General features: G+C 47.1%; 1 long non-coding RNA gene across 1 annotated transcript; it reads left to right on the forward strand.

The window, feature by feature from the left end:
- The first annotated feature begins 2039 nt into the window (after positions 1–2039).
- LOC138414642 (uncharacterized) lies at positions 2040–12838 on the forward strand. The gene is made up of 2 exons (XR_011246937.1): positions 2040–2145; positions 12655–12838. It is a non-coding gene; the product is annotated as an uncharacterized lncRNA (long non-coding RNA).
- The last annotated feature ends 48124 nt before the right edge of the window (positions 12839–60962 follow it).

A 60962-nucleotide genomic window follows, 5' to 3' on the forward strand; every position in this document is an offset into this window, starting at 1 on the left:
TGCAGTGGAAACACAGAGTCATCACCACTAAACCACCAGGGAAATCCCTCCATTACTAGGTTTTTATGTGAGAAATAGAATTTTAGAGGGAATATATCCCTTTTTGAGGCCCCAAGAAGGCTCATATGGCTCAGGCTATCACTAATGAACTGTATAACTTTTGGAATGACCTTTAAACACTCTGAGCCTCAGTTTCCCTATCTGGAAAATGGGTATAACCAGGCCTTCCCAGCACAACCTCCTACCCCATGCACCAGTAGCACCCAGCTGCCCGGGCCCCACCAAGCAGCTCTGTTTCTCTCTGGACCCTCAAGAGACAGCCACGTTCTCAGGAACAGTGACGTCTAGAAGCTCCCTGCAGTATGAGTGTGGTCAGGATCTCTGAGCCGACATGAACCTCTATGCACTATTGGATCTCAGTGCAGATCACAGGAGGCCAGCAGAGGGGAAAGGGCCCTGGGTGAGGAGCACCCACTTCCACCCTCTCCTCCCCTCCCTACCTTTCTCCCTGTTTCTAAACCTACAGCATCTCCTGGATCTTCCCCCACTGAGTAACAGTCCAGTTGCTTTGGTTTCTATACATTTTTAAGTTCTCCGGGCGCAGTGGTCTTCCTGGCCAGTGTGTAAAGTGACAGTGCCCACAGAGGCGGTGGAGAGATGGCGCTCGTGGACACACAGTCTCCTTACAGACACGAGGGAGTTCCTGGGCTGGGGGTGGGGTGCGTCCCGGTGGACAGGAAGCAGCTCTGGGGTTCTAAGGAAACAACTCCTGCGGTGAGAGAGGAGGGGAGCAGCAACCTGAAAAGAAGACTGAAGGGCAGACACAACTTCTCCATGACCATCTCCTGGGTGCTGCTTAGGACGGCAGCGGGTGAGCATCCCCACGATTCCTGCATTGGACAAACATTTACTGAGCTCACTGTGGGTGCCTCCACTGTTCTAAGTAAGAACTGGGAAAATGATGGTTGTTTTGCATGAAGGGAGCAGGGATTCTGGGGTGGGTAACAAGCCAGCATGGCAGCAAGGGACATACTCTAAAGATGGCCTCTCTGTGCTGAACCATTTACTAGTTGGATGACCTCAAGCAAGTTACTTTCCCTCTCTGGGCCTCAGTTTCTGCATCTATATAATGGGGTTAATCCTGGAGTCCCTGCCCAGATCTGGGGGAAAGACTAAGCGAGCTTGAAGGAAGATTGAGAGAGCTTGAATGGTGTCTGGCCCACAGGGAGGTGCCTTGATTCCCCGAACCTGGAGAAAGGAGGTGCCCACAGAGAGAGCCCTGCGGGAGGAGACACGCAAAGAGGGGACGGCCCCAGTGCAAGCGGCTTCTGTGCTCACCGTGTGCTGGGCCCGACGCTTCAGTAGGAGCCTCTCCCTGCCTCGGCATCCCAAGGCTGGGCACGTGGGCTGACTGAGGGCTTCCTGGGCATAGGAGAAGAGGGCTTCCTAGACACACACCAGCCTCCACTGAGGGAAAGACACGCACACTGAGGTCCCTGTCCTTGGAGAGCTGCTGTTTATTCTGTCTCCCTTTTGGACACCAAATCTGTTCCTGTGCCCTCAGTGTCACCTGTCCTCTCCAGCTGTCCCCTTTCCCAACTGAGCAGACACAGGCCGGCCTCTAAGGAGCCGCCACTTGACCCCAAAGCCTCTCACTTCTAGGCACATTTCTCCGCTTCCATCTTGGACACAAATCTTTACCCATTTTCTCCTTATTTTTAGAAAGTGATACTTTAAGGGCAAAATGTGGTAATTGCACAAAAACACAGTAAGTCAAATTAGATGAACAAAAGTGGTGGCAACAGACTAGAGACGGGTACCAACCAGCCACACAGGTTGTATGCATGTTCCCAGATGGGTGTCAGTCAAAGTGCGAGCGCCTCCTGATCCCTCCCTTGGCAGTAACCCAGGACACTGAGCCCTGTCTGACTTCCCTCCACAAACATTTGCTGGGAACTTTCAGACCAAGTGCAATGACAATGACATTGCCTTCCCCTTCAACCCTCGGTTTGAAAACAGTGGGTATGTGGTCTGCAACAAGAAGCAGAAAAGAAGCTGGAGCCCGAGGAGGGGAAGATGCAGACGCCCTCCCAGAAGGGGAATCAGTTTGAGTTTTGCTTCTAGGTACAGAGCTCAGAGTTCAAGGTGAGCAGGAACTCTCCTCTCTTCCCTTCAACTGCTTGTCCCACAGCCACATCGGGTGGTGTGGACAGTCTTTAAACAGTCACATGAGCAACACCTTTGCACAGAGAAGAGGACCATTTCCTTGGAAGGCTAAGGCTGCAGTCTGCTTCCACACCTTCAGCTACAACTCCAGGTGCACCTCTTGCTTCTTTTGCTCTGGAAAGAAGCACTAGATAAGTCACCATGGTGCTTTTTGGCCTCCTGTGTCTTTACATCCAAATTAATCCCAATCTTCTGTTGTGGCTCTTCTGCTCTAGGTCCCTGGGAACATCTGAGTTTCTGTTACATTGTTGCTGCCTTTATCCAGATGTTATTAATGGCTTTGTTTTGCAGGGCATTGCACATTGCTTTTGGAAGTAGGGCAGTATCTCTGGGCTTGGAGAGATGGGAGGGGGAATGAGTCCATCCGTGTCCCTGCTTCTCTGTGTGAAGGTGGATGTCTCCACCCCCTCATCCTGCTACCTGACATAAACGTCCAGGTTGTGTTTGGATGCATTATCAGGTCCAAGGCATGTTCTTGTAACTGATACAGATCTCAAGACGGATGCCCAGACCTACAGAGGACTGATGTGAAAACTATAGACACAGGTCAAAACTTCTAGAGGCAGGGGTCCGAGAGGCTCGAGTGTGCTCCCACCTGGCCAGGGACCACCACTGGCGTGTGCTCTCATCGCAGCAAGTGACGGTCACTGGGAAGAGCTTCACGCACTATGAACGCTGCATGCCCTTTGGTCAAGTCACCACCATCTGAGTCATGGAATCTGTGCGGCTGTCCTCCATCAGCTTCCAGGTCAGGCTGTCCCCTGCCCAGGGCTGGGTGTGGGGCCCTGTCCTCTGTGTCTGGGCCCTGCTGCATGGACCCGAAGTCGCCAGCCTGTCTTCTACCCAGCGGCTCTGGGGACACCTCTGGCTCGCTTGTCCTGTCCTTCTTATGTCCCGTGTCTCTCTGGGATATCTGCTCAGTCTGCTGGACTAGTAGGTCACCTGTCTCTGTCACTCTCTGTCCCCACCCTGCTTAGGAGGCCATGGGGTACTTAGAAGAACCCGGGCTTGGGAATCAAACTGAATCCTGCTCAGATCCCCAGCTCTGCCATTCTCATCGGCTGAGGGTTTTAGACACGTGATTGCACCTTTCGAAGCCTCGGTTTTCTCCCCTGTGGAATGAGCAGCCTGCAGCCCCACAGCTCGCTGTGTGAGTTCAGTGAAGCGACACAGGTCAAAGAGCACGAAGTAGCCTGCTGGGGACACTCGGGTCTATTTGGTCATCTCTGCGTTTTACAGTCTTTGAATGTTTCACCAACATCGAAAAGGTCAGTTGTAATTTTGCAAGATGAAACTTTTCTGGAGCTGGACAGTGGTGATGGGGGTGAATTTAACACACTTGAAATGTATTTACTCTCAGTATGGTCAGTTTTCAGTGATATGCATTTCAGCACTGTTTAGGGAAAGAGATGAGGCAGATTGCTTCTTCCTCCTGAGGATGGAAAGGCCCTAGGAGACAGATTGCCTCCAGGGTGCTCACCAGAAATTCCCAGACTGGCTGACTAAGTCTTCATTCCCGGGGAAGGCGGAAGCTACCAGCCAGGTCAGGTGTCACACCTCGGTTTGGTATCATGGGCTTCAGCGAGAGTGATGCCATTTTGAGCCTGTGGTTTTCTCTTTAACTGTTCCCTGCTTATTGAGCAAACTTTCAACCTACCAAGAGATCAATCAGAATTTGAGGTCTTCAGAACTGAAAGAGACACGTGTACCCCAAAGTTCATCACAGCACTGTTTACAATAGCTCTGACATGGAAGCAACCGAGATGTCCATCGGCAGAAGAATAGATAGGAAAGCTGTGGTACATATACACAATGGAATATTACACAGCTAATAAAAAATGCATTTATATCAGTTCTAATGAGGTGGATGAAACTGGAGCCTATCCTACAGAGCGAAGGAAGTCAGAAAGAAAAATACCAATACACTGTATTATGATGGAATTTAGAAAGATGGTAGCAATGACCCTGTCCTTTTTGAGATTGCATCCAAGTACTGCATTTCAGACTGTTTTGTTGACCATGATGGCTACTCCATTTCTTCTGAGAGATTCCTGCCCGCAGTAGTAGATATAATGGTCATCTGAGTTAAATTCACACATTCCAGTCCATTTTAGTTCACTGACCTAAATCAAATCCCTTATGATTATACAGTGGAAGTGAGAAATAGATTTAAGGGCCTAGATCTGATAAATAGAGTGCCTGATGGAATGAGGTTCGTGACATTGTACAGGAGACGGGGATCAAGACCATCCCCAAGGGGGGATAAAATGCAAATAAGCAAAATGGTTGTCTGGAGAGGCCTTACAAATAGCTGTGAAAAGAAGAGAGGCGAAAAGCAAAGGAGAAAAAGAAAGATGTAAGCATCTGAATGCAGAGTTCCAAAGAATAGCAATAAGAGATAAGAAAGTCTTCTTCAGTGATCAATGCAAAGAAATAGAGGGAAAACAACAGAATGGGAAAGACTAGAGATCTCTTCAAGAAAATTAGAGATACCAAGGGAAATTTCATGCAAAGATGGGCTCTATAAAGGACAGAAATGGTATGGACCTAACAGAAGCAGAAGATATTAAGAAGTGGTGGCAAGAATACACGGAAGAACTGTACAAAAAAGATCTTCATGACCCAGATAATCATGATGATGTGATCACTAATCTAGAGCCAGATGTCTTGGAATGTGAAGTAAAGTGGGCTTTAGAAAGCATCACCATGAACAAAGCTAGTGGATGTGATGGCATTCCAATTGAGCTGTTTCAAATCCTGAAAGATGATGCTGTGAAAGTGCTGCACTCAATATGTCAGCAGATTTGGAAAACTCAGCAGTGGCCACAGGACTGGAAAAGGTCAGTTTTCATTCCAATCCCAAAGAAAGGCGACGCCAAAGAATGCTCAAACTACCGCACAATTGCACTCATCTCACACGCTAGTAAAGTAATGCTCAAAATTCTCCAAGCCAGGCTTCAGCAATACGTGAACCATGAACTCCCTGATGTTCAAGCTGGTTTTAGAAAAGGCAGAGGAACCAGAGATCAAATTGCCAACATCCACTGGATCATGGAAAAAGAAAGAGAGTTCCAGAAAAACATCTATTTCTGCTTTATTGACTATGCCAAAGCCTTTGACTGTGTGGATCACAATAACCTGTGGAAAATTCTAAAAGAGATGGGAATACCAGACCACCTAACCTGCCTCTTGAGAAATCTGTATGCAGGTCAGGAAGCAACAGTTAGAACTGGACATGGAACGACAGACTGGTTCCAAACAGGAAAGGAGTACATCAAGGCTGTATATTGTCACCCTGCTTATTTAACTTCTATGCAGAGTACATCATGAGAAATGCTGGGTTGGAAGAAACACAAGTTGGAATCAAGATTGCCAGGAGAAATATCAATAACCTCAGATATGCAGATGACACCACCCTTATGGCAGAAAGTGAAGAGGAACTAAAAAGCCTCTTGATGAAAGTGAAAGAGGAGAGTGAAAACGTTGGCTTAAAGCTCAACATTCAGAAAACGAAGATCATGGCATCTGGTCCCATCACTTCATGGGAAATAGATGGGGAAACAGTGGAAACAGTGTCAGACTTTATTTTGGGGGCTCCAAACTCACTGCAGATGGTGACTGCAGCCATGAAATTAAGAGACACTTACTGCTTGGGAGAAAAGTTATGACCAACCTAGACAGTATATTCAAAAGCAGAGACATTACTTTGCCGACTAAGGTCCATCTAGTCAAGGCTATGGTTTTTTCTGTGGTCATGTATGGATGTGAGAGTTGGACTGTGAAGAAGGCTGAGGGCCGAAGAATTGATGCTTTTGAGCTGTGGTGTTGGAGAAGACTCTTGAAGGTCCCGTGGACTGCAAGGAGATCCAATCAGTCCATTCTGAAGGAGATCAGCCCTGGGATTTCTTTGAAAGGAATGACACTAAAGCTGAAACTCCAGTACTTTGGCCACCTCATGTGAAGAGTTGACTCATTGGAAAATACTTTGATGCTGGGAGGGATTGAGGGCAGGAGGAGAAGGGGACGACCAGGGATGAGATGGCTGAATGGCATCACTTACTCGATGAATGTGAGTCTGAGTGAACTCCGGGAGTTGGTGATGGCCAGGGAGGCCTGGTGTGCTGTGATTCATGGGGTCGCAAAGAGTTGGACACGACTGAGCGACTGAACTGAACTGATTCCTAGGATGTCGACGTTCACTCTTGCCATCTCCTGTTTGACCACTTCCAATTTGCCTTGATTCATGAACCTGACATTCCAGGTTGCTATGCAATATTGCTCTTTACAGCACCGGACCTTGCTTCTATCACCAGTCACATCCACAACTGGGTATTGTTTTTGCTTTGGTTCCATCCCTTCATTCTTTCTGGAGTTATTTCTCCACTGATCTGCAGTAGCATATTGGGCACCTACTGACCTGGGGAGTTCCTCTTTCAGTATCCTATCATTTTGCCTTTTCATACTGTTCATGGGGTTCTCAAGGCAAGAATACTGAAGTGGTTTACCATTCCCTTCTCCAGTGGACCACATTCTGTCAGACCTCTCCACCATGACCCGCCCGTCTTGGGTTGCCCCGTGGGCATGGCTTAGTTTCACTGAATTAGACAAGGCTGTGGTCCTAGTGTGATTAGATTGCCTAGTTTTCTGTGAGTATGGTTTCAGTGTGTCTGCCCTCTGATGCCCTCTTGCAACACCTACCATCTTACTTGGGTTTCTCTTACCTTGGGCGTGGGGTATCTCTTCATGGCTGCTCCAGCAAAGCACAGCTGCTGCTCCTTACCTTGGATGAGGGGTATCTCCTCATGCCACCCTTCCTGACCTTCAACGTGGGATGGCTTCTTTAGGCCCTCCTGCGCCCGCACAGCCACCACTCCTTAGCCGTGGAGTTGCTTCTCCCGGCCCCAGCCCCTGGCCTCGGATGCGGGGTAGCTCCTCTCAGCCATTCCTGTGCTGTCGCAGCCTGGCACTCTAGGCCGCTGCCCCTGACCTCGGAAGTGGGGTAGCTCTCAGCCACCCTTAGTGTGTCGGCCGCCACCGCCACCTGTGCTTACTGAAAGTAAAAGAGGAGAGTGAAAAAGTTGGCTTAAAGCTCAACATTCAGAAAATGGAGATCATGGCATCCGGTCCCATCACTGCATGGGAAATAGATGGGGAAACAGTGGAGACAGTGTCAGACTTTATTTTTTGGGGCTCCAAAATCACTGCAGATGGTGATTGCAGCCATGAAATTAAAAGACGCTTACTCCTTGGAAGGAAAGTTATGAGCAACCTAGATAGCATATTCAAAAGCAGAGACATTACTTTGCTGACTAAGGTCCGTCTAGTCAAGGCTATGTTTTTTCCAGTAGACATGTATGGATGTGAGAGTTGGACTGTGAAGAAGGCTGAGCACTGAAGAATTGATGCTTTTGAACTGTGGTGTTGGAGAAGACTCTTGAGAGTCCCTTGGACTGCAAGGAGATCCAACCAGTCCATTCTAAAGGAGATCAGCCCTGGGATTACTTTGGAAGGAATGATGCTGAAGCTGAAACTCCAGTATTTTGGCCACCTCATGTGAAGAGATGACTCATTGGAAAAGACTCTGATGCTGGGAGGGATTGGGGGCAGGAGGAGAAAGGGACGACAGAGGATGAGATGGCTGGATGACATCACTAACTCGATGGACGTGAGTCTGAGTGAACTCCGGGAGTTGGTGATAGACAGGGAGGCCTGGTGTGCTGCAATTCATGGGGTCGCAAAGAGTTGGACACGAATGAGCGACTGAACTGAACTGAACGATGACCCTATATGCAAGACAGCAAAAGAGACACAGATGTAAAGAACAGAGTTTTGGACTGCTTGAGAAGGCGAGGGTGGGATGATTTGAGAGAATAGCATTGAAACATGTATATTACCATATGTGAATTAGATCACTAGTCCAGGTTCAATGCATGAGACAGGGCACTCAGGGCCAGTGTACTGGGATGACCCTGAGGGATGGGATGGGGAGGGAACTGGGTGGGGGTTTTAAGGATGGGGAACACATGGGGAACATGGCTGATTTATGTCAATGTATGGCAAAAACCACTACAATATGGTAAAGTAATTAGCCTCCAATTAAAATAAATACATTAATAAAAAAAAGAATTTTGAGGTCTTATCATCACTGTCAGCTACCAATCTATAGTCACTGTAGCTTTGTGGACACTATGTGTGGTATCCAGAGGTCATGACTTTTTACCTTAATCCCTGTGGTGTTTGTAACTGAGCAGGACCCTTGGGGGCTTCCTAAGACATCCTTACACCCCATGTTTGTAATAAACCTTTAGCCTCCTAGGCTTTCCCCAGTTCCAAGGAAAAAATTTAATCAGCAAAGTGAGAAAATGCAGAAACAAAAGGAAAACAGTCAAGGAACACAACATAATACTGGTTTATCCACTCAATACTCAAGGACCTCTGGTTCTTCCTCAAGGACTATAGAAAATATTCTGAGCCAAATTCTTTGTGCTCTTTGCAGGTACAGAAACCCCCTCCAGGTGGAAGGAGTTAACTGTATGCTCCTCACAAGGACATAGAACCTGGAACCTTGATGATGTTGACTCCCGATTACCTCACCCCCAACCAATCAGAAGACATCCATGAGCTGATTCCACACACTGCAACCCTCTTCTTCACTGTCTTTAACAACCTTTTCCTGAAAGCCATCAGGGAGTTTGGGTTTTTTTCAGCACTAGCTGCCTGGATTCCTTGCTTGCTGCCGGCAGCAAACCCTGTACTTTCCTTCCCTGCCCACTGCAGTCAGTAGGTTGGCTTTATTGCACATGGATGAGTTATTAGTAAGTGGCAGCTAATCTAATCTAGATAGTTAAGGATAGATTTGTTTTATTCTCTCTACCTGAGTGATCCTGCCACTAATACATATGCTTGTCTCAAAGGGTAAGCTGTGCATTAAGTGTGAATAGCTGGTACAATGAAACTGCAGAGAGCTCATAATATCAGTGTGGCTCCTTTGGTTGCTTGATTATTGCAACTGGATTATAGTTAGTTTAAGAGGTGGCAAGAATACACAGAAGAACTGTACAAAAAAAAAAAAAAAAAGATCTTCACGACCCAGATAATCATGATGATGTGATCACTAATCTAGAACCAGACATCTTGGAATGTGAAGTCAAGTGGGCCTTAGAAAGCATCACTACAAACAAAGCTAGTGGAGGGGATAGAATTCCAGTTGAGCTATTTCAAATCCTGAAAGATGATGGTGTGAAAGTGCTGCACTCAATATGCCAGCAAATTTGGAAAACTCAGCAGTGGCCACAGGACTGGAAAAGGGCAGTTTTCATTCCAATTCCAAAGAAAGGCAATGCCGAAGAATGCTCAAACTACCGCACAATTGCACTCATCTCACACGCTAGTAAAGTAATGCTCAAAATTCTCCAAGCCAGGTTTCAGCAATACATGAACCGTGAACTCCCTGATGTTCAAGCTGGTTTTAGAAAAGGCAGAGGAACCAGAGATCAAATTGCCAACATCCACTGGATCATGGAAAAAGCAAGAGAGTTCCAGAAAAACATCTATTTCTGCTTTATTGACTAGGTCAACCCCCTCGCACTCTCAAAAACCAAAAACTGACAAATGTGGGCAGAGGGCTGTGGGCTCTTCTTTTTGGATTGGATTCACTGTCACTCAGTTGTGCTCATTTCACATGCTAGCAAGGTTATGAGCAAAATCCTTCAAGCTAGGCTTCAGTAGTGTGTGAACTGACAACTTCCAGATGTACAATCAGCTTCAGAAAATGCAGAGGAACCAGAGATCAAATTTCCAACAGTTGTTGATCATGGACAAAGTGAAGAAATTCCAGAAAAATATCTTCTGCTTCACCAACCTTGCTATGACCTTTAGCTACGTGGATCACCACAAAGTGAAAATTCTTAAAGAGATGGGAGTACCAGCCCACCTTACCTGTCTCCTGAGAAACCTGTATGAGAGTCAAGAAGCAGCAGTTAGAAGTGGACATGAAACAACTGACGGGCTAAAACTGGAAAAGGAGTAAGACAAGGCTGTACATTGCTGTTGCTGTGATTCAGTCACTCAGTCATGTCCAATCTTTTCGACCCCATGGACTACAAAACACCAGACTTCCCTGTCCTTCACCATCTCTCGGAGCTGACTCAAACTCATGTCCATTGAATCGGTGATGCCATCCAACAATCTTGTCCTCTGTCATCCCCTTCTCCTGCCTTCCATCTTTCCCAGCATCAGGGTCTTTTCTAATGAGTCAGCTTTTCACATCAGGTGGCCAAAGTATTAGAGCTTCAGCTTCAGCATCAGTCCTTCCGTGAATATTCAGGATTGATTTCATTTAGGATTGACTGGTTTAACCTCTTTGCTGTCCAAGGGACTCTCAAGAGTCTTCTCCCACACCACAGTTCAAAAGCACTAGAATTGGGAAAGGAGTAAGACAAGGCTGTATATTGCCACCCTGCTTATTTAATTTCTATGCAAAGTACATTATGAGAAATTCAGGGCTGGATGAAGCACAAGCTGAAATCAAGATTGCTGGGAAAAATATCAATAACCTTAGAACACGATGATACCAGTCTAATGGCAGAAAGTGAAGAGAAACTAAAGAGCCTCTTGATGAGAGTGAAAGAGGAGAGTGAAAAAGCTGGCTTAAAACTCATGTACACCCCTGGCGGATTCATGTCAATGTATGGCAAAACCAATACAGTATTGTAAAGTAAAATAAAGTAAAAATTAAAAAAATTTAAAAAAATAAAATATGTATATTTCAAGAAAAAAAAAACAACTCAACATTCAAAACACAAAGTTCATGGCACCTGGTCCCATCACTTTATGGCGAATAGGTGGGAAGCAATGGAGACGGTGGCAGACTCTATTTCCTTGGGCTGCTGACTCTATGTTCGTGGGTTCCCTGTCTCCTGCACATGGCAGGGACCCTCATGACTCCAGCTCAGTCTGCTGCTGCTGTGTCTACTCCCCACCCCTCTTCTCTGCAAAACCTGCTCCTGGGTCTCTGTTTCAGTCAAGCATCTAGTTCCTCTGTGTATTCTCGCCAACCTCTTCTTAGTATGCTCTGCTTCTGCTAGGTCCATACCATTTCTGTCTTTTCTTGTGCCCATCTTTGCAGGAGCTTCCCTGGGGGCTCAGATGGTTAAGCGTCTGCCTGCAATGTAGGGAACCCAGGTTCAATCCCTGGGTCAGGAAGATACCCTGGAGAAGGAAATGGCAGCCCACTCCAGTACTCTTGCCTGGAAAATTCCATGGACAGAGGAGCCTGGTAGGCTACAGCCAATGGGGTTACAAAGAGTCGGACACAACTGAGCGACTTCCCTCCCTTTCATGAAATGTTCCCTTGGTATCTCTAATTTTCTTGAAGAGATCTCAAGTCTTTCCCATTCTGTTGTTTTCCTCTATTTCTTTGCACTGATCACCGAGTTCAAATGGGTATACTTTCCTTTTCTCCTTTGCGTTTCGTTTCACTTCTTTTCACAGCTATTTGTAAGGCCTCCTCAGACAACCATGTTGCCTTTTTCATGGCTTTTTCTTGGGGATGGTCTTGGTCCCCGCCTCCTGTACAATCTCACGAACCTCCATCCATAGTTCTTCAGGCACTTTGTCTGTCAGATCTGATCCCTTGAATCTACAACACCTAAAAAGGTCAGGAGCAGTTTTACAAAGTGAAAAAGTTCTGGAGTTGGGTGGTGGTGATGGCTGGACAATTATGAGAGTGAATTAAACACCACTGAACTTTTGGTATACTTAATATGGTCAATTTCACCTGATATATATTTCACCACTGTTTAGGAAAAGAGGTCAGGCAGATTGCTTCTTCCTCCCTGGGATGGAGAGGGCCCAGGAGATTCATTGCCTCCCAGGTGCTGACTAGAAAATTCCAAACTTTCTAATCAAGACAACTATCCCGGAGAAGGTGGAAGCTACAGTTAGGTCTCGTGTTATACCCAAGTTAGGGATTCTCAAAAGTGATGCCTGTGGTTTTCTCTTTAACTATTCCCCACTTTTGAGCAAACTCTCAGCCTAACCAAGATTTCTTGGTTCAATAAGAATTTAAGGCATTAGCATCACTCTCAGCTACCAATTTATAGAACCCACAGCTTTGTTGACCCTTGATGTGGTATCCAGAGGTCATGACTTTTGGCTTAGTCCCTGTGACATTTGTAACCAAGCAGGATCGTATGGGGGCTTCCTGGGACAGCCCTACCCTCCATGTTTGTAATAATCCTTTAACTTTCCAGGCCGTCCCCAAATTCCAAGGAAAAACTTTAATTAGAGAAGTGAGAAAATGCAGAAACAAAGGAAAACAGTCAAGCAAGACAAAGTGATAACCATTCAACATAACCAAGGACATTTACTTCCTTCTCAAGAGCTGTCGATAATATTTTGAGCTAAATCCTTTGTGCTGTTTTGCAGAAATAGAAAACCCCACCAAGTAGAAGAAGCTAACTGTGTGCTGCCCACAAGGACATAGAACCTGGAAGCTTGATGATACTGATTCCTGATTCCTCACCACACACCAATCAGAAGATATGCATGAGCGGATCACAGACCCTGCAACCTTCTCCCTCACCCTGTGATTAAAAACCTTTCTCTGAAAGCCCCTGGGAGTTTCTGTGCCTTAGTGTCTAACTGTTGGGACTCCTTGCTTGCTGCCTGCAATAAATGCTGCATTTTCCTTCAGCACCACCTGGTGGCAGTAGAGTGGCTTCACTGAGTGGGAACCAGCTCTTAGGAGGAGAGGTAAGGCTCATCTAGACAGTTATGGATCGACTGGAGACTCGATGAGGTGTGTCATGAAGGGATGCGTCCCATGCCTGGGTCCCAAAGTACGTGAGCAGTGGAGAAGAGAAGGACATTGGAAAGACAGAATGATCTTCCTGCTTTCTCTGTAGAGAACATGTAGAATCTTCATCACATGAAGAAGCAAAGAGCAGCCAAAAAGCTGGAAAGTACTAAATTTCTAGGATATTTGTGAAGAAAACTATTATTTTCCTGAATTTTGTGATGTTTGGAGTATTTGTTAACTGCTATGGTTCAAGTGCATATTGAAAAGCAGAGACATTACTTTGCCAACAAGGTCCGTCTAGTCAAGGCTATGGTTTTTCCTGTGGTCATGTATGGATGTGAGAGTTGGACTGTGAAGAAAGCTGAGCACCGAAGAATTGATGCTTTTGAAATGTGGTGTTGGAGAAGACTCTTGAGAGTCCCTTGGACTGCAAGGAGATCCAACCAGTCCATTCTGAAGGAGATCAACCCTGGGATTTCTTTGGAGGGAATGATGCTAAAGCTGAAACTCCAGTACTTTGGCCACCTGATTCAAAGAACTGACTCATTGGAAAAGACTCTGATGCTGGGAGGGATTGGGGGCAGGAGGAGAAGGGGACGACAGAGGATGAGATGGCTGGATGGCATCACTGACTCGACGGACGTGAGTCTGAGTGAACTCTGGGAGTTGGTGATGGACGGGGAGGCCTGGCGTGCTGCGATTCATGGGGTCACAAAGAGTCAGACACGACTGAGCGACTGAACTGAACTGAACTGATGGTTCAAGTATGGTGTACCCACCCCCCCCAAATTTACATGACCACTATCACCCATTTTAGCCACAAGTAATTTTTCATCTTTGTTTTAAAAAATATTTATTTACTTGGCCGCCTGGGGCCTTAGTTCTGGCATATGGGATGTTTGTTGTGGCATATAGGGGTCTAGTTGTGATGTGAGGGCTCCGTAGTTGTGGCCCTTGAGTGAAAGGAAAGTCACTCAGTTGTGTCTAACTCTTTGTGACCCCGTGGACTATATAGTCCATGGAATTTTGGAGTAGGTAGCCCGAATACTGGAGTAGGTAGCCATTCCCTTCTCCAAGGGGATTGAACCAGGGATCCTGACCCAAAGATCAAACCCAGGTCTCCCTCATTGCAGGCGGATTCTTTATCAGCTGAGCCACCAGGGAAGCCCAAGAATACTGGAGTGGGTAGCCTATCCCTTTTCCAGCGGATCGAATCGGGGTCTCTTGCATTGCAGGTGGATTCTTTACAAGCTGAGTTACCATGGAAGCCCTTCATTTTAAAAATATTGATTTATTTCTTTATTTGACTGCCTGGGGTCTCAGTTCTGGCACAGGAGATCTTTGTTGTCACGTATAGGAGTCTAGTCGTGGCATGAGGAGGGCTCAGTGGTTGTGGCCCTTGAGCTTACTTGCTCCACAGCATGTGGAACCTTAGTTTCCTGATCAGGAATTGAATCTGCGTCCCCTGCATTGCAAGGAGGATTCTTGAACACTGGATCCCCAGGGAAGCCCCATCAGCAGTTTTTATATATGGAAGAGGTAATGGTTTCCATTTATGGTCATGACATAGCATTTGCTTTTTAGATAAATGCATATAAGTTTGTTTATAGGAAACTGGGAAGTAAGGCTGGTCCCAGGCAAGCCACACAAGCCTGAAGACAGCAGCACCTGTGTGTCTGATTAGTCAGCTGACTCAGCGCTGATCCTTTGCATGTCTGGTGCTGAATGTTTGCTCACGTGGCTTCCCTAGGGAGGACGTGTGACCAGTGACTGAGTGTGCTGTGTCCTGTGGCTGCAAGTGTTGGGTTGCCCAAACACTTGTAAAAATGAGAGACAACAGTTTTCATTTTCCCCAAGGACTTTACTGAACAACATCATCACCATTTTGTTCCACGACCTTCCGCCATGTTTCAGGCAACTTCATGATTCCATCTTCCCCAAAGTTTTTATCTTTTGGAGCAAAGGACTGTTACAGATGCCTTTTACAGTCTTCCAGGGAATCAAATATTTTCCCATTGATAATTGTTTACAGACTGAAATAAATGGAAATCTGAAGTTACAGTGTCTACTGAAAATGGCAGATGAATCAGAACTTCACAGCCAAGCTATAAAAGCTTTTACCTGGTCATCAAAGAAACGTGATCTTGTGTCATCCTAATGGAAGATTGTGTGTCTTCTGTGGACTAATTCTGGACGCTTTTTCTCAAGTACTGCTTTCAGTTGGGCTAACTGGAAGCAGTACTTGTTGGAATTAATTACTTGGTTTTCAGGAAGGAGCTCATAATAGAGGGTTCCCTTCCAATCCCACCATATACACAACATCACCTTCTTTGGATGAAGACCAGCCTTTGGTATGTGTGGTGGTGGTTCATTTTGCTTGGCCCACGATCCTTTCCATTCCACACGATTTTACACTATCTGCTTTTCGTCACCTGTCACAATTTGTTTTAAAAGTGGAATATTTTCATTACTTTTAAGTAGAGAATCACATGTGAAAATATGGCCAAGAAGGTGTTTGTTTTTTTTTTTTTTTCTGCTGAACATATGTGGAACCCAAACGTCAAAGCAGTTAACATAACCAAGCTGGTGCAAATGATTTTCAATGTGTCATGTGGATATTTTGAGTATGTCTGCTATCTCTCATGGGGTGTAACGTTGATTTTTCTCAGTTAATGTTCTGATTTGATCGCTATCAACTTCAACTGGTCTACTTGACAGTGGAGCATCGTCCAGAGGGAAATCTCCAGCCCGAAACTTTGCAAACCACTCTTGACACGTTCAATCAGTCACAGCACCTTCTCCATACACTGCACAGATCCTTTTTCCATTTCAGTTGCGTTTTTTGCTTTCTTGAAATATTAATAATAGAGCATAAATATGCCAAAATTGAAGCTTTTTTTACTTCAGTATTAAATAGCTACACAGAAATTCACCGATTTTGATAAGTATTTTTAATGCATGCTGATATGCTAGCTGTCACAATATAATCTAATAAAATTGCCTCTAATGAAGTTAAAGACCACTAAGCGCTACTACAGCCATCTTACAAGGGAAACTGAATGAACCTTTTGGCCAACCCAATACTTCTTGATCCTTGCCCCTGCCATACATGGAAGCGACGCCACTGACACTTTAAGATGCAGCCCAAGGCACCTCCTCTCTGAACTCTCTCAGGGGCTCAGCATACACAGGTCAGATACACAGGGACACGGACGGAATCTAGGGGGTCCTCGCTCTGTGCCTGGCATCCACTAAGTGTCGTACAAGCCTTAGCTCATTCAGTGCTCACAACAAACTTGTAAAATAAGGTCTGTGATTAGCTATTTAATACATCTCATAGATGAGGAAAGACTGAGGCTTAGAGAATACAGAGGAGCAACACTGCTAAGTCGTTTCAGTCGTGTCCGACTCTGTACGACCCCATAGACGGCAGCCCACCAGGCTCCCCTGTCCCTGGGATTCTCCAGGCAAGAACACCGGAGTGGGTTGCCATTTCCTTCTCCAATGCAGGAAAGTGAAAAGTGAAAGGGAAGCTGCTCAGTCCTGTCCAACTCTTAGCGACCCCATGGACTGCAGCCCACCAGGCTCCTCTGTCCCTGGAAATTTTCAGGCAAGAGTACTGGAGTGGGGTGCAATTGCCTTCTCCGTAGCCACCCCAAAATGTGTCACTCCGGCCTGAGGATTTGTTTAAGCTGATGCTTTTCTTATTCTGGCTGTGGCGGGTCTCTGTTGCTGCGCACAAGCTTTCTCTGGCTGCGGCGAGCGGGGTTACGTTCTAGTTGCAGCCCTTGGGCTTCTCCTTGTGGTGGCTTCTCTTGTTGTGGAGCACGGTCCCCAGGAACTTGGGCTTCAGTTTTTCGCCTCTCAGGCTCTAGACTGTGGGTCCAGTAGCTGTGGCACACGGGCTTAGTTGTTCCACCACATGGGGGATCTTCCCAGACCAGGAATTGAACCTGAGCCCTCTGCATTGCAAGGCAGATTCTTAACCACTGGACCACCAGGGAAGCTCTAGGCTGATGCTTTTTTAAGAAAAAATAAAAAGACTTCCATTTTTCTTGTTACCACCTTATCAACTGCTGCAAAGAATGTAGATAAGGGGCCTGTTGCAGGAATAGAACCGTGACCAGTGATAGGTACAGAAGAATCTGGGTGAGGTGTGGTGGGAGAACCCAGCAGGGCCTAGAGATCAGAGTTTACTTTCTATCCAGCAAGCACTTATTTACCAAACATTTGCTTTTCTGTCCCATGTGAGTTGCCTTCCTCCTCTCTGAAGTCCCAAACCATTACCCTCAACATCCTCTTCTGTCTTAGCTAAAGGTGGTGTTTAAGCAGAGGGCTTTGATCATTGTGGTGAGTTAGTTCTCCTGCGTCTCTCCCATGCATACATGCTATTAAACTTTTGTTAGCTTTTTCTCTCATTCAACTGTCTCCTGTCAATTTCATTCTTAGACTGGCCAGAAGAATCTAGAGGGGTAGAGGAAAATTTCTGCCTTCCTCAACATCATCATAGTTCATCCATGTTATAACCTGAGTCAGAATGCCCTTCCTTTTTAAGACTAATGATACTGCTTTGTATGTATAGATCTCATTTTGTTTATCTAGTCATCCACTGATGGACACTTGGCTTGCTTCTATCTCTTGGCTATCATAAAGAATACCATGAATACGATGTACAAGTATCTCCTAAAGTCCCTGTTCTCAGTTCTTTAGGGTGTACACCCAGAAGTGGCGTTGCTGGATCACATGATAATTCTGTATTTACTTTGTAGAGGAAACTCCAGACTGTATTGTAGTATCCTTCTCAGCCTGTGTATGGTGATGCGATCAGTTGAGGAACACCTGGGGACACACGTGAGCCTTTATTACTCGTGGGAGTCCCCAAAGACATTTCCCCAAACGGAACCAATGAGGTGGCTTGTGCAGCCCTTGTGGTTCTTATTAGGACTTCAAGACACAGCTTAGCAACGACCATCAGACAGCTTTGGAAAAACGAGGATTATTCCTCTCAAGTCCTGAATGCCACACAGCCCGATCCTCCAGCTGGGAGGAGGAGTTCAGAGCATAGCCCTGGGTTCCACATTTATTGAGGTCCAAGTGTGGGGTGGTTAGGCAGGAACCAGAGGGCAGGAAGAGCCATGTGGGGTCCCTCACTTGGTTATCTAGCTTTCCCAAGGCTTTCTAGAGAGAAGAACGTCATGGGTGGGGCTGGACTGGGTGCTTACCTAGAAGCTGTCATACAGCTGGCAAAGTGTTTATTCAAGATGGATGTTTGAAAGGGATGCTTTAGTGATCAGAAGCTCAGTGCCAGGCACTTAGCATCAGACATGTTCACTCCATTTCCCATCACAGCCTCACCTTTCAACATTCCCACCAAGGGTGCAAAGGGCCTCCTTCCTCCATGTCGTCATCCACATTTGTCAGTTTTTGGTTTTTGAGAGTGTGAGGGGGTTGACATAGTCAATAAAGCAGAAATAGATGTTTTTCTGAAACTCTCTTGCTTTTTCCATGATCCAGCAGACGTTGGCAATTCGATCTCTGGTTCCTCTGCCTTTTCTAAAACCAGCTTGAACATCTGGAAATTCACGGTTCACATATTGCTGAAGCCTGGCTTGGAGAATTTTGAGCATTATTTTACTAGCATGTGAGATGAGTGCAGTTGTGCGGTAGTTTGAGCATTCTTTTGCATTGCCTTTCTTTGGAATTGGAACGAAAATTGACCTTTTCCAGTCCTGTGGCCACTGCTGAATTTTCCAAACTTGCTGGCATATTGAGTGCAGCACTTTCACAGCATGATCTTTCAGGATTTGAAACAGCTCAATTGGAATTCCATCCCCTCCACTAGCTTTGTTCGTAGTGATGCTTTCTAAGGCCCACTTGACTTCACATTCCAAGATGTCTGGCTCTAGATGAGTGATCACATCATCATGATTATCTGGGTCGTGAAGATCTCTTTTGTACAGTTCTTCCATGTATTCTTGCCACCACTTCTTAATATCTTCTGCTTCTGTTAGGTCCAGACCATTTCTGTCTTTATTGAGCCCATCTTTGCATGAAATGTTCCCTTGGTATCTCTAACTTTCTTGAAGAGATCTCTAGTCTTTCCCATTCTGTTGTTTTCCTCTATTTCTTTGCATTGATCGCTGAAGAAAGCTTTCTTATCTCTTCTTGCTATTTTTGGAACTCTGCATTCAGATGCTTATATCTTTCCTTTTCGCCTTTGCTTTTCGCTTCTCTTCTTTTCACAGCTATTTGTAAGGCCTCCTCAGACAGCCATTTTGCTTTTTTGAATTTCTTTTCCATGGGAATGGTCTTGATCCCTGTCTCCTGTACAATGTCACAAACCTCATTCCATAGTTCATCAGGCACTCTATCTATCAGATCTAGACCCTTAAATCTATTTCTCACTCCCACTGTATAATCATAAGGGATTTGATTTAGGTCATACCTGAATGGTCTAGCGGTTTTCCCTACTTTATTCAATTTAAGTCTGCATTTGGCAATAAGGAGTTCATGATGTGAGCCACAGTTAGCTCCCGGTCTTGTTTTTGTTGACTGCCAAAGCCTTTGACTGTGTGGATCAAATAAACTGTGGAAAATTCTAAAAGAGATGGGAATACCAGACCACCTAACCTGCCTCTTGAGAAATCTGTATGCAGGTCAGGAAGCAACAGTTAGAACTGGACATGGAACAACAGACTGGTTCCACACAGGAAAAGGAGTATGTCAAGGCTGTATATTGTCACCCTGCTTATTAACTTCTATGCAGAGTACATCATGAGAAACGCTAGACTGGAAGAAACACAAGCTGGAATCAAGATTGCTGGGAGAAATATCAATAACCTCAGATACGCAGATAACACCACCCTTATGGCAGAAAGTGAAGAGCAACTAAAAAGCCTCTTGATAAAAGTGAAAGAGGAGAGTGAAAAAGTTGGCTTAAAGCTCAACATTCAGAAAACGAAGATCATGGCATCTGGTCCCATCACTTCATGGGAAATAGATGGGGAAACAATAGAAACAGTGTCAGACTTTATTTTTGGGGGGTCCAAAATCACTGCAGATGGTGACTGCAGCCATGAAATTAAAAGACGCTTGCTCCTTAGAAGAAAAGTTATGACCAACCTAGATAGTATATTCAAAAGCAGAGACATTACTTTGTCGACTTAGGTCCTCATAGTCAAGGCTATGGTTTTTCCTGTGGTCATGTATGGATGTGAGAGTTGGACTGTGAAGAAGGCTGAGCGCCGAAGAATTGATGCTTTTGAACGATGGTGTTGGAGAAGACTCTTGAGAGTTCCTTGGACTGCAAGGAGATCCAACCAGTCCATTCTGAAGATCAGCCCTGGGATTTCTTTGGAAGGAATGATGCTAAAGCTGAAACTCCAGTACTTTGGCCACCTCACGCGAAGAGTTGACTCATTGGAAAAGACTCTGATGCTGGGCGGGATTGGGGGCAGGAGGAGAAGGGGATGACCGAGGATGAGATGGCTGGATGGCATCACGGACTCGATGGACATGAGTCTGAGTGAACTGCGGGTGATGGTGATGGACAGGGAGGCCTGGCATGCTGCGATCATGGGGTAGCAAAGAGTCGGACACAGCTGAGTGACTGAACTGAACTGAGGGGGTTGACACACCCAGAACACGTGCCACGGTGTAGGGTGCAGAGAACCGAGAGTCTCAGACAAGTCCTTGAATAACGGAGATCTGGGGACATCTCTTGCCTCCTCAAGACCAGAGCCAGGCCCTGGGATTGGGATCCAGTGACACACGGTGAGGCCAGGCTGCCAATCTGGCCCAGTCACATCCTCTGAGAGCTGGAGAGGCTCCTCTCTCAACCTCAGATTGTCTGTGTAACTTCCTTGCTCCAGGCCTGGAAGGTCCGTGGAGCTGAGCCTCCTTCTGTCCTGTTCATGCCTGCACTTGGCCCCTAGCCTGCTGCCCCATGCCCAGGCCAGCCCAGGCCAGTGCTGAAGAGGATGGAGAGAAGGAGGCAGACCCAGTGACTGCTGTTCCCTCCCCGCAGCACATCCCCTTCACCAGGAGGATAGAAGGGGGTCTCCATTCAGACTCAAGATCACCATCATGGGGAGTATTCATTCCTTAGGTGGGAACAGGTCCTGGGAATGGCCGTCTCTCTCAGCCTCATCCCTGAGCAAACCACAGTGCTGTCAGCTCAGGATGGTCCACACAGCACCTTCTGAGCACCCTCACTGGCTCAAGGGATGGGAAGGGCCCCATGCCCCTACCAACAAAGCACAGCCCCCCTGCCACCTACCTGTAGCAGACTGGGCACCATTAACCAGACTCCCCAGAGATGGGGGGATGGAGGCTCACGGTCTAGGGAGGGAAGGAGGCCAGCCCAGAGGAAGAAGTTCTAGGACTGAACTTCATGCACAATAACCTAGAGCAGCAGATACGTCAACTTTCTCCATTTCTAATAGCCAACCCCATCTACTTCAGAACCTTCATTTGAGGGGATGCAGAAATATTTAAAGTTGCCTTTAAAGCTGTAAGTGTTTCAGTTTCTCTTTCAGTTTCAAGATCTTTTCTGGAAAATGCAAATCAATTCAAAATATTAATATCTCACTTCTGTTTCCCATTCCCCTCCTTCTCAAGGGGGCCTATCGGGAAACTGGCACATATTCTCAGAGGCAGTAGGGGTCCTCAGGTGTTCACAAATCCCGGGTGGAACTCTCCTAAGCGCCAGGTGGTACAGAGGCCTGGGACCTGTGCCCCGTGTCGGTAGGGTCCCCTTGGATTGCACCCTGAGGCCCACACGGTCCACCGAGGCCCCTCAGGACACATGGTCTCTCTCTGATGCCTCTCTGTGCAATCTCAGGTGGCTTCTGCCCTCACTGGTCCTCTCATCACTTTGCATAGGGTCCGGGACCTTCTAGATCCTTCCAGGCCCCACCCCTACAGCCCTAATCTGCATCTGGATTCTGGATGACTTCCTCTGCCACTGCCCCCCTGTCAGGTGACACGGCCACACTGAGTATGGGACTCTGAGAGGCCTGCATGCCCCCAGGGGACTCGGAGGGAAGTGAGGCACCCGTTCCCCAGAAACGCTGTCAGCAAGGGAATCGGGGACCTTGTCTCTGAGCTCGCATCCCTCTCTCTCCCACTCACTCTGCTGACCCTTCCTTCCAGCACAGGAGCGCTTTCTACTCCCACTCTGTCTAATAGACCTGTCTCTACCTCTGAGGGTCCCTCTTCCGATGGGAGCTGCTGTTCTCACCTTCCCTGGGGCGGAATTTTCAAAGGAACACAGCAATGAAGCTGGAGGACTCCCAGAGGAAAACTACTTCCACAGACATTTCAGAAACACTTTTCTCCACTTTAGGAACAGGGACTTAGATGTTGCCATTTCAGTCACTTGGAGCTTCCTTTTCCTTGGATAGAGGACGGCTGGATTCAGGGCCATGCCAGTTCCTCCTGACCCTGCTGGATTAAACCTCAAAGAGCACCCTAGTGTTGAGGACAGCATCCAGAAATCACCTCCTTCACAGAGAAAGCAAATGGGCTCTGGGAATAAGAGGGCTCCTGGGCATATACCCTGAAGAACCATAATTGAAAAAGACACATGTACCACAGTGTTCATCACAGCACTATTTACAATAGCTAGGACATGGAAGCTACCCAGATGTCCATCAGGAGATGATTGGATATACCAGGACTGTGGTACATACATACAACAGAATATTACTCACTCTAAAAAGGAACACATTTGAGTCAGTTACATGAGGTCGATGAATGAAGTCACAAAGAGGAAAACAAATATCATATATTAATGCATGTATATATGGAATCTAGAACGATGGTGCTGATGAACCTCTTTGCAGGGTAGTAAGGGAGATGCAGACATAGAGAACAGACTTGTGGAAACAGTGGGGAAGAAAAGGGTGGACAGATTGAGTGAGTAACATACACATTACCATATGCAAAATTAGATAGCTAGTGGAAATTTGCAGTATGACACAGGAACTCAAATCTGGTGCTCTGGAACACCTAGAGGACTGGGATGGGGTGGGGAAGTGGGAGGGAAGTTCAAGAGGGAGGGGATATACGTTTACCTATGGCTAATTCATGTTGATAACGTGGGAGAAACCAACGCAATATTGTAGAACAATTATCCTCCAATTAAAAATAAATTTAAAAAAATGTTAAAGAGTTAATTCCAACTATCCACTCATAGTCCTTCCAAAAAGAGTTACTTACTTGGGGGTTTCCTAGGAAGGCAGTCACCCTATTTCTGGGTTTGGCAGCTTAAGGATAGCATAGTCCAGGATCATTGCAAATGACAAAAACTTCAGAGCTGGGGTTTGGATCCAGGCCTGCTGACCCCACAGATAGACACACACCAACCTCCACTGAGGGACACAGGCTCACAGTGAGGTCCCCACTCCTGGAGACCTAGTGCTTATTCTGTGCCTCCCCTTAAGACACCATCTCTGTAGGTGTCCCATCAATGTCACCTGTTTTTTCCCAGCTGAACAGACACAGGCTCACCTCCAATGAGCCACCTCTTGGTCCCAAAGACTCTCACTTCTAGGGATGATTCTCCACTTCCATCTTGGACACAAATTTCCTTGCCCATTTCCTCCTTATTTTTATTTTTTTGTATATTTATTTTTTAATATAAATTTATTTATTTTAATTGTAGCCTCATTACAGTATTGTATTGGTTTTTCAAACATCAACATGAATCCGCCACAGGTGTACACATGTTCCCCATCCTGAACCCCCCTCCCACCTCCCTCCCCGTACCATCCCTCTGGGTCATCCCAGTGCACCAGCCCCAAGCATCCTGTATCACGCATCGAACCTGGACTGGTGATTTGTTTCATATATGATATTATACATGTCTCCATGCCAGTAGACATGGATTTCTGAGTTGGAAAGATCCCCTGGAGGAAGAAATGCTAACCCACTCCTATAATCTTGCCTTGCCTCGATAAATCCATGGACAGAGGAGCCTGATGGGCTATAGCCCAAGAGTTTGCTGAGAGCACTCACTTTTCCCTTTCTTCTGCTGGTGAATGGTTATGTTGTTTCCAGTGAGAGGCTATGATGAGTGAAGCTGTTATGCACATGTACATATGATGTCATCCCTCTTGGGTAAATATCTAGGAGTAGAAGAGCCAGGATACAGGAAAGGTATAGGATTAACTTTATTATAATCCACCAACAAGTTTCCATGCTGTTGTATTTTACACTCCAAGCTGCAGTGAAAGAGAGTTCCAGCTGTCCCTATCCCAATCAATGAGGAAACACGCCCCATGTCCCCAGGGTCCAAGAGGATTGCAAAGAATCTCTCCTTCTTTTCCTCCTTTCTGTTCCAAGTGTGCCATCTGCCCCTTTAATCCAGTCAAATTCTAGTTGACCCAGGAATCTAGTGGGGATGGAGGGCTGATGGAGGAGGCAAGTGGGCTCCATCTATGAGAACATCTCAAAGAAGTCAGTCTTTGCAAATACTGGTCTAGGTGCTCAGTGGGGAGGAAGAAGCACCTAAGTAGTAAATAGAAAAGTAATGGGGTGTTTTTGCATGAAGGGAGAGGTAAACAGGGGTCCTGGGAAGGATAATAACCCAGCATAGCAGCAAAGGGTGTTTACTTTGAGGATGGCCTCTCTGTGGGCAGCCATTTACTAGCTGGGTGAGCTCCAGCATGTTACTTGACCTCTCTGGCCCTCGGTTTCTGAATCTGTATAATGGGTATAATCCTCGGGTCACTGCCCAGGGCTAGGGGAAGGATTAAGCAAGGTGGCTCATCAGGAGAGCTTGAATGGTATCTGGCCCTCTGTGTATGTGTGTGTGCTCAGTAGTGTCTGACTCTGCAACCACATGGACTGCAGCCCACCAGGCTCCTCTGTCCATGGGGTTTCCCAGACAAGGATAATGGAGCCAATTGCCATTTTCTCCTCCAGGGGATCTTCTCGTCCCAGGGATTGAATCCACATCGCTTGGGTCTCTTGCATTGGCAAGAAGATTCTTTACAACGATACCACCTGGGAAGCCCCTGGCCCACTGTAGGCACCGGAAAGTGTTTAGAATTGTTAAGAGTAGGGGGCAGCAGGGAAGGCCTCCTGAGCAGGTGTCTGACTGCTGAGGGGTGGAGAGAGCAAGGCAGATCAGGTCAAAGGGCTTGAGAAGGACCATCTCAGGAGTTAAGGGGGAGCTGGGTGCCCCTGCACTGTGGGGTGCAAAGGGCTCCCTTCTGTGCCTTTTACTTTCTGTGAGGCAGCCCCATTACAGGATGCCTTGTTTAAACCAGGGGTCCCTTACCTCCGGGCCACGTAGAACCTGGAAGCTTGATGATGCTGACTCCTGGTTACCTCACCACCAACCAATCAGAAGACATCCATGAGCTGATCACACACCCTGAAACTCTCTCCCTCACCCTGCTTTAGAAACCTTTTTCGGGAAGCCATTGGGGAGTTTAGGGTTTTAAGCACTAGCTGCCTGGACTCCTTGCTTGGTGCCTGCAGCAAATCCTGTGCTTTCCTTCCCTGCCACCCACTACCAGTAGATTGGCTTTACTGGATGTGGAAGAGCTCTTAAGGATGGAGGCAAATCTGATTTAAATAGTTATGGATGGGTTGGAAATTTTGACAGTAAATTCAATGGAAATCACCTTTCTTAGCAATGGCTTGGGGAATACTGACGAGGACTTTATCTTTCCAGGTCAATGCTGGAGGAAAGGAAAGGAAAAGAAGGAGAATGGGCTTCATGTCCAGTTAAGGTATGAAGTCTTGATCCATCTCCTCAGCCAAAAACAGTCTACCTGCCTGTCAGCTATTCCTCTTTCTCTTCAGTTGGATTCAAGATCACCAGTACTTATCAGGACCAGGTATCAGGTGGGATCTTCTTCAGTACTGAGATATGTATCCAAGGTTCAAGTCCTAGAACTTGCTGACATCTGGGTAGTTGGGATGACCTGGTACAGTCCCTTCTAAGGAGATTAAAGGGCAGTCTTTGCTCTTAGAGATTTCAAAGCAGATGGTGGAGATTCTAATCAGAACTTAGTTTGGAGAGAGGGGAGAGAGCAAAGCTTCTTCTGTGTTTACAACCTCACCCCGTCACTCCCATCCCCTCATCAGTCCTTGGAAAAATTTTCTTCCATGAATCCTGTCCCTAGTGCCAAAAAGTTGGGGCCAGCTGACTTAAACCCTTATCATCTCCACATCATACATGTAAAAGTGATGAAGAGGTGGAGGCTACTTGCCCAAAGTCCCCAGAGGGTACGTGGCTGAGGAGGGAGGGTCCTTAAATCCCCTATCCCTGGGAGATGCATAGAGAGAGCGGCATGAAGCATATGCACTCCATTTGTGAAACAGATAGCCAACGGAAATTTGCTCTATGACTCTGGGAACTCAAACAGGGCTCGGTAACAACCTAGAAGCATGGGAAAGGGTGGGATATGGGAGGGAGGTTCAGGGAGGACACATATGTATACCTGTGGCTAATTCATGTTGACATATGGCAGAAATCAATGCTGTAAAGCAATTATCCTCCAATTAAAAGTAAATAAATTTTAAAAAATTTCCACAACCCTGGAGGAAGGAGGTGCCCATAGAGAGAGCCCCAGGGGAGGAGGAGGCAGACAGGCAGCACTCTGGGTCCCAGGACATTCTAGGGTCTCGATGTCCTGGGCCCAGCTCTGCTTCCTGAAAGGCTGGGCAGGTGGGCTGAAGGAACCCTACCTGGGGCAGGAGAGGGGCGGGGCAGCAGATCCTGGGGGTCCGCTGAGGCTCACACCCGAGCCCACCTCCCCAGGGTCTTGGCTCGGCCTCTCTGCTCTGGGCAGTTGCTAGTGTTATGCCCAGAGTCCGAGTCCCCAAAACTGAGAGAATAAGATGTCCACAGCAATGCAAAAGCATAAAGGGGTTTTACTGCCAGCTCGAGCCAGGGCTCCCGTCTCATCCAGCACAGTGGAGTCTTGAAGAGAGCCCGGAGCCCAGATTTACAGCAGTATTTATAAGTTTAGAACAAAGACAGGGAGTTGGCAAGGGTTGATTGGCTGCAGGGGTTTCCTGGTATTTACTGATTGGCCAGTCATCATCCCTCTGATTGGCCAGAGTTACCATCTCTCTGATTGGCCAGAGTTACCACCTGGAAGCCCTGGAAGCATGACTCAGGGATTATTTTTGGCCTGGTGCACCTCTCTGAGCCTGTCATGGCTCTGGTGAGGTTGTAACAGCTAGCGCTCCTCGATCCTCCCTGCAGGGGCGGCCGGGTGGGGCTGGAGGAGGCTGGGCTGCCCGCTGGGTGCTTCCACAGGGTCCTCAGCTCCAGATGCGTCACCTGGGTCTTGTTCTCCATCAGATGGGGGGCCCGGAGCCCCTTCCAGGCCCTGACATGTTATTATTCTGATGACATGACTTTCTCATCCTTGCATTCAAACGTCAAAGATTTGAACTCCTTCCATGGGCAGCAGAGGGTTAAAACAGGGCCTTGGAGTCTAGATGAGAGAGAGGCAGGTGCTGCCCCCATAGGCACCCAGAGCACTGTCCACCCCACGAGGTCACATTCTCCCAGGGCACCCAGTGACCTCCAGTGCCTGGGACCTCACTTCCTCCAAAGTGGGTCAGGAAGGTCACCCGCTCAGCTGATCGGCTGAGTCAACATCTCTAGGACCTGCCTCGGAAGCACCGGCCCCCCCATTCCTCAGCCACCCTGCCAGCCCCATCTGGCCCCGCCCCCAGAGGGCCAGGAGGGTAGCTGGCCTCACAGTCAGGACAGGACTTGCTGTTGGGTCCAGGAGAGTGAGGATGTCCTGGGCTTCATTGAGAGAAGCGGCCCGGGTCGGGGCTAAAAGTATGGTGCTGTGATTCAAACCTGTCTGTACCACTGCCCAGCTGTGTGATCTGGGGAAAGTTAGGCAACCTTCTTGTTCCTGTTTCCTCATCTGTAAATGTGGTGCTAATAATGACCAGCAGTGCTGGGAAGATGAGTTAACTCAGACACGGAAGGGAGGCCACCAGGAGGGGAGCGGTGCTGCCCCCTGCGGGTGAGCCCCCTAGCCAGCTATGGCTGGGTGGCCTCTGTGACACTGGGTCTCCAGAAGGGGGCTGCCCACCCCTGGCCAGCAGGGCCTGGTTCCTCTTTCTGGAGGGACCTAAAGAGGAGGGAAAGAACCTCATCCTCCAGGCATGGCCAGGAGCTGAGACCAAATTCCCACCCAGCAGAAGGATTACGTCATTCTGATGCAGAGAGCTGCCATTGTCACGCCCTTCCAGCCATGGGCTTTCCACTTGCCTTTCACCTAATTCTTCTAAGGACACCGCCAGGCTGTCCTCGCTAGTGTCTCACTCTTCCGAGCAGAGAACTAGGGTGCAGACAGTTCACATGACTTGGTCAACATCAGAGCTGCCAGCTTGGGGAGCTGGGACGCGAGTCCATGCTATAGGACCATAAATCCAACATAAAAACTCATCCTCTTGGAGGGTTTGGGGGAGAATGGATACATGTATATGTATGGCTGAGTCTCTTCGCTGTTCATCTGAAACTGTCAACATTGTTTATGGGCATTACCCTGATGCAAAATACAAAGTTTGAAAGGAAAAAATAAAAATCTGTCTTCCTGAGTCCTACAGGTGCTGCTGTTTCTTGCAAAGATCACACACACACACACACACACACACACACACACACACACACACACACAGAGGGGTCCTGGGCCACTCAGGTTTAGAACAGTACAACTTTACTCTGTTACAGTTCTGAGGTCAGAAATCTAAAATCAAGTGTTAGCAAGGCTTCAGGGGAGAATGTTTCCTTGCCATTTCCAGTTTCCAGAGGCTGCCCGCTTGCCTTGGTTTGTGGCTTCCTCCTTGTCTTTCTTTAAAAAAAAAAAGACCATTTATTTTTGACTGGATCAGGTATCATAATCAATTTCATTATTTCTTCCTGGTGAACTTTGGATTTGTTTCCAATTCTTTGCAATTACAATGCACCAATGAGTAATCTTGTCTTTGGGATTATACTCAATCTGAAATCATTTTGTGTTTCAGAATTTGAGGGCACCTTTTGTGGAGAAGGAGATGGCAACCCACTCCAGTACTCTTGCCTGGAGAATCCCACGGACAGAGGAGCCTGGTAGGCTACAGTCCATGGGGTTGCAAAGAGTCAGACACGACTGAGCAACATTTCTTTTAAGACATTAAAATCTCATAAAACTTTTTAGGGGGAGTCTCTCCTTATTAACCTCTACAGCCCGCCCCAGTGGCCCACACAGGGCTTCCTCCATCCCGCCTTCCTTCTGTGCCCTGAGGACCTCATCCCATCACACTGCGCTTTCAATTCTTTATACCTTAGTGTGGATATGCTTAAGGGAGGCGCCCATGCTGCCAGGAAGATGCATTTCAAGCCTTGTCTCTCAAAGACTTTTAAGAGAATTTCAAGCTCCAACAAATGAGGGGATTCTTTTTCAGGGAAGAGCACCATGCTGGTCAGCCTCACTGGGTCAGGCCGATTCTACTCCAAAATCACCAACATGGACAGACAACAGAAAGAACTCAGAGGTGCAGAGACGCTGTGATTTGCTTAAGGTCACCAAGGTATCTACTGGCAGAGTTCAGACCTGACCTGGGGGGCCACAAAAGACACCTCTGCCCAAGGTGCATGGAGAGCACAGTCTGTCTGAATGGGATCCTGGCATCACTGGTTATCTCCCAGGGCCAGCTGTGCACACTGGGCTCGGAGGGGCTTCCCTGGATTCTGAGTGGTTGTGTGCCTCAAGGACACAGGGTAGGACTGAATTGGGCTTGTGGGTGCTTTTTTGTTTGGCCTGCACAGTGTTTACTTTAATTTGCTGCCAAAGAAAATGTATAATGTGGAGAGAACAGTATCATAAACAACATACACCCATCCCTCACTTTCAACTCTTGACCTATCTGCTTCACTTCTATCCAACCCTCCTTCCCTTTCCACCCCTGGATTATTTTGCAGCAAATCTGGATATATTATCTCATTGCAAATATTCACAATGCTCTATCACTAAGAAACTCATCTACAATCTTTTATAAAGGCTTGTTGCTGCTGCTGCTAAGTCGCTTCAGTCATGTCCGACTCTGTGCGACCTCATAGATGGCCGCCCACCAGGTCCTCTGCCCACAGGATTCTCCAGGCAAGATCCATGGGTTGCCATTTCCTTCTTATAAAGGCTATGCCCCACATATTAGAAAGTGTTACAGAAAAAAAGTGTTCCAGATTTCTGTCTCTGCCTAAAGACTTGGAAACTCTGCTCACACTGGACTGGAAGGTAATCACAGGTTACAGCTGAGTAGACGCTGCTCTTTAGAGAAGGAAGATGATGCTTACTTAGCTGCAGTCCCCACCACTCCCTACTGTACCCTACCTGGCCAGCTCACCTCTACTTATCACCTGCCTGGCTCCTCTAAGCATTGAAGTTTTGTACGAAACTGACTTAAAGGAGAAGGCAGGAAAGACTTCAACAACTTGAAAAACGTGAAAATCGACTATGAGATAGAACTGTGTTGAAGGCAGTTTGTAAAACTGTTGTAGTCACACATTCCGGGAAACAAACTCACTCAGAAGGACAATGCAGATAGTGGAGTGCAGATTATTACACCGGCGGGCCCAAGGCAGAGTCTCCTCTTAGCCAAGGACCCCACCCAGTTTTTGTGAAAACCTTATATACCTTAAGTGTGGGTGCTCAAACCCACCTCCCCAAATTCCCCAAAGAAAGACACAAAGTTAACCCCCGATTCATATGCCTTAAGCCTAGATAGTTAACAGTGGACAATTATCAATAGGCCTGTGGTCATACCCCAATAAGCGTAATAGAATTTATGATACTATTCGGTTACACAGATAGTTAAGGTATTCTTTTAGGTGACGGAGAGTCTAAGTATGAGCCCTGGGGCTCTCCCATCCGGAGGAGGGTCTGGTTTTCCAGTTGGCATGTCATTTCCATAGACACTGGGCATTTAGCTCAAAGTCCACAGTCTGGCCCAAGATGGAGTCCAGTTTCAAGATGGAGCCTGTTCTGTTTCCTCCTTCAAAACCACATTAGATAAAAGGCATTCTGAAAGGAAGCTTGACACGTAGAAATGTAATCAATCTGGAAACTTTGTTTAGGGGGACCAGGGTGGAAGCAGCGGGTGGTAGAGAGACAACATACTACACGCCATTCTTATCCACAGAATTTTCTCAGTCACAAGTTCACCCAGAAGGTGGGGTTTATCCCTATCTCACAGATGAGGAAACTGAGGCAAAGAGAAGTTAAACAAGCTTCCCCAGGCCATTCACGTAACAGGCAGCAGGATTAGGATTCAAACCTGGAGGCTGTCTGGCTCTAAAATGAAGCATCTTCACCATAAGCTTGGGTCCTTTAAAGAGGCTCAGGAAAGAGAACACGACAAAGTGATGGGGCCCAGGAGGCGTGGAGATGCCAGTGAGGACTTGGGAGGCTTCCCGGGGCCTGGAGGAAGGATGGGAGCCCAGGAGCAGGAGCAGAAGAGGGGCTGCCCCCCTAGCTGCAGAGGGCATCTGGGAAAGAGGCTTGGGGGGGGGGGCAAAGGTCAAAGTCACCATTGTTCTCTGGGTGGGGTGGGCAGGAGGGGCAGGATGACTTCTTGGCCTGCTCAGGTGAGCAGGTTTATCCTCAAGAACAATTGGGATGCCCTTTGGGTCTCTGGGGCCCCTGAATCCCCAGCCAGGGCTTGGGGACTTTGTAGGAGCTTGGGCTGGGGTCCAGCCACCCCTTCACTCCCCTGGTTCTTTCCCATCTCAGGGCTGTGCACACGCCACTTCTTCCTCTTAGCAGCCGCCAATCCGTTCCTGTAACTTTTTCCTCTTAGAAGCTGCCAGCTGTCGGGACCAGCCCAGCAACGAACCGACCTGAGGGAGCGGTGCCACTGAAAAATAAGGAAAAAGGAGACTCAGAAATAAGGTGGGGGTCAGGGGGCTGATGCCATTCGCAGGCAAAAGCCCAGATCCCAATCCTCGCATGGCTTTCATGGTTGACATCTACTTCCTTGTGCTCTAGAGATATCTGTTCTTTACAATCTCAGATCGGGGATAAAGATACACAATGCACAGCCCTCAGTGTCAAACCCTCAGGCCTTTCATGACTCTGTTTAGCCCTTTGGTTAGTGACGCCCTTTCTCAGCAACTCCCTCAAGGCTCCGGTTAAGGGAACAGTCACTAACGGTTTTCCATCAGTCACATCAGTACTTCAATGTCATGTACTTTTAACTGCTCCCAGCCCTTCACCTGGGGGCGAGGAGAGAGTCATTCTTATTTTTCAAAGAAGCCCTGTTAACTATGATACAGGCCTGTGCATAGCCTATTCCCTATGTATCTCCCTTTTTTATTTTTTGCTTATTTTTGGTGATGATTGGTGATCATAGCAGCCAAAGCGATAATTCCTAATTGCTGTTGTTGTCCCTCGACTTTTAAAAAAGATTTTAATTGGAGGCTAATTACTTTACAATATCATGGTGGTTTTTGCCATACATCCACATGAATCAGCCATGGGTGTACATGTATTCCCCATCCTGAACCCCCCTCCCACCTCCCTCCCCATCCCATCCCTCGGGGTCATCCCAGTGCACCAGCCCTGAGCACCCTGTCTCATGCATCGAACCTGGACTGGCGATCTGTTTCACATATGGTAATATACATGTTTCAATGCTATTCTCTCAAATCATCCCACCGTCGCCTTCTCGAGCAAAGTCCAAAAGTCTGTTATTTACATCTGCGTCTCTTTTGCTGTCTCACATATAGGGTCATCGTTCCCATCTTTCTAAATTCCATAAATATGTGTTCATACACTGTATTGGTGCTTTTCTTTCTGACTTACTTCACACCGTATGATAGGCTCCAGTTTCATCCCCCTATTAGAACTGACTCAAATGCATTCTTTTTAATGGCTGCGTAGTATTCCATTGTGTATATGTACCACTGCTTTCTTATCCATCCGTCTGCTGATGGTCATCTAGGTTGCTTCCGTGTCCTGTCCCTCGACTTTCTTGGTGATTGGCTGCCAGATGTGGTGGTTACCACAGATAACATAGCCAGGAACAAGGTGGCCGAGGTCAAAGGCTGTCCCTGTTCTTTGACCAATTTTTCCCTTCAATGGTCAGTTTCTTCAGTTGACCCCAAATGGGGGGTTTGGCTTTGTTGGTCCTTGGAACCGGTTTGGGGCAGTTGCTGATCATCAGTCTTGTTTTCCCCATCACTGGCGGCTCTCCGGGAGGGTCGATGTCGAACTATGTCCTCTTCTTTCCTTTCTTTGACATGTCTTCCTGGTACTCAGTGGTGTTGTCCATCATCTGAAATGACAAGAGCATAACCTCATCCTTTCTTACGTCTAAGGCCCTTGCACCAATTGTTCATAGCATTTTCTCACCACATTGGAGTATTATCTGCAATCATTTGACCAGGAGTATAATTTTCACTAAGAATGGTGTTCTGAGAACGCAGTGTTGCTGCTGGTGTTGTATGATCCAATCTTAAATCCAAAAACTTTAAAGTAAATAAAGCTTGGGCTAATTTCTCTTTTGGTGTCATCAATATGCCATGCTTTTCTCCCCCTTTCTGTTTAAATAGCATATTTTTTAGAGTACGATGAGTGTGTAATAGCCTGGCCTTGAAAATTATATGGAATACCTGTAGAATGAGAAATTTTCCAATCAGATAAAAATTTTGCAAAACCATGACTCACATATGCAGGCCCATTATCAGTTTTAACATGTTTTGGGAGGCCCATGTAAGAAAAGGCTTGCAAAACATGTGAGATAACATGAGCAGATGTTTCTCCAGAATGAGCAAAAGCATAAATTATGCCCGAATAAGTATCCACAGAAACATGAACAGCTCCCAGATGTCCAAAAGAAGGGACATGAGTAACATCAGTCTGCCAAATATCACTGGGATAAAGGCCTCTGGGATTAACCCCTGTAGTTGTAGGAACATGGTGAGTAACAGTCCATGAGGGGCAGGCAGAAACAATACCTCGGGCTTCTTGCCTGGATAATTGAAATTTATTCATCAAACCGTGTGTATCATATGTGTGAGTTGATGAAATTCATAAGGAGTAAGACAAGCAATTAACAAAGAGTCGATGGAATCATTGCCCTTTGCCAACGGCCCGGGCAAATTAGAATGAGATCTGATACGTGTAATGCAAAAAGGGGCAGAATGAAGCCTTACTACATTTTGTAATTGAGATAATATTGTATAATAATAGATGATTTAGAAGAAGCCTTTGGTAGAGGTACGCTTTCAATAATTTGTGTTACCCGTACAGCATATTGAGAATCTGATACAATATTTGATGCTATAGAAATACCCTGTAGTAAGGTAGCACAGAGTCGGACACGATTGAAGTGACTTAGCAGCAGCAGCAGCCTCTCTTGAACAGAGGCTACGGTAGATTGCCAGATCTTTGTTGTGGGTCCAGTATAACCGGCTTTGAGAGTTTTATTTGCGTCCGTAAAATACACAGGGGAGGTAGCAAGAGGAATTTTTTCGTAATAATAGGAATTATCCATTTGTGTTTAGCAGCAATAGTAATCAAAGGTGATTTTGGAAAATGGTTATGAACCTTACCTATGAAATCAGCAGTGGCAATTTGCCAATCCATTCTCTTAACAATCTATGGGTTTGATAAGTGAAAGGAAGAACAATTTCCTGTGGATCATAATCAGAAAGTTGTATACATCTGGATCTCATTTTTGAAACAAGAAAAGAAATAAGCATTATGTAAGTAGTCATCATTTTCTTAGGAGTGTGGGATAAAAATCCCCATTCAAGGATATCCTGTGGTTGCCATAATATTCCTGTAGGGGAATCTAAAGCAGGAAGAATAAGTAAAGAAATTGGTAGTCAAATCTACTTATTTAATTTGTCTTTACTGTATAGCTTGATTTGCAAGATCCAATTCCTGTTTAGCCTGTTCTGTTAGTACCCCGGGGGTATTTAAATCAGTCTCCTTGTAGAATTTGAAATAGGCATGTCAAGGAATGATTAAGAATTCCTAAAGATGGTCACAACCAATTTATATCTCCTAATAATTTCTGAGAATCATTTAAAGTTTTTAAGGAATCAGTTTTAATTTGTGGGTTTTTTTGGTTTAATAATATTTCTTTGCAATATATATCCTAAATAGGTATATGGTTCCTGCTCTTGTAATTTATCAACAGCAATATGTAACCCACATTCTTTTAATTTAATCTCTGTGTTTAAGAAAATATGTTGAGGTTCCTTGGCAGAAGGAGAAGCTAAAAGTATGTCATCAATATAACGGATAATATAAGCATGAGGGAATTGTTTTCTAATAAGTTCAAGTGGATGGGAGACATATAATTGACATAATGTAGAACTATTAAGCATTCCTTGTGGCAGTACCTGCCAGTAATATCGAGACATTGCTTTTTTATTATTAATTGATGGTACAGTAAAAGCAAAATGGAGAGCATCCGGTTCTTGTAGAGGAATAGTATAAAACAATCTTTAAGATCAATGATTTTCAGTTTCCGATTTTGTGGTATCATAGGTGATGGTTGTAAAGCACCCACAGGTATGATTATAACATCAATTTTTCTTAAATCAGTTAACATTCTCCATTTCCCAGACTTCTTCTTAATAACAGAGACAGGAGAATTCCAAGGACTAGGAGTTGAGGCAAGATGATTAAGAGATGACTGTTCCTCTACTAGCTGTTCAAGAGCCTGCGCCTTTTCATGTGATAAGGGCCACTGCTCTGTCCAAGTAGGCTCATCAGATTTCCATGTCAATTTAAGTGCTGTTGTTTTGTTGTTCGGCAGTGGCCTCCACTAAAAAGCCTGTGTATTTTGAACAGGATTGTATCCCATATTTGTCATAATTCGTTTAGCTTGAGAAGATATGTAGGAATTGTTACATAAGCTCCCCACTGCATCAATAGATCTCGTCCCCATAAATTATTAGGGATATCTGCAATTAAAGATTGTAAAGTGGCAGGTTGTTGGCCGGGACCTGAAAAGGTCAAAATATTAGTACTTTTTTGAATATTTTGCATAGTTCCAATTCCAGTTAACATAATAGGAGCATCTGTTAAAGGCCAAGAAATTGGCCAATGCTTTTTAGATATTACAGAAACATCAGCTGCAGAATCTACAAGTCCTGAAAATTGCTTATGATTAATATATACAGATAATGTAGGTCTAGAATCAGATACAAGAGTTTGCCAATATAGCTGTTTTCCTGTACTTCCAAATCCTCCAATTCTTTTAATATGAGATTTACTAGTAGTGATATAAGGTAATAATAACACTTGAGCAATATGATCTCCTGTTATTATTTGATAAGGATACTCTGTTTTCATCGTAATAGAAATTTCACCCTCATAATCTTCATCTATAACCCCCATTAGGACTAGAACTCTCTTACTTGTTAAAATGCTATTGCTCAGTCGTGTCTGACTCTTAGTGACCCCATGGACTGCAGCCCACCAGGCTCCTCAGTCCATGGGATTTTCCAGGCAAGAGTACTGGAGTGGGGTGCCATTGCCTTCTCCGACTGGTTAAACTGCTGCATCCTAATAATAATCCCACACGTCCTTTAGGTATTGGACCTTTAATTCCAGTAGGGATTTTATGAATTGCCACAGCTGGCATAAGAAGTAAATTATCAATGGCTGGAATATCTAACGCTGCACTCTCGGACGTTGCAGGAAAGAGGTTGGCAGCCCAGGTGTATGGTTTGGAAGGGCTGGATGCGGTTGCTGTTCGCTGCCTGGGTACACAAGAGGGGCAGCATTCCAGGTTTGTTGAAAGCTCATATTGTTTGAGCGGGGCCCTTCTTCCAGTTTCCGGACAAAGGGGATCCATTTTTATGAAATTTAGCTCTACACTGATTAGCCCAATGATTGCCTTTATTACAGCAAGGGCACAATCCAGGTATCTTTTCATTGTGGGAGTAGGCTTCAGTTCAGTTCAGTTCAGTCGCTCAGTCCTGTCCGATTCTTTGCGACCCCATGAATTGCAGCACACCAGGCCTCCCTGTCCATTACCAACTCCTGGAGTCCACCCAAACCCATGTCCATTGAGTCAGTGATGCCATCCAACCACCTCATCCTCTATCGTCCCCTTCTCCTCCTGCCCTCAAACTTTCCCAGCATCAGGGTCTTTTCAAATGAGTCAGCTCTTGGCATCACATGGCCAAAGTACTGGAGTTTCAGCTTCAACACCAGTCCTTCCAATGAAACACCCAGGACTGATCTTCTTTAGGATGGACAGGTTGGATCTCCTTGCAGTCCAAGGGACTCTCAAGAGTCTTTTCCAACACCACAGTTCAAAAGCATCAATTCTTCAGCGCTCAGATTTCTTCACAGTCCAACTCTCACATCCATACATGACCACTGGAAAAACCATAGCCTTGGCTAGACGGACCTTTGTTAACAAACTAATGTCTCTGCTTTTTAATATGCTGTCTAGGTTGGTCATAACTTTCCTTCCAAGGGAGTAGGCTTATTAGGTATATTTTTATTCGTCTTGCAATTTTTCTGTGCATGTCCTCTCTTATGACAACTAAAACATTTAACCTGCTGATTCGCTTGTTGTTTCAAGCCTGTAATGGCTTGAGCCAACAATTGCATCTTATAGGGTTCTGATCCAATATCATGACAAACCTTAATATAATTTTCTAGAGGCTTTCCTTGTGCTTTGAGAGGCTGTAAAACCTTTGGACATTCTGAATTTGCATTATCATAAGCAAGCATCGGTAATAACATATCCCTTAATTCAGTTTGAGCAATAGTTCTCACCAGATTTTGTTTTAATTGGGCAATAAAATCAGTATAAGTTTCTCCATGAGATTGTTTTACATTAACAAAAGAAGAATAAGACTGTCCCGGGGGTCTAACCTTTTCCCATGCCCTAAGACAAATAAATCTAATTTGACTTATAAGTTGGTCATTGAATTGTAGTTGTCTCTGCATCCTTTGATATGCCCCTGACCCTATTAATTGCTCCACAGTAATATTAAGAGGAGGATTAGCAGCTACATTTCTTTGAGCTTGTTGAGAGGCTTTATCTTGCCACCAGGTTCAGAATTGTAAAAATTCTGAAGTGGATAAGCAGGTTGTAGCAATCATTTCCCAATCATATGGAATGAGTCATCAGACTGAGCCAACCCCTGAATAAGACCTGTGGTGTAAGGAGACGTAGTTCCATAGTGTGTGCATGCCTGTTTAATCTCCTTAATAGTTTTGAAAGAGAGAGAGGAGTATGTTCACATTGTACTCCGCCTTGTGGAAGTTGAACATTAGGGGTCACCTCAGTCATGGTAACAGGCAAAACCAAAGCATCAAGGTCGCCTTCCCGCCTCGCTGCTTGTACAGTTTGCTGAAAAGATGAGAGAGTAGGTGCAGATGTCTTCGGTGTTATGACCACAGCTCTACATACCCCATCTCCTGTGTATTGGGATCTAGTGAACTATAGGGGCTCCGGCCAAGGAGCCGAAGGCTGGGAGACTGGTGATAGAGGGAAAGCTTCAGGACGGTGTCCCGTTTAACATGGGATTTAGGACTCAAAACTGGAGCCTCTCTCCCCTTCCAAAGGATTACATTTCCCTTTATCCAGATTTTCATAAACATGAGGCGGCCGGACAGGCAACTCCTGAGATACAGGAGGAGCAGGAGCATCAGATTCTGAATCGGAAGAGTCAGACCGTTCAGATCGTAAAGGAGCCGGAGGAATATAAATAAGGTTACGCAGAGACCACACACTTACAGGAATGCGATCCTCAGACTGACAGGCTCTACACAAACAATGCATCACTTCTTGACCCTCATTGAGATGCAAAGTCCCCTTTTCTGGGTCCAACCAGTGACAGTGATTATGAATTGCTTGAAATAGTTTCCAAAAAATTCTCTTTCACTCTCACTCCAGAGCTAGGTAGTAAAGGTTGTTAGAAGCACAATATAGTCGGCATGCTTAGAAGGTGATTGCCCCATTGTGTCCCTGATTGACAAATCCACAGGGCAGGGAGGGTGCGGTACTCACCAAGTGCTTCCACTGTCCTCTGATCTCTCGGCTGGAATTCCCCGCGTCTTCTGGCACTGTCAAAAAAAGCCTCAAAAGCTGCTTGCACTCTCAGGACCCTGTTCGGGCGCCAGAAGTAAGGACCAGCCCAACAACGAACTGACCTGAGGAAGCGGTGCCGCAGAAGAATAAGGAAAAAGAAGACTCAGAAATAAAGTGGGGGGTCAGGGGGGCTGATGCCATTCACAGGGAAAAGCCCAGATTCTAATCCTAGCATGCCTTTAATTGTTAACATCCACTTCCTCAGTTCTGCTCTAGAGATATCTGTTCTTTACAATCTCAGATCAGGGATAAAGAAACACAATGCACAGCCCTCAGTGTCAAACCCTCAGGCCTTTCATGACTCTGTTTAGCCCTTTGGCTAGTGACGCCCTTTCTCAGCAACTCCCTCAAGGCTCTGCTTAAGGGAACAGTCACTAACAGGTTTCCATCAGTCACATCAGTACTTCAACACCTTGTTTTCAAGATGTCTTTCCACGCTGTGCTTTTTACTGCTCCCAGCCCTTCACCTGGGGGTGATGAGAAAGTCATTCTTATTTTTCAAAGAAGCCCTGTTAATTACAGTACAGGCCTGTGCATAGCCTATTCCCTACACAAATCGGACCCTGTCACATCCTCTCAGAGCCTGAGGGGCTCCTTCTCTCAACCTCAGAATATCTGCGTAACTTCCTCACTCCAGGCCTGGAAGGTCCGTGGAGCTGAGCCTCCTGTTCTGTTCACAGCTGCACTTGGCCCCCAGCCTGGTGCCCCATTCCCAGGCCAGCGCCGCAGGGGATGTAGAGAAGGAGGCAGGCCCACCGATAGGCAAATTATATAAGTAGTCTTGTTCAGGCTTAAAAACACAAAGCAGAACAGGCCTCTGACCTTGCTTCTAAGCTGCCTGGACACTGCCCTGACTGTGAGTGCCCTGACTGTTTGCTCAGAATACAGACCTGTGGCACCATAGATAAGATAGTGGACAAATCTTGAAACTGTTGAACCCTTGGAGGAGCCCAGGTCAACCAAGCCCCAGGCTTAGCAATAGCCTAAGTTTTATAAGATAAAGCAACAGTATTACCATGAAACCAGAGCTGCAATTTGCTCACAGATTGGTGATGATATCAGTTTGTGTCCTGGGATTGTAAGTGGGAACCCCAGACTGCAACCTTTGAACTCTCACCCATGGAGCAGACACGCTGCCTGGGACCCTTTCCCAACTGGAACTCCAGCTGTGCTGTGTCACAGGACTTGCCAGTGCTGTTTGAGTCTGGAGGTCAAAACCCAATTGGGTGATGTATTTTCTGTTGTTTCTATTTCTCTTTGCTTTTAATGTTAGTATATTGAAAATAAGCTAGATAATTCCCTAATAAATACTGGTATTATTTATTTGTGTATAATGAGTGGCTTCCCTGGTAGCTCGCCGGTAAAGCGTCTGCCTACAATGCAGGAGACCCAGCTTCGATCCCTGGGTCAGGAAGATCCCCTGGGGAAGGAAATGACAACCCACTCCAGTATTCTTGCCTGAAAAAATCCCATGGACTGAGGAGCCTGATAGGCTACAGTCCATGGGGTCACAAAGAGTCACACACTACTGAGTGACTTCACTTTCACTTTTCAATGAGTGGCTTATTTTGTTAACAAATCCTTTGAACCTGAGACGGAAGTGAAGACTTTCGGGAAAACACTCACTGACCACCGTCTTCTCCCCACAGATCCTGTCCTTCACAGGGATGATAGCAGGGGGTCTCCAGGATGGACACAGGGTCACCATTGCCGGGATTGTTCTTCCCTCAGGCAGAAACAGGCAAAGGAAACTGTCTCTCAGCCTCACCCCTGAGTGAACCACAATGCTGTCAGCTCAGGAGGGTCCACCCAGCGTCCTCTGAGCACCCAGGCCTGGCTCAGGGGATGGGAAGGGCCGGCCCTGCCAACAAGACCCCTGCCACCCGCCATAGCATCCAGGGCACCACTAACCAGACTCTCCAGAGACGGGGGGATGGAGGCTCACGGTTAGGGAGGGAAGCAGGCCAGCCCGGAGGCGGAGTTCCGGGGCTGAACTTCCTACAAGATGACCCAGAGTTACAGAAACAGCAACTAGTTCTGTTTCCTACACCCACCCTCATCTACTTCAGAAACCTCATTTGAGGTGATCTGGACATAGTTAAACTTGTCATCAAAGTTGTAATTCGATCTCTTCCAGTTTTAAGGTGTTTGCTGCAAAGACCTTAAAATCAATTTGAAATATAAATATCTCAGCTCTGTTTCCCATCCCCCGCCTTCCTGAAGGGCCTATCAGGGAACAGAGGAGGGACTACACACATTCTCAGAGTTGGCAGGGTGCTCAGGTGTTCATGCAGCCCTGGCGGAACTCTGCTGAGCTCCGGGTGGTGCAGAGACGTGGGACCTGTGCCCCATATGTGTGGGGTGCACATGGGCTGCACCTTGAGGTCCACAGTCCACCGACACCCCTCTGGACATGTGGTCTCTCTCTGAAGCCTCTCTGTCCAATTCCAGCTGGCTTCTGTCCCTGCTGGTCCTCTCATTACTTTGCATGGGGTCTGGGACCTTCTGGATCCTTCCAGGCCCCTCCCCCCACAACCCTACCTTCACATGTCCATTCTAGATAACTTCCTCCGCCATGTCCCCTGCCAGGTGACACAGCCTCACTGACCATGGGACTCTGAGAGCTCTGAGTGCACCCAGGGGACTCGGAGGGAAGCGAGGCACCCAGTTCCCCAGAAACCCTCCCAGCAGGGGAATCGGCACCTTGACTCTGAACTTCCATCCTTTTCTCTCCCTCTCCCTCCCTCTCCCTCTGCTGACCCTTCCTCCCAGCACAGGATGGCTTTCTACTCCCACTCTGTCTATAGAGCCTATCTCTACCTCTGAGGGTCCCTCTTCCAATGGGAGCTGCTGTTCTCTCCTTCCCTGGGGTGGAATTTTCAAGGGAACCCAGCAATGAAGCTAGAGAGTGGCAAAGGAAAAATTACACCCAGATATTTCAGAAACGAAGGTCCATCTAGTCACGGCTATGGTTTTTCCAGTGGTCATGTATGGATGTGAGAGTTGGACTCTAATGAAAGCTGAGCGCAGAAGAATGGATGCTTTTGAATTGTGGTGTTGGAGAAGACTCTTGAGAGTCCCTTGGACTGCAAGGAGATCCAACCAGTCCATTCTAAAGGAGATCAGTCCTGAGTGTTTCATTGGAAGGACTGATGTTGAAGCTGAGACTCCAATACTTTGGCCACCTGATGTGAAGAGCTGACTCATTGGAAAAGACCCTGATGCTGGGAAAGATTCAGGGCAGGAGGAGAAGGGGATGACAGAGGATGAGATGGCTGGATGGCATCACCATCTCAATGGACATGGGTTTGGGTGGACTCCAAGAGTTGGTAATGGACAGGGAGGCCTGGCATGCTGCAGTCCATGGGGTCACAACGAGTCGGACACGACTGAGCAACTGAACTGACTGATTTCAGAAACATTATTCTCCAATTTTAAGAGGAACAGGGACTTAAATTTTCTCACTCTAGAGTCACTTGGAGTTTCCTTTCCTTTCTGTATTCCCAGAGGGAGCAGTTAGGCTCCAATTTACACCAGTTCCCAAGGGCCCTGATGGCCGAGAGCTCACACAGCACCCTGGTGTTCAGGATGCATCCATAAATCACCCCCTTAGTGAAAAAGTGAAAGTGAAAGCCTCTCAGTCATGTCCAGCTCTTTGTGACCCCATGGACTGTATAGTCCATGGAATTCTTCAGGTCAGAATACTGGAGTGGGTAGCCTTTCCCTTCTCCAGGGGATCTTCCCAACCCATCTTTACCAGCTGAGCTATGAGGGAAGCCTCGCCCCTTTAGGCGAGAAAGCAAAGGGCTCTGGAAGCTTCCCTGAAGCCCAGTGGTCAGGATTCCATGCTTGCACTGCAGAGTGCAACGGTTCGGTCCCTGGTAGGGAAACTAAAATCTTGCGAGTCAATCCACAGAAACACAGAAACAAAAGCCAGGGTCTACAGGTAGAAGGTCTAAGAAGCGCCTCTCTTGGGCGATGTACTGTCTGGTTTCCCGCTCCCCCAGGTGTGCTGTGGACCTTCAAACCGACTCTGGGGACAATGACATTGCCTTCTCCTTCTATGCTCAGTTTGAAGATGACAGCGGTGACTATGTGATCTGCAACACAAGGCAGGAAGGAAAATGGGGTACTGAGGAGAGGATTTGTGAGATGCCCTTCCAGAGGAGGGAGTAAGTTTGAGCTCTGCTTCCAGGTAGAGAGCTCGGAGTTCAAGGTGAGTTGGAACTCTCCTCTCTCTTCACTTCAACTGCCTGTGCCTCAGCTCAATCAGACCCAGGGAGCAGCCTTTAACTAGTCACGTGAGCAACATCTTTGTACAGGGAACTATTTCCTTATAAGACTGCAGTCTCCTGACATAACCCCACCTGTATCTACAGCCACACCTATTACTTTTACCCCAGAAATAAGCACCAGATAAGTCACCGTGGTGGTTTTTGGACTCCTGGGTGTTCAAAGTTCAAGTTATTTCCATTTCTCTGTGTAGCCTTTCTTCCCCTCCAGGTCCCTGGGAACATTACTTTTTCTGTTACCTGGTTGCTGCCTTTATCCAGGTGTTATTAATGGCTTAGCTTTACAGGACATTTCACATGGCTTTTGCAAGCAGAGCACTGTCTCTGGGCTTGAGGGGGAGGGGGGTGAGTCCATCTGTGTCTGTACTTCTCTGTGTGAACACGAATGTCCCCACCCTCTCATCATGCAATGTGATCTCACCTCTCCTCTGCTCCCCAGAAACATTTGTCGAACCCAGATGAGCCAGGACTAGAAAGATAAACCTACTGTGATAAACCAACAACCAGAAGAATTAAAAAGCCAACAACTAAATACACACAGAGATTGTGTTTGGATGCCCTTTGGGTCCCAAGCATGTTCCTGTAACTGGCACAGCTCTGAAGGTTGATGCTCAGACCTACAAGGAATAAACATGAAAACTAGACTCAGGTTTAAACTTCTGGTAGCAGGCATCCCAGAGGCTCGTCTCAATAGGTGATGGTGTATGGGGACCTCTTCACTGTGTACCCTTCAATGAAGTCAACACCATCTACATCGTGGGTGCCATGCCTGCAGAAGTTTCCAAGTCAGGCTGCCCACTTGATACCTGTCGCTTCGGCTGGGTTTGGGGTCCCATTCTTTGTGCCCAGGGTCTGCTGCATGAACCCAGAGATGTCAGCCAGTCTCCTATCCAGGTGACTCTGGGGATGCGCCTCCAGCTCCCCTGTGCTGGCCTTCGTGTGTTGCTGTCTCTGTCTGGGACACCCGCTCAGTCTCCTGGACTCCTTGGCCACTCATGTCTGTTTCTCTCTATCCCCACTCTGCTTAGGACGCTGTGTGGTTGTTGAAAGAACCCGGGCTTGCGAATCAAACTGAATCCTGCTCAAATCCGCAGCTCTGCCATTCTCATCAGCTGGGGGGATCTTAGACAAGTGACTTCACTTCTCCCAGCCTCAGTTTCCTTACCTGTGGAAGGAGCATGGTCTCTGCTGTCCCATGGGTCTTTGTGTGAGTTCAGTGAGGCGATACATGTCAGGAGGCACAGAATAGCCTGTCTGGGCCCCACCTGAGTCTATCTGACCCTCTCCGCGCTTTCAAAGTTTTGAATATCTACAATTCAAAAAGTTTAGGAGGTCAGGAGCAGTTTGCAAGATGAAAGAGTTCTGGAGTTGCCTGGTGGTGGTGTTGGTTCCACAACTATGGGAGTTGCCTCTATACCATTAAACTGCACAGTTAAAATACTTAGATAATCAGTTTTATGTAATGTGCATTTCACCATCATATATATAGGAAAAAAAAAAAAAAAAGTCAGGCAGATTGCTTCTTCCTCCTGAGTATGGAAAGGGCCCAGGATACAGATTTCCTCCAGGGTGCTAATCAGAATTTCTAGACTGAGTGATTAAGCCTACATTCCTGGGGAAGATCAAAGCTATTGTTATGTCAGATGTTAAACCTGGGTTTGCTAACATGGGCTTTAGCAAAGCCTGTGGTTTTCCCTTTCACTATTCTCTACTTTGTAAGGGATTTGATTTAGGTCATACCTAAATGGTCTAGTGGTTTTCCCTACTTTCTTCAATTTAAGTCTGAATTTGGCAATAAGGAGTTCATCATCTGAGCCACAGTCAGCTCCCGGTCTTGTTTTTGCTGACTGGATAGAGCTTCTCCATCTTTGGCTGCAAAGAATATAATCAATCTGATTTTAGTGTTCACCATCTGGTGAGGTCCATGTGTAGAGTCTTCTCTTGTGTTCTTGGAAGAGGGTGTTTGCTGTGACCAGTGCATTCTCTTGGCAAAACTCTGTTAGCCTTTGCCCTGCTTCATTCTGTACTCCAAGGCAAAATTTGCCTGTTACTCCAGGTGTTTCTTGACTTCCTACTTTAGCATTCCAGGCCCGAATAATGAAAAGGGCATCTTTTTTGGGTGTTAGTTCTAAAAGGTCTTGTAAGTCTTCATAGAATCGTTCATCTTCAGCTTCTTCAGCGTTACTGGTCGGGGCATAGACTTGGATTACCATGGCATTGAATGGATTGCCTCGGAGATGAACAGAGAGCATTCTGCCTTTTGTGAGACTGCATCTACGTACTGCATTTGGACTCTTTTGTTGACTATGATGGCTACTCCATTTCTTCTGAAGGATTCTTGCCCACAGTAGTGGATATAATGGTCATCTGAGTTAAATTCACCCATTCCAGTCCATTTTAGTTCACTGATTCCTAAAATGTCAATGTTCACTCTTGCCATCTCCTGTTTGACCACTTCCAATTTGCCTCAATTCATGGACCTGACATTCCAGGTTCCTATGCAATATTTCTCTTTACAACATCAGACCTTGCTTCTATCACCAGTCACATCCACAACTGGGTGTTGTTTTTGCTTTGGCTCCATCTCTTCATTCTTTCTGGAGTTATTTCTCCACCGATCTCCAGTAGCATATTGGGCACCTACCCATCTGGGGAGTTCCTCTTTCAGTATCCTATCCTTTTCCCTTTTCATACTGTTCATGGGGTTCTCAAGGCGAGAATACTGAAGTGGTTTGCCATTCCCTTCTCCAATGGACCACATTTTGTCAGAACTCTCCACCATGACCCGTCCGTCTTGGGTGGTCCTAAACGCATGGCTCATAGTTTCATTGAGTTCGACAAGGCTGTGCTCCATGTGATTCGATTGGTTAGTTTTCTGTGATTGTGGCTTTCAGTCTGTCTGTCCTCTGATGGAGAAGGATAAGAGGCTCATGGAAGCCTCCAATGGGAGAGACTGACTGAGGAAGAAAATGGGTTTTGTTCTGATGGGCGGGGCCATGCTCAGTAACTCCTTAATCCAATTTTCTGTTGTTGAGTGGGCTGCGTTCCCTTCCTGCTATTTACTTGGGGCCTAACTATGGTTGAGGTAATGGAGATAATGGTGACCTCCTTCAAAAGATCCCATGCATGTACTGCTAAATCAAATCCCTTATGATTATACAGTGAAAGTGAGAATTAGATTTAAGGGACTAGATCTGATAGACAGAGTGCCTGATGAACTATGGATAGAGGTTCGTGACACTATCCAGGAGACAGGGATCAAGACCATCCTCAAGAAAAAGAAATGCAAAGAAGCAAAATGGTTGTCTGAGGAGGCATTACTGTGAAAAGAAGAGAAGTGAAAAACAAAGGAGAAAAGGAAAGCTATACCCATTTGAATGCAGAGTTCCAAAGAACATCGAGGAGAGGTAAGAAAGCCTTCCTCAGTGATCAGTGCAAAGAAAGAGGAAAACAATGGAATGGGAAACACTAGAGATCTCTTCAAAAAAATTAGAGATACCAAGGGAACATTTCATGCAAAGATGGGATCGATAAAGGACAGAAATGGTGCAGACCTAACAGAAGCAGAAGATATTAAGAGGGGGCAAAAATACACAGGAAACTATACAAAAAAGACCTTCACGAACCAGATAATCACGATGGTGTGATCACTCACCTAGAGCCAGACATCCTGGAATGTGAAGTCAAGTGGGCCTTAGAAAGCATCACTACGAACAAAGCTAGTGGAGGGGATGGAATTCCAGTTGAGCTCTTTCAAATCCTGAAAGATGATGCTGTGAAAGTGCTGCACTCAATATGCCAGCAAATGTGGAAAACTCAGCATGGGCCACAGGACTGGAAAAGGGCAGTTTTCATTCCAATCCCAAAGAAAGGCAATGCCAAAGAATGCTCACACTACCACACTGTTGCACTCATCTCACACACTAGTAAAGTAATGCTCAAAATCCCCCCAAGCCAGGATTCAGCAATAGGTGAACTGTGAACTTCCAGATGTTCAAGCTGCTTTTAGAAAAGGCAGAGGAACCAGAGATCAAATTGCCAACATCCACTGGATCATTGAAAAAACAAGAAAGTTCTAGAAAAACATCTATTTCTGCTTTATTGACCATGCCAAAGCCTTTGACTATGTGGACCACAACAAACTGGAAAATTCTGAAAGAGATGGGAATACCAGACCACCTGACCTGCCTTCTGAGAAATCTGTATGCAGTTCAAGAATCAACAGTTAGAACTGGACATGGAACAGCAGACTGGTTCCAAATAGGAAAAGGAGTACGTCAAGGCTGTATATTGTCACCCTGCTTATTTAATTTATATGCAGAGTACATCATGAGAAACACTGGGCTGGAAGAAGCACAAGCTGGAATCAAGATTGCCAGGGGAAATGTCAATAACCTCAGATATGCAGCTGACACCACCCTTATGGCAGAAAGTGAAGAGGAACTAAAGAGCCTCTTGATGAAAGTGAAAGAGGAGAGTAAAAAGTTGGCTTAAAGCTCAACATTCAGAGAACTAAGATCATGGAATCTGGTCCCATCACTTCATGGGAAATAGCTGGGGAAACAATGGCAACAGTGACAGACTTTATTTTCTTGGCCTCCAAAATCACTGCAGATGGTGAGTGCAGCCATGAAATTAAAAGACGCTTGCTCCTTAGAAGAAAAGCTAGGACTAACCTAGACAGCATATTCAGAAGCAGAGACATTACTCTGCCAACAAAGGTCCGTCTAGTCAAGGCTACGGTATTTCCAGTAGTCATGTATGGATGTGAGAGTTGGACTAGAAAGAAAGCTGAGCACCAAAGAATTGATGCTTTTGAACTGTGGTGTTGGAGAAGACTCTTGAGAGTCCCTTGGACTGCAAGGAGATCCAACCAGTCCATCTTAAAGGAGATCAGTCCTGAGTGTTCACTGGAAGGACAGATGTTGAAGCTGAAACTCCAGTACTTTGGTCACCTGATGCAAAGAGCTGGCTGACTCATTTGAAAATACTCTGATGCTGGAAAACATTGAAGGAGGGAGAAGAAGGGGATGACAGAAGATGAGATGGTTAGATGGCATCACCAACACAATGGGCATGATTTTGAGTAAGCTCCAGGAGTTGGTGATGGATAGGGAGGCCTGCATGCTGCATGGGGGCCCATGCTGCTCCATGGGTTCCCAAAATTCAGACATGACTGAGCGACTGAACTGAACTGAACTGACTGGTTCCCCACTTCTGAGAAAACTCTCAGCCTAACCAAGAGATGCAATCAGATTTAAGGCGTTAGCATCACTCTCAGCTGCTGATCTATAGTCCGCACAGCTTTGTTCACCTTTGGTGTGATATTCAATGGTCATAAGGTATATGTTTAATCCTGTGACACTTGTAACAGAACAAGACCCATGGAGGCTTCCTGGGACAACCGCACCCCACTTCCATGTCTGGTGGTAAAACTTAAGCTAGGCTTTCCCAAGTTTCCAGGAAAAAAATTAATCAGCAAAGTGAGAAAATACAGAAGCAAAGGAAAACAACCAAGCAAGACAACATGATAATAGTTTAGCCATTAAACACAGTCAAGGACCTTTAGTTCCTCCTCAAGGGCTATAGATAATATTCTGAGCCAAATCCTTTGTGCTGTTTTGCAGATATAGAAACCCCAACCACGTGGAAGGAGTTAACTGTAAGCTTCCCACAAGGACATAGAACCTGGAAACTTGATGTTGATTCCCGTTTACCTCACCACCCACCAGTCTGAAGACATCCATGAGCTAATCACATATCCCGCAACCCTCTCCCTCACCCTGCGTTTAAAACCCTTTCTCTGAAAGGCATCAGGGAGTTTGTGTGCTTTAAGCCATAGCTACCTGCATTCCTTGTTTGGTGCCTCCAATAAATGCTACACTGTCCTTCATCATAAGCCAGGATCAGTAGACTGGCTTTACTGAATGTGAATGAGCTCTTAGTGAGTGGAGGTAAATCTGATCTAGATAGTGATGGACAGATTGGAAATTTGGATGATAATTTCAATGGAAAGATTACCTTCTTTAGCAATGGACTGGGGGATACAGATAGGGCATTATCTTTCCAGATCAATGCAGAGGAAATAAAAGGAGAAGGAGGAAGGGTTTCATGCTTAGTTAAAATATGAAGTCTTAATCCATTATCCCTGCCAAAGGCAGCCTGCCTGAATGTCAGCTACTGTTCTTTCTTATCTGTTTGACTTGGAGGTCTCCAGCACTTGTCAGGAACAGGTGGCAGGTGGGGTCATCTTCACTTGTGAGATGTGTATTCAAGATTCAAGAGTTTGACTACCATCTGGGCAGCTGAGAGGACCTGGTCCAGTTCCTTCCAAGGAGATTAAAGGGCAGTGTTTGCTCTTGGTGATTCCAAGCAGATGGTAGAAGACAACTGGGAACATTCCTTTGTTGAGTTGTAGCCAGATGTGTGAAGAAACTAGAATTCAGGATCCAGTCTACTTTGCAGGTATAAGACAAAACCTCAAAGACAATTAAGAGCACTAGAATCTAAGGTCTACAGAGGTGCAAGTATAATTATTCCATGAACAATCCACTTTCCCCAGCTCAAGAGTGGCTTCCAGAATACTCCTGCCCATTATGCCAACTCACCTGTTCAGTTCAGTCAGTTCAGTCACTCAGTTGTGTCCAACTCTTTGCGACCCCATGGACTGCAGCATGCCAGTCTTCCCTGTCTCTCACCAACTACCGGAGCTTGCTCAAACTCACGTCCATCAGGTTGGTGATGCCATCCAACCATCTTTTCTTCTGTCGTCCCCTTTTCCAGCCTTCAACCTTTCCTAGCATCCGGGTCTTTTCCAATGAGTCAGCTCTTCACATCAGGTGGCCAAAGTATTGGAATTTCAGCTTCAGCATCAATCCTTCCAACGAACACTCAGGATTTCCTTTAGGATTGATTGACTGCTTTCTCCTTGCAGTCCAAGGGACTCTCAACTCACCTGCGTCCAGTACAAAGATGTAGGGCCTGAGGGGCATCATGAAGGAATATGTCCCATGGTGCCCGGGACCCAAAGTACACGTGCAGTGGAGAAAAGCAGGTCATTGGAAAGACAGAATGATCTTTCTACTTTCTCTGTAGAGAACATGTCCAATCTTCATCACATGAAGAAGCAGAGTATGAGGCCAAAAGAAGAAAGTCTTTTGGTGCCAAGATATTAGTTAATAAAAATAGTATTTTCCCAGATTTTTGTGATGTTTAGAGTATTTGTCAACAGCTTTGACTTGAATATGGTGCCCCGCCATCCACCCAATTCACATGACCACTGTCACCCATTGTGGCCCCCAGTAGTTTTTATTTTGGAGAAGGCAATGGCACGCCACTCCAGCACTCTTGCCTGGAAAATCCCATGGACGGAGGAGCCTGGTGGGCCGCAGTCCATGCGGTCGCTAAGAGTCAGACACGACTGAGCGACTTCACTTTCACTTTTCACTTTCATGCATTGGAGAAGGAAATGGCAACCCACTCCAGTGTTCTTGCCTGGAGAATCCCAGGGATGGGGGAGCCTGGTGGGCTGCCATCTATGGGGTCCCACAGAGTCGGTCACAATTGAAGCGACTTAGCAGCAGTAGCAGCAGCAGTTTTTATTTATGGAAGTGGTAATATTTTTCATTTATGGCAATGATGCAGGGCTTCTTTAAAAACAACAAATGCCTATTAGTCGTTTAAAGGAAATTGGGAAGTAAGGCTGATTGGTCCCAAGGGAGTCACACAAGCCTGAAAGCACGTGCCTGCTTAATCAGCTGATAGGGCACAGATTCTTCCCCGAAGGAGGAAGTGTGACCGGATCGTTATGTTGAGCGTGCTGCATCCCCTGGGGCTGCAATTTCTTGTCCTCCTCACCCCTACTTCTGCCATCCAAGGAAAGGACATCTCCGACCCTCCAGAACCCAGCCCAAGGGCCGCCTCCTCTCAATGCTCTCAGGGCCTCGCAGGTCAGATACCGGAGGGCACAGATGGAATTTATGGGGTACTTGCTTTGTGTCAGGCATCAGCTAAGCACCTTAGAAGCTTTAGCTCATTCAGTGCTCACAGCAGTCATGTAAAATAAGGCCCGGGATTAGCTGCTTCTCACAGAAGAGCAAATACCGAGGCTTAGAGAGTGGTGGTGGTGTTGTTCAATCACCAAGCAGTGTTCAACTCTTGGGACCCCATGGACTGTAGCCCACCAGGCTTCTCTGTCCCTGGAATTCCCAGGCAAGAATATTGAAATGCATTCAGATCTTCAGGTGATCTTCCTGACCCAGGGATGGAACCTGAGTCCCACATTTGGCAGGCAGATTCTTTACACTGAGCCACTTGGAAAACCTTTAGAGAGATGTAGGGGAGCAAATTTTGTCACCCCCAAATATGTGCTTTTGCTTTCCCATGAGGATTCATTTAAACTCATTTTTTTTTTTTTTTTTGGCCTCAGAGCAAGCAGTATCTTAGTTCCCCTGACCAGGAATCAAAACTGTGGCCCTGCAGTGGAAGCGCAGGAACACACAGCCTTAGCCACAGGAAAACCAGGGAAGTCCCCAGGCTGATTCTTTTTCAGAAATGGAAGACCCAAAGTTTTCCTGCTGTTGTTCAGCCACTCAGTTGTGTCTGACTCTTTGCGATCCCAAGGATTGCAGCACGCCAGGCTTCCCTGTCCTTCACCATCTCCCAGAGCTTGCTCAAACTCATGTCCATTGAGTTGGCGATGCCATCCAACTCTCTCATCATCTGTTGTCCCCTTCTCCTCCTGCCACTCAATGCGAGAAAGAATGTTGGTAAAGGGTCTGTTCCAGAAATAGAGCCATGACCAGTGATATCTATGGAAGAACACGGGCGAGGTGTGGTGGGGGAACCTGGAAGAGCCTCGAGATTGGAGTCGCCTCTGTGCCCAGCAAGCACTTATTTACCAAACATTTGTTTTTCTGTGCATAGCCTTCCTCCTCATTGAAGTCCCTAGATATTACCCTCAACAGTCCCTGGTGTCTTTAGCTGAGAGTGGCGTTTAAGGTGAGTGCTTTGACTCTTTTGTTGGGTTAGTTCTTCTGTATCTCTCACTTGTATATGTGTTATTAAACCCTTGTTAGATTTTTGTCCTGCTAATCTGTTTCATGTCAATTCGTTTCTTAGACCAGCCAGAAGAACCTAGTCAGGTACAGGAAAATTTCTTCCTTCTCCAACATCCATGTTGTGTCAGAATTTCCTTCCCTTTATTTATTTATTTATTTTTTTCTGGCTGTGCTGCGCAGAGTGTGAGATCTTAGTTTCTTGACCAAGGATTAAACTCACACCCTTGGCGGTAAATGGGCAGAGTCCTAACCACTTGACCAGCAAGTAATTCCCAGAATCCCCTTCATTTCCACGGCTGAGTGACATCTCATTGCATGTACAGACCACATTTCACTTCTCTGGTCATCCATGATAGACTCTTGGGCGGCTTCTATCACATGGCTGCTGTAAATAATACCATGAACACGGGTCTACATATATCTCTTCAAGTCCCTGCTTTCCCTTTTTCAGGGTATACACCCAGGAGGGGAGTTTTTGGATCATACGGGAATTCTATGTTTAGTTTTTGGAGGAATCTTCGTACTGTTTGTTGTCCATCTCAGCCTATGCACAGTAATGCTAGCCATTCAGGAATACCTGGGGCCTTCACGGGGGCCATTACCACTGGTGGGAGCGGCGAAAAGCCTTTCTCCAGCGGGAGACCAAGTTGTGGCTGAACAGGACCTTGGAGTTCCTTTTACAGTTGCAAGACACAGATTAGCAACTATCATCACGGAGCCCAAGGATTATTACCCTCAGGGCCTGAGGGCCACACAGCGACGATGGGCAGTGGAGAGGAGAGGGAGCGAGCACAGACCTGGAGTTCTGCCTTTTTTGGGATCCGAGGGTGGGGTTCCTTGAACCCCAAATAAAAACCAAATATCAGTAACCTCAAACATGCAGATGACACCATCCTTAAGGCAGAAAGCAAAGAGAAACTAAAGAGCCTTTTGATGAAAGTGAAACAGGAGGGTGAAAAAGTTGGCTTAAAACTCAACATTCAGAAAACGAAGATCATCGCATCTGATCCCATCACTTCATGGCAAATAGAGGGGGAAACAATGGAAACAGTGACAGATTTTCTCTCCTTGGGCTCCCAGATCACTGAAGATGGTGACTGCAGCCATGAAATTAACAGACATTTGCTCCTTGGAAGAAAAGCTAGGACAAACATAGACAGCATATTTAAAAGCAGAGACATTACTTTGCTGACAAAGGTCTGCATAGTCAAAGGTATGGTTTTTCCAGTAGTCATGCATGGATGTGAGAGTTGGACTACGAAGAAAGCTGAGCACTGAAGAATTGATGCTTTTGAACTGTGGTGTTGGAGAAGACTCTTGAGAGTGCCTTGGACTGCAAGGAGATCCAACCAGTCAGTCCTAAAGGAAATCAGTCCTAAATTGAAGGCAAGAGGAGAAGGGGATGACAGAGGATGAGATGGTTGGATGGCAACACTGAGTCAATGGACAAGAGTTTGAGCAAGCTCCGGGAGTTGGTGATGGACAGGGAAGCCTGTCCAGCTGTAGTCTGTGGGGTTGCAAAAAGTCGGACTGAGTGACTGAACTGAACTGAGCTGAATGGAAGGGTGGGGTGCTCAGGCAGGAGCCAGGGGGCGGGAAGAGACATTTGAGTTCTCTCACATGATTATCTAGGTTCCCCAAGATTTTCTAGAAACCAGAACTTCATGGGCTAGGCTGGCCTGGCGCCTTGCATTGAAGCTGTCTCCAGCTGGAGATGTTTATTCAAAACGTGTCTTTGAAAGGATGCTTGAGCAAAGAGAGGCTTAATGCTAGGCCCTTAGGGTCAGGCACAGCACCGCGTTTCCCATCACAGGCTCACCACTTAACATTCCCAGAACTAGGCTGCTGGACGAGATTTCATGTTGTAAACAGCTGTGTCATCACCATCCGGACCGAGCTCCAGACATCCTCAGCACCCAGATGGCTCCTGCAGGTCTCTCATAGTTGGCTCCCACACGAGTAACCACTTTTCTGATTGGTTGTTGGATTTTATGTCATCAAAATGCTCCCAGCCTGTGCTCAGCTGTGTCTGGCTCATGGGCTCAACCGTGAGGTTCGTTGATGACCTTGCCTGTGTCCTCAGTCCCTTTTTATTGCAGAGGGCTAGTACACTGTAGGTATATCACCATTCATTTTTCCTTTCTCCGACTTGGAAACAGCGGTGTGCTTCCAGTGCGGGGCTGTGATGAGTGACGCTGTTATGCACGTGTGCATATGCTCCCGTATCTCTTGGGTAAATATCTAGGAGCAGAAGAGTCAGGACACAGGAGAGGTAGAGGTCTGACCTTATTATGACCCACCAACATGTTTTCAATACTGTTGTTTTACACTCCAACCTGCAGTGAATGAGTTCCAGATGCTGTGTATCCCAGTCAATGAGGAAATAGTCCCTGCTGCCCTGGCGTCCAAGAGGATTGCAAAGAATGTGTCCTTCTTTTCCTCTTATTGCTCCAGCTGTGTCTTCTGCATCTTAAATCCACTTGAATTCCGGTAGATCCAGGGATCTGCTTGGGATGGAGGGTAGATAGAGGAAGCAAGTGGGCTCAGTCTATAGGAACACCTCAAAGAAGTCAGTCTTTGCAAATTCTGGGGCACCCAGGTAAGTGCCAGAAGGGAGAGAGGTGCGGACCCATGTGCGGACCTAGGGACACCTGCTCCCCCTCAGTGCCTGTAGGATGTCAGCTGCCTGTCCGGGCTGGACCCTAGGGCCCTGTCCTTAGGGCACGGTGGGACCCACTTGACATCATGGAAGTCTATCGTCGTTATGTCTTTCCTCCCCACCCTGCATCCTTACCCAGCTGATCCGGAGTCTCTGGTTCAGTTAATCATTTCCTTTAACAAGGTGCTGGCGCCCATTAAAAACAGTTTATTCAATACATTGCACCCACTGTCATGTCACTTGAAATTTCGTATTATGTCTGAGACCTCTCTGCTCCCCATTCTAAAGCCCAGATTTAAGAGAGAGAAGAGAGAAATTCATAGAGAGGGGGGATCAGAAGCTCCCAGAACATCATTGTACACAAGGATAAGGGAACCTCCAGTACGAGGTTTTCTATTTGTACGACATTTCTTTCTACATGATAATGTTTATATGTGAGGAATAGAATTTTAAAGGGGAGGAAGATCACTTTAAGAACCAAAGTAGCCTCATATGGCTCAGGCTGCCACTAATGAGCTGTGTGACCTTGGGCATGACCCATAGAGTCTCTGAGCCTCAGTTCCCCTGTCTGCAAAATGGGTATAAGCAGGCCTTCCCAGGAGCACTGTCATCCCATACACAGGCAGGTCCCATCACTCGGGCTTGTTGTCTGGACATTCATGACACAGCCACTCGCTCAGGGGCAGTGTCTTCTAGAAGCTCGCTGTGGTGTGCATGTGGTGAGGATTCCTGAACATACATGAACCTCTATGAACTATCTAGTCTCGGATCAGAGAGCAGGAGGAGAGCAGAGAGAAAGGGTCCTGGCTGAGGAGCACCCACTTCCACTCTCAGCCCTCCTCCCTGCCTTTCTCCTCTTCTCTAAGCCCACATCGTCTTACTCCTGGCTCGTCCCCATTGGAGAACTGCTGCGTCGTTTTGGATTCTGTATCTCGTTACGTCCTCTCCTCTCAGGGCCTCATCACTCAGCGTGCAAAGTGGCAGTGGGCACAGAGGTGGTGGAGAGGTGCCCTTCGTGGACACCCAGGCTGCCTATGAGAATCCAGTGAGTTCCCGGGCTGGGGGCAGCCTCAGCGGGCAGGAAGCAGCAGCTCTGGGGCTCTGAGGAAACAGCTCCTGCTGGTGACTGGGGGTTGGGGGAGGGTGGCGTCCTAAAGAAAACACAAGGACAGATACGCCAGCTAGGGCAACCTTACCCACTTGTGCCCCACCCCCGTGTCCCAGGCGTCACTCTGGGTTGGAGCGGGTGTGGAGCGCATGTTTGTGCATGTGACACACGTTTCCTGAGCTCTCTCCAGGTGCCTCTCCTGTTCTAGGTGCTCAGAGGAGCAAGAAGGACCTACGTAACAACTAGGAAGGAGTTGCTGGGTTTTTTTTTATTGTTTTGCATGAAGGGAGAGGCAAGCAGAGCCTCTGGGAGAGTAACAACTCACCATGGCAGCAAAGGGTACTTACCTTAAGAAGTCCTCCCTGGGTTCAGCCACTTAATAACTGGGTGACCTCAAGCAAATGGGCCTCAGTTTCTGTATCTGTATAATGGGGATAATCCTCCAGTCACCGCCCAGGGCTGGGGGGAAGATTAGTGACTTAGTCCATTAAGAGAACTTGAATGGTGTCTACCCCACTGTGGATGCCACAGAGGTGTTTTAAATTGTCAGGAGTCTGCGGACAGCAAGGAAGCCCTCCTGAGGAGGTGTCAGCCTGCTGAGAGCAAGGCAGGGCGGGTCAAGGGTCAGGGGTCAGGGAAGCAGGTGCCCCTGCACTGTGGGGGCACAAATGGCTGCCTTTTTGCTTCCTTTGTGAAGGCACTGTCTTAGGAAGCCTTGCTTAAACCAGGGTTCCCCAAACCCCAGCCCACAGACTGGTATTGGTCTCTGGCCTGTTAGGAACCAGGCTGCACAGCAGAAGTTGGGTGGCAAGAGAGTTAGAAAAATTTTGTGTGTATTTCCAGCCACTCCCCATCACTCCCATCCCCACAAGCTTAGAAACATTGTCTCCCATGATACCAGAACCTGCTACCAAAGGTTGGGGACAGCTGGTTTAAATCCTTATCATCCCCATATCATACACATAAAACTGAGTTTTATAGAGGTAGACGCAACTTGGCAAAGGTCCCTAGAGAGCAAGTGGCTGAGGAAGGAGGTGCCCACAGAGAGAGCCCTGGGAGAGGAGGAGGCGGGCAGGCGGCAGCAGCCCAGGTCCCAGGAGGTTGCTATGCTCTCTGTGTCCTGGCCCGGCCCTGCAGTAGGTGCCTCTTCCGGCCTCAGCTTCCTGAGAGGCTGGACAGGTGGGCTGATGGAGCCCTTCACAGGTGGGGGTGGAAGGGGGGCAGCAAGTGCTGGGGGGCTGCTGAAGCTCACACTCAAGCCCACAAAGAGAGGAGGCGGGCCCACTGACCACTGTGTTCTCCCCGAAGCCCCTGTCCTGCACAGGGATGATAGCAGGGGGTCTCCAGGATGGATATAAGGTCACCATCATCGGGACCTTTCTTCCCTCAGACAAAAACAGGTACCGGAAATTGTGGTGTCTCTCAGCCTCACCCCTAAGGGAGCCACAGTGCTCTCAGCTCAGAAGGGTCCCCCCAGCATCCTCTGAGCACCCACATCTGGCTCAGAGGAAGGCCCGGCCCTGCCAGCAATGCTCGGCACCCCTGCCCCCTGTCCACAGCATCCAGGGCACCGTTAAGCAGACTCCCCAGAGAAAGAGGGGAATGGAGGCTCACGGTCTAGGGAGGAAGCAGGCCAGCCCAGAGGAAGAAGTTCTAGGACTGAACTTTATACACGATGGCCCAGCGTCTCAGATACCTCAACTTCCTTCCTTCCTACAGCTGCCCGCATCGACTTCGGGAACCTCGTGTGGGCTGACGTGGACACATTTAAACTTGCCTCACAGTTGTAATTTGGTCTTTTTCAGTTTCAAGATCATTTCTGGAAAATGCTAAGCCAATTCAAAACATTAGTATCTCAGCTCTGTTTCCCATCTCCCTCCTTCCCAAGGTGGGCTGTCTGGGAACTGAGAACTTGCACATATTCTCAGAGCTGGGAGGGGTCCTCAGGTGTTCCCAAGGAGCTCTGCTGAGCTCTGGGGGGCTGGGAGGCCTGGGGCCTGTGCCTAGTTTGGGTGGGGTTCTCATGGGCTGCACCCTGAGGTCCACAGTTCCCACGGGAGCCCCTCTGGACATGTGGCCTATCTTGCAAGCCTCTCTGTGCAATCTCAGCTGGCTTCTGCCCTCACTGGTCCTCTCATCACTTTGCATGGGGCTCAGGACCTTCTGGATCCCTCCAGGCCCCTCCCCCACAGCCCTACCTCTGCACCTGGAATCTGGATGATTTCCTCTACCACTGCCTCCCCTGCCAGGTGACACAGCCACACTGACCATGGGACTCTGAGAGCTCTGCGTGCACTCAGGGGACTCGGAGGGAAGTGAGGCACCCAGGCCCCCAGAAACCTTCCCAGCAGGGGAATCGGCACCTTGACTCTGAACTTCCATCCCTCTCTCTCTCTCCCTCTGCTGACCCTTCCTCCCAGCACAGGACGGCTTTCTACTCCCACTCTGTCTAATAGAGCCTGTCTCTACCTCCAAGGGTCCCCTTTCTGGTGGGAGCTGTTGTTCTCTCCTTCCCAAGGACGGAATTTTCAAAGGAACACAGCAATGAAGCTGGGGGACTGCAAAGGGAAAATGACCCCCAGAGATATTTCAGAAACACTCTTCATTTTAAGAGGAGTAGGAACTTAGATTTTCTTGTTCTAGGATCACCAAGAGCTTCCTTTCCTTTTGGTTTTTCCAGAGGGAGCAGCTAGGTTCAGCTTTAAGCCAGCTCCCATGGGGCCTGCTGGTTGAGTGCTTACAGAGTGTCCCAGTGTTGAGGACAGCATCCAGAACTTGCCCCCTTAAGTAAGAAAGCAAACAGGTTCTCAGGAATTCCCTGGTGGTCCAGTGATTAAGACTCCACGCTCCCAGTGGAGAGGGCTCAGGTTCCATCCCTGACTGGGAGACTGACGTCTTGCAAGCCAAGCCACAAAAAATATAAACCGAAACAAAACACAGGATCTGCAGGTAGAATATCCATCAAGGGCCACCCATGGGTGTGGTCCAGCACCTAGCCCTGTGGGGAGGACGTGGGGGCGAGGCATCTGTCTGACTTCCGTGTGTTAGCTAGGGAGCCTGAGTGACCCCAGGAAGCTGCGAAACATAGAGGTGCTGGGTTCAGGCAAGGTGGTGGAAGTCAGACCCTCACTCCCTGGAGAAACTCAGATTGGACGGACTTGATTTGGAAACATGAGTGAGTGCTAACTGGGAAAAGGCAAAACAAACATTTACTGTGCCCTCTCCCTGATAGCTCAGCAAATAAAATTTACGCCTGCAACGTGCGAGACACGAAAGACACGGGTTCCTTCCCTTGCTTGGAGAGAGCCCCTGGTGGAGGAAATGGCAACCCACTCCAGTATTCTTGCCTGAAAAACCCCATGGACAGAAGAGCCTGGCAGGCTACAGTCCAAAGGATCTCAAAGAGTTGGACAGGACCGATTGACTACGCATGCTTGGTGAGTCAGGTCCCTTGGAAGCTCCTTTTGTGTTCAGGCTTCTTAGAGTCACGGCTGTACTCAGAGAAAATTGAGACGTGAGGGGCTTCCTCAGAGGAGAGTTGAGAATAAGTGTTACTTGCTCGGGAGCATACTTGGGCTGCCTCAGTCATCATTCCCGAAGGAAGGCAGTCACCCCCTCTCTGGGTGAGGCAGCTTCAGGATAGCAAGGTCACTGCAAGTGACAAAGAGTGCAGCGCTGGGGTCAGGGTCCAGGCCTGCTGACCTCACTCAGGTCAGGTGGACACACAACAGCCTCCACTGAAGGGCAGACACACACTCTGAGATCCCAACACCTGGAGACCTAGTGTTTATTGTGTCTCCTTTAGACACCATCTCTGTAGGTGTCCCATCAATGCACCTGTTCTTTCTGTTTGTCCTCTTCTTTACCAGCTGAGCAGACCTGGGCTGGCCTCCAGTGAACCGCCACTTGTCCCCAAAGACTCTCATAACCAGGCACATCTCTCCCCTTCCATCTTGGACACAAATTTCTTTACCCATTCCCTCCTTATTTTTCGAAAATCACACTCTAAGGGCAAACTGTGGTAACTGTACCAAAACACACTAAATGCAATTAGGTAGACAAAAGCGATGGCAGCAAACCAGGCGCGGCACCAACCAGCCACGCAGATTGCTCACAGGTTCCCAGACGGGTGCCAGTCAAAGTGTGAGCACCTCCTGTTCCCGCCCTTGGCAGTCAGCCAGCACACTGTCTGATTTCCCACCATCCAGGTTTGCTGCGGGCTTTCAAACCAGCAACAATGACATTGTCTTCCACTTCAACCCTCAGTTTAAACGTAACAGGTATGTGGTCTGCAACACAAGGCAAGAAGGGAAATGGGGGACTGAGGTGAGGATCTGGGAGGTTCCTTTCCAGAGGGAAGGTCCTTTGAGCTCTGCTTCCACTAACAGAGCTCGGAGTTCAAGGTAAGTTGGAACTCTCCTCTCTTCGCTTCAGCCGCCTGTCCCCCAGCTCAGTCAGGCCCATTGAGCAGTCTTTAAATAGTCACGTGAGCAACACCTTTGTACAGAAAAGAGGACCATTTCCTTGTAAGGCTGCATTCCCCTTACACATCTTCACCTGCATCTGTGAAGGTACACCTGTTCCTTTTTTTACTCTGGAAATAAGCACGGGATAAATCACCACAGTGCTTTTTGGCCTCCGGAGTCTAATGTTCAAACTATTTCCATTCCTCTGCTCTAGCCCTTCTCCCAGGTCAGGTCCCTGGGAACATTTGTTTTTC

Source organism: Ovis canadensis, chromosome 11 (genome assembly GCF_042477335.2).
Source record: "Ovis canadensis isolate MfBH-ARS-UI-01 breed Bighorn chromosome 11, ARS-UI_OviCan_v2, whole genome shotgun sequence".
In the NCBI taxonomy this organism is placed as follows: domain Eukaryota; kingdom Metazoa; phylum Chordata; class Mammalia; order Artiodactyla; family Bovidae; genus Ovis; species Ovis canadensis.